The sequence below is a fragment of the Lepidochelys olivacea genome (assembly GCF_965140295.1).
Source record: "Lepidochelys olivacea isolate rLepOli2 genome assembly, chromosome: 24".
NCBI lineage: Eukaryota > Metazoa > Chordata > Testudines > Cheloniidae > Lepidochelys > Lepidochelys olivacea.
The window spans coordinates 16,069,721-16,140,263 of record NC_140434.1 but is presented as its reverse complement, the minus strand read 5'-3'; the positions used below and the strand labels follow the sequence as shown (position 1 = coordinate 16,140,263).

Genomic DNA, 70,543 nt, shown 5'->3' with positions numbered 1-70,543 from the left:
CAAACTGTACCATAGAATCTCTATGGATAGTAATTCCATAGACAACCCACCACCTGACCAGGATGGTGATAGTGACTGTGAAATGCTCAGAGAGATTAGAGAGGCTATAAAACAAAACAAAACAAAACCAACACAGCAACTCAGTAACGATGGGGGATTTCAACAATCCCCATATTGACTGGGTACATGTCATCTTAGGACGGGATGCAGATATAAAGTTTCTTGACACCTTAAATGACTGCTTCTTGGAGAAGCTAGTCCTGGGACCCCCAAGAGGAGAGGCAATCTTTGATTTCCTACTAAGTGGATCACAGGATCTGGTCCAAGAAGTGAATATAGCTGGATTGCTTGGTAATCGTGAGCACAATATAATTAAATTTAACATCCCTCGGGTGGGAGAAAAACCACAGCAGCCCGCCATAGCTGCATTTAATTTCAGAAAGGGGAACAACACAAACATGAGAAAGTCAATTAAACAGAAATTAAAAGGTACAGTGCCAAATGTGAAATCCCCCACGCTGCATGGAAACTTTGTAAAGACACCATAATGTAGGCTCAACTTCAATGTATCCCCCAAATTAAAAAACATAATTAGAGAATCCTAAAAGTGCCACCATGGCGAAACAAAGTCAAAGAAGCACTGAGAGGCAAAAGGCATCCTTTAAAAAGTGGAAGTTAAATACTACTGAGGAAAATAGAAAGGAGAATAAACTCTGGCAAGTGAAATGTAAAAATACAATTAGGAAGGTCAAAAAAGAATTTGAAGAACAACTAACAAAAGACTCAAAAAGTAACAGCTAAACGTTTTGAAGTAGATCAGAAGCAGGAAGCTGCTAAACAACCAGTGGTGCCACTGGACGATTGAGATGCTAAAGGAGCACTCAAGGACGATAAAGCCATTGCGGAGAAACGAAATAAATTCTTTGCGTCGGTCTTCACGGCTGAGGATGTGAGGGAGATTCCCAGACCAGAGCCATTCATTTTAGGTGACAAATCTGAGGAACTGTCCCAGATTGAGGTATCATTAGAGGAGCTTTTGGAACAGATTGAAAAATTAAAGAGTAATAAGTCCCCAGGACCAGATGGCATTCACTCAAGTGTTCTCGTGGAACTCAAATGTGAAATTGCAAAACTACAAAGTGTGGTACGTAACCTATCATTTCAATCACCTTCTGTACCAGATGACTGGAGGGTAGCTAACGTGACACCAATTTTTAAAAGGTTTCAGAGTAACAGCCGTGTTAGTCTGTATTCGCAAAAAGAAAAGGAGGACTTGTGGCACCTTAGAGACTAACCAATTTATTTGAGCATGAGCTTTCGTGAGCTACAGCTCACTTCATCGGATGCATACCGTGGAAACTGCAGCAGACTTTATATACACACAGAGAATATGAAACAATACCTCCTCCCACCCCACTGTCCTGCTGGTAAATTTTTTTTGCAATTTTTAAAAAAGACTCGAGAGGTCATCCCGGTAATTACAGGCTGGTAAGCCTAACTTGAGTGCCGGGCAAGCTCGTTGAAACTGTAGTAAAGAACAGAATTACCGGACACCTAGATGAACACAATTTGTTGGGGGAAGAGTCCACATGGTTTTTGTAAAGAGCAATCATGCCTTACCCATCTACTAGAATTCTTTGAGGGGGGTCAACAAGCACGTGGACAAGGGGGAATCCAGTGGATATAGTGTACTTAGATTTCCAGAAAGTCTTTAACAAGCTCCCTCATCGAAGGTTCTTAAGCAAAGTAAGATGTCATGGGAGAAGAGGGAAGGTCCTCTCATGGATCAGCAACTGGTTAAAAGATAGGAAACAAAGGGCAGGAATAAATGGTCAATTTTCAGTCAAGAGTGGTATCCTGCAGGGATGTGTACTTGGACCAGTACTACTCACCATATTCATAAACAATCTGGAAAAAGGGATAAACAGTGAGATGGCAAAATTTGCAGATGATAAATATCTTGAGCAGTTTTGTAAGTCCAAAGCAGACTGCGAAGAGTTACAAAGGGATCTCACAAAAACTGGGTGACTGGGCAACAAAATGGCAGATGAACTTCATTGTTGATAAATGCAAAGTAATGCACATGGGAAAACAAAATCCCAACTATAATATAAAATAATAGGATCTGAATTAGCTGTTGCCACTCAAGAAAGATTTTTTTTCCAATGAAAATTAAGAAAAATAGAACTAAAAATGTTTTGAATTTTGTTGATTCCCCAGAGTCCTATTTGCAAATAGTGTTCCAATGCTATTTTTCTTGGAAATTTGCCACAAACAAACTTATAATTTTTCAAAGAGCTCCATCAAAGAAGAAAGGGGGGAAAAAAATGAAAAAATGAAAACCTTTTCATTTCTGATTTTGTCAAAAAAAGAAGTGATTAATTTTCTGGTAAAAAAGTGACAATTTGCTTGCAAAAATTCATTACGAAAAACGTTGATCATCTCTATTTCTTATCTTGAGGGATCAGAGTCACGAAAGGAAGCTCCCATATTCCAGGTTAATCTCCGCCCTGAGAAGCAAGGATAGGGGGACGGTTTCCCATCGCAGAGCTGTCTGGGGCCATGTCTACAATATGGACTTCGGCTGGCATAGCTCGATCCGTATGGGGTGTGAAGAAGTTTGATTCCTTACGACATCGCTGCGCTGGCAAAAGTCATAAAATCATAGAAGATTAGGGTTGGAAGAGACCTCAGAAGGTCATCTAGTCCAACCCCCTACTCAAAGCTGGACCAATCCCCAGTTAAATCATCCCAGCCAGGGCTTTGTCAAGCCGGGCCTTAAGAACCTCTAAGGATGGAGATTCCACCACCTCCCTACGGAACCCAGTCCAGTGCTTCACCACCCTCCTAGTGAAATAGTGTTTCCTAATATCCAACCTAGACCTCCCGCACTGCAACTTGAGACCATTCCTCCTTGTTCTGTCATCTGCCATCAATGAGAATAGCCTAGCTCCATCCTCTTTGGAACCCCTCTGCAGGTAGTTGAAGGCTACTATCAAATCCCCGCTCACTCTTCTCTTCTGCAGACTAAACAAGCCCAGTTCCCTCAGCCTCTCCTCGTAAATCCCCTGCCCCAGCCCCCTAATCATTTTCATTGCTCTCCGCTGTAGTCTCTCTAATTTGCCTACATCCTTTCTGTAGTGGGGGCCCCAAAACTGGACGCAATCCTCCAGATGTGGCCTCATCAGTGCTGAATAGAGGGGAATAATCACTTCCCTCAATCTGCTGGCAGTGTTCCTACTAATGCAGCCCAAGATCCTGTCAGCCTTCTTGGCAACAAGGGCACACTGCTGACTCATATCCAGCTTCTCATCCACTGCAATCCCCAGGTCCTTTTCTGCAGAACTGCTACTTAGCCTGTCGGTCTGAGCCAAGAAGCAGAGGGTTGTTTCTAGACTGAGGCTCCCAGGAGATGTTGCTTAGTAGGGGTAGGACTCACAGGCAAGGGGGCCTGAAGAGTGGAACACTGTGGGGAGCCCTCTCGCAGAAGACCCGAACTGAGGGCTGCGGGAGGAGAGAGGTAAGAAGGATGGAGAATCACCAGAGGTGTGGAGGTCCTAGAATAGGGGCCCAAAAGAACTGGGGAACAGTGTGGTTGTTGACTCTCAGGAGCATAGGCGCCAACTCCATGGGTGCTCTGGGGCTTCCATTAGCCAAACCTGGAAGAATCTACCGTGTAGCAGCACTGGCTTTGTGACATACTTCCTCTCCACAACCACTTTTCCTGATCTCACAGCAGCCACTTCACCACCAGGATCATGCACCACAGATCAGGAGCAGGGCAGAGGGCTACTCTCAACATCACTGAGCTGCCCCCTTCAAGCACGCAAGACTTCTTCCCCTTTCCTCCTGTCACCCTCTCCATTGAATGCAATGCTGGGAAATGCAATGCTGTCTCATTGACACAGCATTCCCGTGGCAGACAGAATAAACTCTGTGTGGGTAAATACTGACACAGTGGCAGGGATTTGACGAGTGTGTGATAACCAGAGCATAAATCCCAGTGGCAGCTCAAATCCCCAAAAGAAAGTTTTAATTTCTAAAATTACCTTTCCCTTTAACAAATCCAAGAGCTCAGTTCCAGCCCTCCCAAATCTCCCCTGGCCCTCTCCTCCCTCATTTCCCCATCCAGTGCCATCAATCGCAGTTTGTAAAGGGCACTGCTGTACAATGCACAATACTGGAAGTGGAATGCTGGCGGTCGCACACAGCTGTAGGGGACTAGAAAGGGACTAAACTCCTCCAGGGAGTGCGGGAGGGTTCTTGTCTGACTCCCTGTGGGTTACTGGGACCATAATGACCATTTGCCATCTCTCCCCAGGACTAAGAATTATGAATTACTAACTCAAACGCTGGCGAAACCGGATTGGCTGACTTCGATGATGACACCTGCCATTATGCCCCCCGTGCTGCTGCCTCACAACTCTTCCACCAATCAAATGCTGACTGAAAATCATGAATCCTACTGAATGGACCTCTAGCTGATTACTGTGACAGTCCTTGATTTTTATGCTTTTTGATGTAACAGGGAGCGGAGGGACACTGAGCTCTGTCCTGCAGCTGCCCTGGGGGATTGCGAGAGCTTTGCAAAAATTAAAATAAATACAAACGCACAAAAAATGTTCAGTAACTGTTTTTTTTTTTACGTTTTAGTAAATTAAATTTCCTTCCAGGCTGGGATAGGATTCGCTCCTCTGTAAACGCTGACACGACTGTGAGTCATTTCTAAACTCTTTGTAGGCAATGATTACTGTATGGGGGGTGGGGGAAGACACTGTTCTCCAGTATTCCTCTCTCTCCCTCAGTGGTGAAACCAGGGAAGCAGCAGCACTGGGAAAAATGAATAATGGAGTGGCTCACAAATCCAGAAGAGCAGGAGGGAAGAGTATCCGTTAACTGAGCTACAGAACTACACTACCAGGGCTAGAGAACATGTGGCAAGTTTTCCTTTCAGGGTAGATGCTCCAGCACATAATCCTCAAAAATCTAGAGGTGCCTCCTTGCACTCCATAAAACGATCCCTTTCCAGAACAGTTACGCTCTTTTGGCTTGAACGCCGGGCAAGAAACCACTCCCATTAAAACCACCCATAAACTGCACCTCAGTCTTGCCTCTTCAAAGGACACAGATTACAGATAAATTCATGAGAAGGTTTAATTTGTTCTTAATTATTTTGGGCTTCAGCCCCTTCCACTGGCTTCTCAGCCTCATCCAGCCCAGCTCCCTACATCCAGACTGTCACCTTCTATCCTTCATGTGAGACACAAAATCTCTTCCCCAAAAGACATTGGGGCTGGGATTTGCAAAGAATCCTAATTTCCTTCGGTCTGTCTGAAAATCCCAACCTAGGGCAACAGAGCAATATTTTGCAAAGCAGATGGGAGCAGGGCTGCTCTTTTTCCTCATTCCACTAACATGTCAAATGCTGCTGGAAATAAAAGTGGCAACTCTTCCTGAACCGCTCTCCACGTTCTCATGACTCGACTGGATTGTGACCACAGAAGCAGCCACTTCCAAACAACCTGTTAGGAAGCTGTCAAAGCTCTGATCCACTGCCCCACCAGACTGCTGTGAGGGGACCCAGACACTGGTTTCCATGTCTTTCAAGCCTCCAGAGTCTGAATATACATGAGCCCAGACACTGGCTCTGTCTTGGGGTCCTTATGCACACTCCCAGGGTGCTGATCTATCTAGCACCCCCTCCTGAGAGTTGCAGCCAGGGGGTCCAACCACCCAGTTGCTAGAATCAGTGCTGACTCCTCTGACTCCCCTGTAGCTTCAACTCACCCTCTTCCAGAATCCCACTGAAGATAGGAGCCTTCCAGTTTAACTCTCCCAGGGGGCCCATGATGAGGTGAAACACATAACATGGAGAGAGACACTTTGCATAGGATTCTCAAATACTATTGCACTTTACTTAAGCACAAGAAATACACAGAGAGAGCAGCTCATATCTAAACCCACAAACATCCTAAACACATTGCCTCTCACTCTGGCTCACCCTTCCCTTGGGAATCCTTTGGGAACCATCCGACTTCAGGTAGGCAGGGTTCCCCTGCCTCATCAGGCTCCTGCATCACTTCCCCTCGGCTTGAACTAGTGACATCAGCCAAAGACCCCAAATAGATCAACTCCTGCCTTCCTAATCTTCCCATCCCGTCAGGTGACTCTTGGATCTGTTTCCTCAGGCAATTTCATTGCCAGTGGACCACTCCCCTGACAAACTGATCCCCAGGTTGGGAGCCAGTCTTTATTTCAATAGGGGCCATCCCAATTTAATGACCCTCTTCTGTCAGTGCTGTATCATTACACCTTAGACTTTCAGTCTACCATGGAGACAAGATCACAGAGAAGACCCCCCGACACACACACACATTCAAAATGGAGTTTGCAATCTAATAAAGATACAGATGGACAGTTCATAAGCTCACACAGAATTCATGAACTGCATGGGCAGATTCCCAAATCATCAAGAAGCCACGCGAAAAATGTGCCTACAAAGGCTAGAGTCCACTATCAAATCTTAAAAAAAAATGAAGGTGTAACCCATACCTCCCCTGGGTGGCTGTGTGCCCTCTAGCAGCAGGACATCGTACAGGTGTATTAGTCCGCAACTGACTTTGCGCAAACAAATATAACCCTTTCAGCTCTGGCATGATTTCAGATGTAGCTAGCCAGGGTTCAGTCCCCCCCAGTGGCTCCTTCCCAGGTGAGATTTGTCAGAAGAGATGGTCCATATGAGGATTTGAGCCGCAATGGAACTCTGAAAGTTGGGATGAGCTTTCGCTGCGAGGGCAGCTTTTAGCTCTTGGTGATGGGGGTACTGTTACCACCATTAGTAGACATTGTGGCTCTCGGCTCCCCCTCGTGGTTAGTCCACATATAGCAGTTTATGAATCCCCTATTTTAGGATTCTTTAGCTCAGAGTCTCTTAGCTCAAACTCCAGCCACCAGACAGGAGCACAGACCTGCTCTGTGTAAGCGTAGGGCACAATGGGGCAAGAATGGCTCGAACAAACTGGGTAGCAGCAGGCTTCTTCGTGGTTCTGCATACATACAGAAATGGCAATAAGTACATCACCCATTAGGATGCAATAATCATCTGCAGGGCTTAGATCAGGTTTGCCAACATGATTTTTGGCTCCAGTAACGCAGCATTAGAGGTTATGTGACATATTTGGCCCTAAATTCCCAGCCATTTTAAGGCATATCCATGTCAGAAAATATCCAAGTTACAATTCAAACCATTTCATTTAGATTTTCTGGACAGCAATGAAGACTGTACCCTAAAGGGCTGATTGTCGGTGACATTCCATGGAATTGTGATTTTTATACTTACAAGGTATCTTCACATAAGCAAGGCATTTTAAAGTGCCCTTTATAGAACTTAATAATCAGGCCAACATTTTCCAAAAGGAACTAGCCATTCTGGGGAGCCCAAGCCTTCAAAGAGAGCTGATTTTCACAGGTTGGGTGCTCTGCACAAGGTGTTTTGAATTGGGCTCCCAAAATCACAAGTCACTTCTGAAAATATATTTAAATAACCATAAAACAAATGCTCAAAGGAAAAGCTCCTGGTGCCCCAACTTTCAATCACATAATGATGGCTGCCAAGCAGGACAATCACATAAAGAGAATGAATTAACTCACCCATATCAATCAATCGAACAAAGCAGCCCATTAGTCCCTGGCCTAAAAAGTACCTTCAATCTTCCCTGTTAGGATATAGATATTCAGGCCTGTCTGTAAAGGCCGATACTCTAAGAATTGAGGTGTATTCTTATCACTTGGCTAGTGACAGAGGTATAAAAGAAAGAATCAAAACCACTGTCTGCCAGTGTAAGGGCCTTCTCTTACTGTGACAGTTTGTGGCCCTGTGCTTAGGCTCAGGCCTTTGGCTAAGCAGCAGAGGCAGCCATAAGCTGGGAAGCGACCGGTCACATCCTCGCATTCCAAACTAGTCACACTGAAATAAGGTGCTATTGGGCTGTTAGAAAAGGAGTACTTGTGGCACCTTAGAGACTAACCAATTTATTAGAGCATAAGCTTTCGTGAGCTGTTAGGCACTATCAGGACAGGATTGTATTCCTATCACCTCCAGAGAAAGGGAAGTGCCTAGAAAATGTAAAAGGAAACTTAGTTTGATAGCATCCTGTCTGGCAAGAACTCACTTATCAATAGCTGGGATGTGAAATCCTCACTTCTGTATTGTTTTGTCATTATAGTTCCCACTTTGCTGTTGTTTGTCTGTATAATCTCTGTCTGGTTCTGTGATTGTTCCTGTCTGCTGTATAATTAATTTTGCTGGGTGTAAACTAATTGAGGTGGTGGGATATAATTGGTTACATAATCATGTTACAATATGTTAGGATTGGTTAGTTAAATTTCAGGAAAATGATTGGTTAAGGTATAGCTAAGCAGAACTCAAGTTTTACTATATAATCTGTAGTCAATGAGGAAGTGACTGGGTGGGGGTGTGGGTGGGGATGGGCATGTGGGTGTGGGAGATGGGAACAGGGAATGGGGGTAAGAAAATTGGAATCATGTTTTGCTAAAGGGGGAAATGGGAACAGGGAATGGGAGTAAGGAAGTTGGAATCATGTTTGGCTAAGGGCAGGAATGGGAACAGGGACACAGGTGTAAGGCTTTGTGGTGTCAGAGCTGGGAAGGAGGATACTAAGGAAGGAAACTGGAATCATGCTTGCTGGAAGTTCACCCCAATAAACATCGAATTGTTTGCACCTTTGGACTTCGGGTATTGTTGCTCTCTGTTCATGCGAGAAGGACCAGGGAAGTAAGTGGGTGAAGGAATAAGCCCCCTAACATCTTGGTGCCGGTGACTCGGATGCATCGCATTGGATAGGTGAGTGGCAGCCTGTAAGTCCCCCTCCCCAACAGTCCGCGCAGCTGCTTGGAGAGGGTATCGCAAACTCTCGTGATGGTAGTTGCGGGTTCTGGCAAGCCAGGGTAAAGGATTTTTTGGATAAATGGATAAGGGAGGACCAGGGCCCATACCAGGTACAGGGGTCAACCTGGGATAAGATTAAAAAGGAAATGGAGGAAGTGTTAGGGGACCCAGAGGTATGGGGGGTGGCTGAGGAGCCCACCCTCCTTGGTATATGGGTAGGGGAAGAAGGTCCCTGCCCATGGGGACTGAATGCCTCCCAGGGAAAAGAGGCACTTCAGTCTGCTTGAGAGGTTTGAAGTAAGGGCAGCATTATGGGAAGCTGCCAGAAATCTTTCAAGTTTGGTGCTGCTTCAGCAAGGGCTGCTGAAGGGTTGTAAATTAGTTAGGGATAGTGAAAGATGATTTGGCACAAAAGGGTTTAAGGTCAAAAGCAGAGTTAACAGACCACCTTTAAAGACTGTATCTGAGACTTGGTCCTAGGGGAGTGGAGGAAAAAAAAAATAAAAGTTTCAAAGTGCAACCTGCCTTTCCACACTCTTTTGTTTTTCTGAAGTTTTAATGGAGGGTACTTTGGATACTTATGTGAGATGTCAAGAAGGAAGTTTTTGTTTAATGATAAAACCCAGTTATATACATGTAACTGTATGTGCAACTCTGTGCAGTCACATTGGATGGAAGCTTGGTAATTAAATTATCCAAGGGGGTCAGGTAGAGTGGCTACTATCACCACTATGCTTCTGTCCACAGAAGCCTTTATAGCTATTCTGAGGGAAAATGGGCCCTTTTCCCACAGAAATGGTCTATAGGGGACTGCTGCAGGCAGCAGGCAGAGAGAGAATCTGATCAAAATTATTTGAATTTTGGGTAATGTAATCAAAATCACTAAAGGATGGAAGGGGTTTCTACTGGAACTTAACTTGGCTGCCCCTGGTTGTGTCTAGTTGTACAAGATGGAAGTGTAATTGGGGTACAGTTGTGTAAAAAAGAGTAATCACAGTGCAAGGGATGTTAGGCAAAACAGAATTTTGTGTGTGTGTGCACAGGTAAAAGAAAAGGAAAAGGGGAGGAATGATGGGAACACTGAGCCTTGGGATGGCTCTGGGGGATCAGATTGTTGCTTTGGTGGGTTCTGCATGAAAACTCTGTAGGCATGGGGGAGGCAGTTATACCTTGTGTAAAATTAATTTGGCTAATATGATGTTATGGAGGTTAAACTATATGGAAGGAATTTGCATTTTCCCAGGACATGTGCAGTGTATATTGGAAAAGGAGTAAAAGAAATGCAAATAAAACATGGTACTTCATTAAAATCCTAATAGGGCTCCAAAAGGAGCCACAATAGGTTGTGCTTTCTTTTTCAGATCTCTGTGTGTTTTGGAGCAGGAGATGAAAGTGGAAAGTAATCAGAACTCTGGTGGAAGTAAAATGCTTCCCTTTTAAGACAGTGTCTGAGCTGCTAACAGCTTTGGATCCAAAAGCAAGCTAGTAAGCCTCTGTGTGTAAATGCAAATTACCTAGCTGATGGGCACAAAGGAGCTGCAAATAATGAATACATCCGGTCAGCAAACAAGCTACTAGAAGACTCAGATTATGGCCCTTCAGGAAAGGGAGGTGAAAAAAACACACAAGTTAAGCCTGAAAATAAGGGGGACAGGTTAACCTTAAGGGGTGTGTGTGTGTGCGTGTGTGTGTGTACAGTGCTAAAATCTGAAGCTGTGTCTCAGCTATTACCTGAGAATAAACTTAAAGCTTGGTACAGCAGAGAAACTATTGCAAACTTGGTCTGTTGTACAAGAGGGGAAACTGAGGTACACCATCTCATGAATTTCATAAATGACCAGTGAGTGAGGTAATTCACTAGCCTGACTATAGAACAAAATAAGGACAGTCTGGAGGTAATTCTTCTGTTTTTTCCTGCAAGTAGCAAGGACATTTGTAAAAGAAAGTGGTATTATTATTAAGCAATAATCTGTCCCCACCAGGGGGGTGGAAATTGTTTCTTTTGTTTTTCAGATACTCTACAAGCAAGCTGGTGCCAGCGGGAAAAATAACCCAGAATACCATGGATCTATGTTTTGTGTTGTTTGTCTGTGGTGTTTGTCTTGTTGCTAGCATTGTTGTGTTTTAATGAACAGAAAACCTCATGATGTGGGTGGGGGATGGCTTCCAAAGGCTGGCCTTGGGGGGGAAGATGTGTATGGGAATGCAAATTCTCAACTAGGAGGCCAGCACCTGTGTAATAGCTACCGTGGTACCTGGAAATGGAATGGCAACTAAGGTGGCCCCCACAAGCCCTATGGAAATAATGAGAAGGGGAGGAGCTCACTGGAAATCAATGGGGGTGTGTGTAAAATAGTGTAAATTAATAGAAGATGTTTGGATGTGCCCCACTCCTATGACTATAGAGGAGCGGGATCAATGGCGTATGCAAGGGGTGGACAATTGGGTGTACTGTGTATAAGGTGTTTTGCTGGGAATGTACATATTACTGGGGGCACAATTACACCAGCCCATAACCAAACTACACCCATCTACATGCTGCTATGTGGACTTTGGTGCACAAATGGATCTGTGAATCTTATTGCTGTGAATAAGCCAGGGCTTACTGCCTGATTCCATACCAAGTGGTCAAGCTGGTTTGGACAATATCCCATTTCTCTGTGAACATTCAATGGACTTGTGATATGGACAAAAGCATACAAAACTTGAAGGAGCAGCTTGTTGCAACTGCCAGCAACTGGACACAAGATCGTGACCCCATCGAAGGAGGAGAGGCAGTATTTTGGGGGTGTCTCGGATGTTGGACCATACTGCAGTGGTCAGAACTCGGTGTTGCTGTGGATTTTGTATTGTTAACGGTACTTGTGTTACGTTGCATAGGGAGATAACCTATTAGGAATGTAATAAGCCCTCCAAATCCTATCTGGGGCCCCGAAAGGAAATAATTCATTACAATGGGGTCGTCCCAGTCAAAAGTGTGGGAACCCATGCCCTAAACTCTGATATAAAGTTTAGGGAAGACAACAACAAACAACCACGTTTTCCTCCCATGTGCTGAGGCCAAAAACTTTCTAGATATGCAGTAGGCTTTGCTCGCTACCAGGTGCGGGTGGAAAATATTTGTTGGTACAGGATTATTCAGTGCTGTAATGTAAATAATGGGGTGATGGGTGCACTAATCTGAAAATGTAAATGCCTCACTCTTGTTAGATTAGAGGGTGCAGGAGATTGCAAAAGTGATGCCACCTCAGCCAATTATCAATATCAGACCAGAGTATTCCCGGGAACTCGTAAAAAGAGGCAGAAGAAAGAAATGTACCTAAAAAACCTGATCTACCTGTGCCAGATGTCGATGGCATATGCTGAGGTCAAATGCAGGCTGCAGTCAGGTGGCTTAGAGAGCAGATGTTTCAGCCAGATGCTCAGACCAGAGGCTGCGGCCAGATGTTTGAAGCTGAGACAGAAATCAGACACCAACACCAGGTATCAAGTCCAGATGCCGAAGGCAGGGAAAGGAGGCCAAGTGTTGAGTCCAGCTGTTGAAGCCAGAGACAAAACACTTAGGCCCCCCCGTGGACCCCAGGCTACCAGAGGCCAGACATGAAGCCTGGACGATGGAGGCCTGGTGCCGAGTCCAGTCATGGAGGTGGGTTTCTCTGGTGACCAAAGACCTTCCAATCCCATCACTCCTTGCTGCGGGAAGGGGACTCAAACCCCCTCAGCCCCCAGGTTCAGAGGGTATTGTGACCCCTCCCCCTGAAAGCAGGGCAATGGGGGTGACACCCACCAATTCTGTCCACGCTGTGTGGCGAGAGGACTAAAGGGAGGAAGCTGGTCCTTTAACCCCCACCCCAAGGCTGGGAGGGGAGCAGTGGGGAGGCAGCTGTTCCATTGCCCCTCCCCCTGCGACTTCTCCCTCCAGGCTGGAAGAAGCGAGCTGTTCCCTTGCGCCCCCCCGGGCTACATGAGGAGACAGGAGAGGGTTGAAACGTCTGGAGGGGGCAGAAGGAGTCTGTTCTAATGCGTCCCCCATGCTAAGCCTCCCAATAGGCTGCCTGAAAGGGGGCGGGGCTGTTCCTTTGCCCCGCCCACTGAAGGGTCCGGGGAGGAGCAGGAGGCCGTTCCATCGTCCCCCCCGCCGCCGTTGCTTCCTCTCCACGTCTCGCGCTGTCTCCTCCCCACCCCGCAGACTCGCGAACGCCCCCGGTTCTTCCCGCCTTTTCCAAAGCTCCGCCCCCTTCCCGCCCCCCCCCGGCGCTGCCTACCGCCGCGTGCCGGGCTGAGCGGAGGGGGCGGGGCAGAAACGGGGCGCGCGAGACCCACGGTCACTGCCTCGCGGCGGGGTCCTCGCCCGCCCGCCCGCCAGGGATTGGTGTATCCGCGGCACGGGGAGTCCCGGGGCGGGACACGAGGAGCGAGGAAGGGAACTCGAGGGTCTGCAGGGAGAATGGGGGACAGGACGAGGAGAATGAGGGAATGGGAGGGGCTGTGAGGAGGTGTGTGGGGCAGGTCCTGAGGGGACACGCTTGGGGGGGGGCGCTGTGAGGAGGTGTGTGGGGTAGGTCCTGAGGGGACACATTTCGGGGGGGGGGCTGTGAGGAGGTGTATGGGGCAGGTCCTGATGGGACATACTGGGGGGCTGTGTGGAGGCGTATGGGGCACATCCTTTGAGGACACACTGGGGGGCTGTGAGGCCGCTTGTGGGGCCGGTCCTGAGGGGGGACACTGGTGAGGGGGGGCTGTGAGGAGGTGTATGGGGCAGGTCCTGTGGGGACACACTTAGAGGGGCACTGTGAGGAGGTGTATGGCGCAGGTCCTGAGGGGACATGCTTGGAGGGGGCTGTGAGGAAGTGTTTGGGGGAGGTCCTGAGGGGACACGCTTGGGGGGGGGGATGCTGTGAGGAGGTGTATGGGGCAGGTCCTGAGGGGACACGCTTGGGGGGGGGCTGTGAGGAGGTGTATGGGGCAGGTCCTGTGGGGACACACTGCGGGGAGGGGACGCTGTGAGGAGGCTTATGGGGCAGGTCCTGAGAGGGGACACTGGAGGGCTGTGAGGAGGCGTATGGGGCAGGTCCTGAGGGGGGGACACTGGGGGTCTGTGAGGGGGCGTATGGGGCAGGCCCTGTGAGGATGTATTGGGGAGTTACAAGGGGAGAGCTGTTGAGAGGCACAGACAGCACTGAGGTGGGGTGGTGAGCTGAGTCTGAGCAGACTCATATCGTATCATGAACACAGACCGGGCTGTGGGTGGAGCTGGGAACAGCGGAGAAGTAAGGCTGGCGATCCTCCCCCTCCTTGTTAAAGCAGTAACACCCAGGGAAACTGAGTCCTCTAGGGCTTGTGGGAGAAATGTGGGGTCTGGCCCACCGGGGCCTCTGCATATCACCCTTAGTCCAACGGGCTGGTGGAGAGATTTTATGGGAAACTGAGGATCATGCTGAGGACTTTTATGAATCAGCATCCGCAGGACTGGGACAAGAACCTGCCCCACCTGTGGTACAGGGAAGTGCCCCAGGAATCCACAGGGTTCTTCCCTTTTGAGCTGCTGTATGGGAGGAGAGTGAGGGGACCCCTGGACCTGGAGTAGGGATGACTGGGAGAAGAAGGGGGAAAAACCCCTGGTGGATCTCTTCCCTGAGATGGGAGCCAATCCTCCCATCAGGTGTCCCCTGTTCAGAGTCACTGGGAAAACAGCCCAGAACCTGGAGAGAGAGATCAAGGACATGTTGGCTTTAGAGGTGATCCAGCTGTTCAACAGCCCATGAGCCTCAGCCGTGGGGCTGGTCCCCAAGAAAGACGGGTCAATCTGATTCTGGGTGGACTATCAGAAGCTTAATGCCATCACCATGTCCGATGCCTACTCCATGCCTAGGCCTGGTGAGATACTAGACAAGCTGTGGAGGGCTCGTTACTCACTCCTATGGATCTCACCAAAGGTGACTGGCAGGTGCCTTTGGACCCAGATGCCAGGTTGAAATCTGCTTTCACCCCTTTGGGGCTCTTTGAGTTCCTGGTCCAGCCTTTCGACCTCAAGGGTCGGCCACCTCCCAGCGCCGGGTGGTTCCGTTACTGAGGGGGATGGAGAACTTGGCCTTGGCGTACATTGGTGACATCTATGTCTTTAGCCAGACCTGGGAGGAACACGTGTCCCAGGTGAAGAGGGTGCTGGGCTGCCTCAAGGAGGCAGGACTGCCGGTGAAAGCTGGAAAGTGTAAGGTGGGGATGGCAGAGGTGTTGTACCTGGGCCACAAGGTGGGGAGCAGCTGCCCAAGCGCAGAGCCGGCCAAGGTGGAGACAATCAGAGATTGGCCCATTCCCCAGACCAAGAAACAGGTCCAGGCCTTAATCAGGATGGCGGGGTACTACTGGAGGTTTGTACCCCACTTTAGCTCCCTAGCTGCCCCCATCACTGAGCTGTGTAAGAAGGGGAAGCCAGACGAGATGGTCTGGATTGAGCAGTGCCAGAGGACTCTCTGTGCGCTGAAGGAGGCTCTAATCCAGGCTCTGGTAAATCTGGTAAACCCAGATTTTGCCAAGCCTTTACAGTGTTCACCAACACCTCTGACGCAGGGCTGGATGCGGTGCTGATGCAGGCCGATGCTGAGGGGGAGAGACACCCCATTGGGTACCCGAGCAAGAAGCTGCTGCCCCGGGAGCAGAACTATGCGGCCACAGAGAAGAAATGCCTGGCCATGGGGCAGGCCCCTAAAAAGCTGTGGCCGTATCTCTTTGGGCGGTGCTTTGCTGTGTATCCTGACCCCTCTGCCCCAACGTGGCTGCATCAAATGAAAGGGGCTGATGCTGAGCTGCTGGTGACAGACACACCTGGGCAGAGGGTGGCCAAGGTCAAGGTGGGGGCTTTTAACCAAGTGTTAGGAATTACACCTGAGAGGACACGCACACAACTGCTGCGAATTATACCTGATAGGTCACGCACAGTTCGAATCTAGGCTGAGGCACATAAACATAGTCCACAGCTGTAGAGTTCCCAAAAGACACTAAGTTTATTACGCTTGAGCGTGGTGCCCCCCTGCTAGCCAGGAGGGGACCCTGAATACAGATTATACAAAGGTTATATACTTTTTAGCAAAGCATGTTGCCCTCGTGCATCGGAAACCTTAGCCAATAAACAAACCCTTTTCTTATCTACCTCCTATCCCTGCTTGGTGCATTCCTCCTGCTAAACCAGTATGTTAATTACACAGCATGGTCCTAAAGCCATGCATTAGTAACTTTTATTTTCAGGATGGGAGGCCTCACATCAAAGGCCAAGAGATAGGGAGTTAGAGACTGACAAAAAACAGATACTGGGAGTCAAGGCAGGCTGGAGACAAGGAGGAGGATTTTCACAGGGATTCAGTATCTAAGGATCACTCCTCCTGCTGGATGATGTGTTTGCTTTTCGACAATGCTGGGCCCCAAACCAAAATGGAGTCACATGTGCTAACTTTTCCTTAACACCAAGAGAGCCCGAATCACAGCCCTCCAGACTGGAGTGCTGGGAGAAGACCCGATCTCAGTTTGAACCCCAGGAGCTTTGGGGTGGCAAAAGGGCACAGGCCACATAAACCTTCCCACATGTGGCCTGCGAGTGCCATCAAGCACACCCGACCTACGGGAGGGCATGAAACTGGAAGGGCCTTGTCATAACTATAAAGGGAAGAGTAACCACCTTTCTGTATACAGTGCTATAAAATCCGTCCTGGCCAGATGCAACACCCTGTTACCTATAAAGGGTTAAGAAGCTCAACTAACCTGGCTGGCATCTGACCCAAAGGACCATTAATGGGACAAGATACTTTCAAATCTTGTTGCGGGGGGGGGGGGGGGAGAAGGAAGGCTTTTGTTTGTGCTCTTTGTTTACGTGGTTGTTCTCTCTTGGAACTGAGAGAGGCCAGACAGAGATCCATCTTCTCCAACCCATCCTAATCCAAGTCTCCAATATTGCAACCACTATAGGTAAACCAGGCAAAGCGGATTAGTTTATCTTTTGTTTTATGTGACTTTTTCTTGTGTTAAGAGGGAGGTTTATTCCTGTTTTCTATGACTTTAAGGTTTTGCCCAGAGGGGGATCCTCTGTGTTTTGAATCTGAATACCCTGTAAAGTATTTTCCATCCTGATTTTACAGAGGTGATTCTTTTACCTTTTCTTTAATTAAAATTCTTCTCTAAAGAACCTGATTGATTTTTCATTGTTCTTAAGATCCAAGGGTTTGGGTCTGTGTTCACCTGTACAAATTGGTGAGGATTCTTATCAAGCCTTCCCCAGAAAAGGGGGGTTAGGGCTTGGGGGGATATTTTGGGGGAAGATGTCTCCAAGTGGTCTCTTTCCCTGTTCTTTGTTTAAAACGCTTGGTGGTGGCAGCATAGGGTTCGAGGACAAGGCAAAGTTTGTACCTTGGGGAAGTTTTGAACCAAAGCTGGTAAGAATAAGCTTAGGGGGTCTTTCATGCAGGTCCCCACATCTGTACCCTAGAGTTCAGAGTGGGGAAGGAACCCTGACAGGCCTGGTGTAACTCCCACCAAACAATGGGAGAAATGTTGGGGCATCCATGGGAACGTTGGTGGGTTCTAACTTCCCCAGGTCACTGGCTAAAGTGACCCCGCTCAGTTCGGTCTCAAAGGGGAGAGAGATGTGATGAAGTGGGAATGTTCTTAATGTTTTCTCTGAATACTGTGGGGGCCTCAGTTTCCCCTATGCAGTTCTTAAGTATCTAGGTGGTGGGATAAGGGGGTGTGATTGCTGCAGAGCCCTAGAGGGCCAGTGTGATGGTGTCCGCACAGAGAATGGCCGTGGCCTGGGCCCCTCCCCTGCAAGGTGCCAACTGAAGGTGTTGGAGAACAAAGAGTCAGGTGGCCTCCTTGCCCAGGAAAGAGACAAAGGCCAGAGGAGGGGCTGGAGGGGGTTTCAGTTTAGAGCTGGCCGGGAAAACAGAGGGAGGCCCAGAACCAGGGTCTGGGCTCCCCACCGCGCAAGATGGACCTGACTGAGGGATCCTGTTCTCTGTACCTACAAGCTCTGTTTTAAACTGTGTTCCTGTTGTCTAATAAACCTTCTGTTTTACTGGCTGGCTGAGAGTCATGGTGAATCGCAGGAAGTGGCGGGTGGGGGGTGCAGGGCCCTGACTCCCCCATACTCCATGACACCAACCACGCCAATGACCCCTCACTGAGAAACAGATACCCCAGCAATCCACAGCCCAATCACCCCTCACTGAGACACAGATCCCCCAGCCACCCCACCCCAATCACCCCTCACTGAGACACAGACCCCCCCACCTCTCCACCCCAATCACTCTTCACTAAGACACAGAGCCCCCAGCCACCCCAACCCCAATCACCGCTCCCTGAGACACAGACCCCCCTAGCAACCACCCACCCCAACCACCCCTCAGTGAGACACAGACCCCCCGACCCACCTCTCCACCCCAATCACCCCTCACTGAGGCACAGACCCCCCAGCAACCCTCACCCCATCGCCCCTCACTGAGACACAGACCCCCCTGTGACCAAGTGGGACTGTTCTTAATGTTTCCTCTGAATAGTGTGGGGTGGCTCAGTTTCCCCTAGGCGGTTCTTAAATGTCTAGGGGGTGGGATAAGGGTGTATGATCATTGCAGAGCCCTAGAGGGCAGGTGTGTGCAGGGGTCTGGACACAGAGAATGGCCGACACCCTGTTTCCTGGCAACAGATGGCCTGGGCCCTTCCCCCCGCAAGGTGAGAACTAAAGGGTTGGAGAACAAAGGAATCCGGTGACCTCCTGGCCCGGGAAAGGAACAAAGCCCAGGGGAGGAGGGGCTGGAGGGAGTTTCAGTTTGGGGCTGGCTGGTGACATGGAGTGAAGGGCAGCCAAGCAGGCTGTAAATCGCTGTGAGGATCTTTTGGGGGAGGCACCCTTAGTATTTGGTTAATTGCCTAAGCCCTCGGATATGTGCTGTGATTTTATTTTACATGTAACTTTTTGTTTCCAGTTACTCCTACTTGCTATTATTTGAAATCTACTCTTTGTTAAATAAATGTTTGCTTGCTTTCTCCCTAAGCAGCTCTAAGAGCTGTGTTTAAGGAGAGCGGTGATCTGAGGTATGACTGGCAAGCTGCGGGGTGCTGTTCCTTGGGAGAAAACACAGTGAGTGTCCAGTGCACAAGGGGGTCCATGCTGAAGATGCTTGGCAGGCTTGGGAGCTGGAGTGCACCTCTCGCTAACCTGCAGAGGGACAGTGGGGTCTGCATAGACTGAGGATTGACTACTTGTGTCACCTGTGGCTGGTGGAGTTGGGGAGCTGACCCATGGCTAGCACAGGTGGCTCCCACACGGCAAGAGCAGAGGGTGGCAGGGTGTCTCCCAGCCCTGGGTATCCCCGGGAAGTGTCACAGTGGGGTTTGCCAGTGCTGCGGGGGCAGAATTTAGGAATGGTTTGGTGCATTCATCCTCACCCACCCTATGACTGAGAGCTCAGCTCCCCATACACACACTCATGATATGGATTTGCAGGGGACAGAGAGGAGCGGGACCTGCCAGTTGGAGAGTAGGAAGAGGTCTGGATTAGAGCTGGAAAATGGGATTAAATTTGGAGTTTTGGGGGGAAAAAAAATTGCAGGATTTCCATTCTGAAATGGTGCCTCATACTCTGCTGTGGGGACCAGGGTCCCCATCTGGACATCGCCCACGAGGGACTGCCAGCTCCTTGCTTAGCAAGGGGAAGCCATGCATTATGGCAGTTGTATGACCCTGGTGTATCATGGGAGCCTGACCAGGGCCTAGCCCAAAAGCACGAGTCACCCAAACTACAGCTCCCATGAGGCACCCTGGTGGCATTTGAGAATGGAAATATTTCGGTTTTGGGACATACCGTTTTTGATGGCAAGTTTTTGACCAGCCTTCATCTGGATGCTGCAGCTTCAGTGTCCTGGGCCTATTTTAATCCCTGACCATGGTGCTGAAGGTGATAGTGAAAAGGACAGATGACTTGTGTTGACACCTGTCCTGCTGGTAACGGGACTGAGCCTCCCACAACTCGTCTCTGACTTCCAACGGCGAGAGACCTGGCTGTGGTGTGGAAGAGGATCTATGTTTCTGTCCGATGAGCTCACTCTAAGATCAAAGATGAGTCCAAGTTGATTTGATTTTACTAATCTTCGCCCCGGGATGCTCTCTCCATATACAGGGTAGGCTGGTAGGGTCCCTCTTCAGCAGATAGGCCGATTTTTATTAAACTTTCAACCCAGGCTGTAACATACAGATCCTAGCTAGACAACAAACATCTGGATCATCACTGAGGATATGTCTACGTTGCAGCAGCGACTCTCGGAGCTTGTGTCAACTGACTTGGGCTTGCGGAGCTCACACTACAAGGCTAAAAATAGCAGTGTAGACGTTCCATGCCAGGCTGGAAACGCAGCAAGGGGAGAGGGTCTCAGAGCCTGGGCTCCATCCTGGGTGCCAACGTCTACACTGCTATTTTAAGCCCAGCAGCATGAGCCCCATGAGCCCAAACCAGTTGACCTTGGCTCTGTGATTCGCTGCCATGGGGTTGGTTTTTTGCAATGTAGATTTACCTGAGTGGACAGGTGAGCAGAACTGGGCTTCAAAAACATCTGGAACATCAGTGTGTGTTATGGTCAGTGCTGGAGTTCATAAACATCTGGAACATTAAGACGGGCAGCGCTGGAGTTCATAAACATCTGGAGCATTATTGAGTGTTCACATGCGGTTTGTCGAGGTTTCATAAACATCTGGAGTATTCAGATGGGCCACGTTTGGGTTCATTCACATCTGGAGCATTACTGAAGGTTTAAATGGGAAATGGTTGGGGTAAGGAACCCAGGATTTCCTAGCTGTGGTGGGGCAGGATTGGAGACTGCCACAGGGACAGGCTGAATGTTCCTCAGGCCTTTGACATCCTTTAGAAGGAAGGTGGGTTCTCCAGGAATGGTGGAGGTGCTCACATGCGGCAGGCTGGTGATCATCACAACGTCTGTCTGCATCGGGGGAGTGGCTCCTTGTGCTGGTGGCCCCTGGGAACCCTGGCTGGCATAGCTGAGGGCCAGCTGCTCCAGGCGTCTCTTCTTGAAGAAGGCCTGGGTGGTGGCATGCAGCGGCTGCAGGATCCGAGGCACGGGTTTGCCTGGGTGCAGGAAGAAGTCGAAGCTGGAGCAGTCGGTGGGGTCATAGGATGGCTGCAGGGATGCCTCACCTTCAGCCGGCCAGGTAAATGGGAATGGCAGGGTGAAGTCCTCGGTCAGCACCCGGATGGCCAAGTCATCATCCTTACCAAATTCCTTGTAGGCTCTCTGGATGCTGTGGAAATGCTCCTCCCACTTCTTGGTGTCTCCATCATAGATGTCTGGGAAGGACCCCGGCAGGGTCTGGACCAGCACTGAGGGCGAGGACACAGTGGCATCCATCAGGCTGTAGATGAGCCCTGAGTTGTTGCTTGGCAGAGCTGTCTGGTTGAAAATGCGTGGTGGGGGGAGCAGGAATTCTTGCTGGCCGCTCCCTACTCTTCCTCCTTTGGGCTTGGAGGTGATGGCTGAGGCCGGAGCAGCTGGGTTCCCTCCATTGCCTGCCCAAAACAACAAGGTGAGAGTCCCAGGGAGGGGAACGGGGAACAAGCAGTGTTGTGTGGAGGGGAGACCAACATGGGAACAGCAACGGGAGTGGAGGGGCAGTGATGGGGGTGAGAGGTAGAGAGACAGCAGAAGGAATGTAGGATGGAGTGGTGAGTTGGGAGGCAGAGAAGGTCTTGGCTGACTTGAACATGGGCATGATCCACCTCCATTGAGAGTGGAAGAGCCCTCTGGCCTGCATGTTATTCTACCATGCCCTCTTCTTAGTCAGCTCCAGAAACAACTGGGTCCCTCCCACCATCCCCTGTATTTTCCATTCAGTACCTTGGCTCTGAGGTGAGTAACTGAATTGGCCTGGGGCTGAGGACGCCATTACTCACATGGCATAGCAGAACCTCCAGGGACTTGTTTACTACAATCGCCTGGGAAACGACAGGGGCTCTGGGTGACATCACACAGGAGAAAGGAGAGGGGAGGTGGTATCTGAAGACAACACATAACAGGATAAGGGTTGCTGCGCCACTAGGATGTGTAACTTGGTTACACACCCCTCTTTCTTGCACGTCCTCAGCTGAGCCCGTTGTTGAAGCACAAGCTTTTGCACAGAGTTAAACCTCAGGGCTCTTGTATGTAAAACCTTGAACATAGGTCTTAACAGTTCCCAAGCAGCTAGAGAGAGAGAGAGAGAGAGAGAGAGAGAGAGAGTCCAGTGCAATGTCTTATAAACTGACACTGAACACAAGCAAACACCCTGCAAATAGTATCTGGAATTCTTCTGAATAATTTTTTAAACACAAGCTATTTGGTATTAAATCTAGCCCTTATACAGTGTTCCCACTTTGGTGCTGTTGCATATATTTAAATACAAGCTTTCAACATAGCCTTTACACGTTAGCACACACATAGCAAACATAGTGCTCTCTGATCTTCTTTCTGAGATGAGGTCTCACTCTTCATAACACGTGGCATGTGTCACCTTCACCACTTGGAAAGAACAGCAGCAACTTGATTCTTTCCCAAACACTTGCCTTGTCAGCAAACCAAAGTCTAGGGCTCCTTATATTCCAGCCCTTGGATTAATAACAGAGTGAGGGAGATGGTCACCAAATTGGACTAATTGGCTTCTAACTTGCCATGTTCTGTGAGATCCAATAGATACCTCTGCAGTACTCTCTACAGATGTTGTGGTGGGAAATTTCCCTGGTTTGTGTCCCTTCCAGTTGATCTTCATGAAGTTGACTCCTCTTGTTTGGGTCAAATTCCGCTGACTGAGGATTGAGTTCTGATTGCAGACATTTCCTTTCTACGGCTCGGGTCATTTAAGGCAAATAAAACTGACCTCTAGCAACTCTAGTGTTCTTTCTATTCCCATGTGGTGCATATCTTCCCAGGGATTCCTTCTAATGCTGTCTCAATGAGTGTAGGGAATCACTAGCTACCCCAAATCTACTCTTTTCTGAATCTTTCTGTACAAAACCCCACTGAACACAAAAAGCTTTGGCCAGTCTCGTTAAGTATAGACAGGTCTTAGAATCATAGAATCATAGAATCATAGAATATCAGGGTTGGAAGGGACCCCAGAAGGTCATCTAGTCCAACCCCCTGCTCAAAGCAGGACCAATTCCCAGTTAAATATATATATATATATATATATATATATATATATATATATATATATATATATATATATATATATATATATATATATTATATTATATATATATATATTATATTTCTCCTTCTCCTCCTCACCCTGACTGGGTCAAGGGCCAGACTCCAGAAAGTGAATCAAGTGTCCTATATGCCTATCTTGTCACTGCAAAACTTTCCAATCAACAGGAACAGAATCTTGCACATTTGTCCTTCCAGGCTATGGTCTTGCTGTCTGAAACTCTTTTAGTATGCTGAGTCTTCTCCAGGATTGTCCTCATGAGATCCAGATTGTACTCTGTGCCTCTACATGACTGCTTTGCTGGCTGTCCCCGTCACGCAAATCCTCCAGCAGGCAACTTTGCCGTTGTTGCGCTAAATTGGGCTGAGGTGAGTTCTCACAGTCTTGTACTAAATGGTCTTGCTGTTCACAGTTGACACACATCCATCCTTTTGTCTATCTTCATACTACTGGCTTACCAGTTCCCTTAGGCTTCTCAGAGGTTAAAATGTCCTGAATTGGGTGGAACAGGCCTTGGCCTATATATCTGCTACTGAGCCAACTGCTGCTGCAGAGGTTTCCCTTTCCAGTCTATCTCAGAATTCCTCTCCCTGGTACACGATGTTCTTTCCCGTTCTTTCACCCATTGAAGGCCAGCTTTACCCAGGAGTGGCCCCTTTTCATCACAGCACTCTTTCTCAATAGATCTCCCTTTAAGCAAGAGAGCTTCATAGGGAATGTTTCTCTGCTGACCCTATGGATCCTGCGTATGATTTGTAATGATTTGTGCAACAGTCTAATTAGGGTTCAAATCAGCGGCACTGCTATGGGTACCCGCATGGCCCCACAGTATGCCAACATTTTTATGGCTGACTTAGAACAACGCTGCCTCAGCTCTTGTCCCCTAATGCCCCTACTCTACTTGTGCTACATTGATGACATCTTCATCATCTGGACCCATGGAAAAGAAGCCCTTGAGGAATTCTACCATGATTTCAACAATTTCCATCCCACCATCAACCTCAGCCTGGACCAGTCCTCACCAGAGATCCACTTCCTGGACACTATGGTGCTAATAAATGATGGTCACATAAACACCACCCTATACCGGAAACCTACTGACCACTATACTTACCTACATGCCTCCAACTTTCATCCAGACCACACCACACGATCCATTGTCTACAGCCAAGCTCTATGATACAACCGCATTTGTTCCAACCCCTCAGACAGAGACAAACACCTACAAGATCTCTATCAAGCGTTCTTACAACTACAATACCCACCTGCTGAAGTGAAGAAACAGATTGACAGAGCCAGAAGAGTACCCAGAAGTTACCTACTACAGGACAGGCCCAACAAAGAAAATAACAGAACGCCACGAGCCATCACCTTCAGCCCCCAACTAAAACCTCTCCAGCGCATCATCAAGGATCTACAACCTATCCTGAAGGACGACCCATCACTCTCACAAATCTTGGGAGACAGGCCAGTTCTCGCTTACAGACAGCCCCCCAACCTGAAGCACATACTCACTAGCAACCACACACCACACGACAGAAACACTAACCCAGGAACCTACCCTTGCAACAAAGCCCGTTGCCAACTGTGTCCACATATCTATTCAGGGGACACCATCATTGGGCCTAATCACATCAGCCACACTATCAGAGGCTCATTCACCTACGTGTCTACCAATGTGATCTATGCCATCATGTGCCAGCAATGCCCCTCTGCCTTGTACATTGGCCAAACTGGACAATCTCTACATAAAAGTAGCTCATAATAGCTCAGCTTATTTGATCACTCTCGTTACAGTGTGTATGGTAACACCCATTGTTTCATGTTCTCTGTGTATATAAATCTCCCCACTGTATTTTCCACTGAATGCATCCGATGAAAGGAGCTATAGCTCACGAAAGCTTATGCTCAAATAAATTTGTTAGTCCTGTTGGGGACACTGGGCATGGCCACTAGGTAACTCGAGGGGATGGAAGACCACGAGTGTCGATGAAGCCCCCTCGCACTAGCCCCAAGCGTCCTTGGCCCCCCCACCCCCCCGCCTGGAGGCACTCACAGCAGCTCTGTGTACTAGGCCCGAGTGTCCTTGGTCCCCCAGCCTGGAGGCACTCACAGCAGTTATGCTGAGGATCTGCAACAATATGTTGCAGAGTCAGGCTGCCTGAAACTAAACAAGGCCAAACAGGGCGGATATGGAAGAACAATGGTGAATAAAGCAGCTTTATGTATGGTTTAACAGGGGAACTAGCTGGTAACTGGATTGGCTGGCTATATGGATCCTTAGGGCAGCTTGCTGTTGGATAAGTATGCTGAAGAAAGGATGGATAATAGCCTGTGTAACTTCCTGCTCTGTGTGCAGGATTTGAGATTCTATTTTCCATGTACCTTCTTAGCAGCTGCAAATAAACTTTTCTGCTTCTCCACCCCATTGTGATTCTTGGGTGATGCACACCGGGCAACGAACCCCTGCTGTTGCTCGCCTCTGGCCCTGGGTTCCGGCAACAGCTTCTAAGGTGCCACAAGTACTCCTTTTCTTTTTGCGGATTCAGACTAACAGGGCTGCTACTCTCAAACCAGTCTAATTAGAACTAGTCTTGTCTATCCAAATCCAGTTCTGTATCTTCTGTATCAAGCCGCAAGAGTTTCTTGGACTAATGAATGTTATCTAGTGACTTACAGCAGTGAGACTGTAAACCAAAACACCTGCGTTCTATTCCCAGTGGTGGTGGGAAGGAGGGGCCTAGTGGTTAATAGATTCATAGCTTTTAAGGACAGAAAGGACCATTAGGATCATCTAGTCTGGCCTCGGGCATAACAGGCCAGTCTCACCCATCATTTCTGCATCAAGCCCATAAGTTATAGACCAATCAGAAATTATCTTTTAAAAAGATATACAGTCTTCAGTCTGGTGAGAAATGCAGGGCTGGGAGTCAGGACGCCTGGGTCCTATTCTCAGTGCTGCGCAGGGTGTAGAATCTAGTAGGTTAAAGCAGTAACTCCTGGATTCTACTTCCAACTGTGGGAGGCAGGAAGCGCACATGGAGGGGCAAGCAGGGGCACTCCCCCTCCCCAATAATCGTCAGGGGCACAGAACTTGTCCAGCCCTGGGGCTGCAGTGGGGAGGAGGGAAGAGTGAGCTCCTCCCGGGACCTGGCAGCTGTGTGTGGGGGGGGGGGGGCACAGAACGTGCCCCCCTCAAAAAAGCGATCAAAGTTAAATTTCTGAGCATTCCCCTGCTGGGAGGGAAGTGAGGTCTAGTGGGTTAGAGCAGGGGGGCCTGGGAGACAGGACTCCTGGGTTCTCTCTCTGACCCTGGGAGGGATACGGTGTTTAGTGGTTAGAGCAGGGCACTAGGGTTCAGCATTCCACACAACAGAGGAAATGTGAGTTTGAAGGAATCTTTAGAAGTGCACAATCGCAGGACATCTGCCTGTCTGTAACACTCAGTAGAGACCATCAAAACCAAACCCTTCTGCACCTTTCAGTCGCGAACGCCCCTTCCTTCCCTTTAAGAAACCCACAAAAGAAAAGCTTCCTGCCCCGTGGAGAGTCAGTCTGTGTAGACTTCAGGGACTGTGTCAGGGACCTGACCCTGGACAGAGATTAACTCTTAGAAGCCACATCTCACATCTCACCAGCACACAGATAAGAAAGTACCATACCCCTCAACCCTGCCTCAGTACATCGGAGGCTGGATCAGTACTGGGAATAGGTCCCGTTCACTTGGGCTCTATGGAGCCCTTGATGGTGGTCTATAGGGAGCTGGCTGGTTACATGTTGCTGACCCGTCCTATTTCTAGCAGCTAAATCATGGTAATAGGAGCCAGAAACACATGGAATGTTTTCTGAAAAGTATTTTATCAGAATTTATCAGAATTACAGTATTTTTCTGTAGTTGCCATAGTGACATTATGAAGCCATGAATGGGAGAGTGGGGAGGGCAAGGCACTGGGGAACAGGAGGGCAGACGGGGATGGGAAGGGAGACAGGGTTGGGTATTAGAGACCAGGTGGGGAGATGGGAGGCAGTCAAGGGGCAACCAGAGGGCCGGTGGGGTCAAGCAAGAGGGAACGGGAGGGGAGACAAGGTCCGGTGAGGGGGAATGTGAAGGGAGGTGGGAGCTGGTGGGGCCGGGCAAGGAGAAACAGGAGGGTAGACAGAGGCTTGGAGGGTGGGGACGGTGGTGGCTGGGTGATGGGGAATGAGAAGTCAGGAGTCAAGTGAATAGGAATGAAAGTGGAGATGGGAGGGGAGAAGTTTTCACCTGGAAATGGCCAATGGTCAGAGAGGTGTCTATGAGAGGTGTCTATCCTTCCAGCCTCCCAAGGAACATCTGCCTGTGCCTATGTTGATGTGAGCAGACCTTGTCCTCACGCTACAAACCACTTGTGCTTGCACCTCCACTAACATCCCCACCAGCATGCGGCACCACAGGGCCGTGATCTCAGCTGGGGCTGGGACTGTCTCTCACTATTTGTGTGTCTACCACCTGGCACAATAGGGTCCTCATCTCATCTGCCTCCTAGTCACGACCATAATAGAGATGATAAATAATAATCATAATCTGATCCGGTATGGGAATTCCTACATGCTTTCCCTGGGCTACTTAGTGATACCACCCAGCTCTGTGCCACACAGATCCACAGGGAATAACCAGGTAAGGACTGAAAAGGCCGGGACTTGGGGTTCAGTCGCGTACCTGAAGCGCTAGAGTACCAGGAGCTGCACAGCCTGCTAGAATCTGGAGAGAAGTCCAGTGGGGAATCAGCAGGAGTGATCCTGAGAACTTCCTACAGCAAGGTATTTTAGAGTGAGTGACCCATGCGAAGAAATGTCCTTTCTGGCTGCTGATGTGGACTGTCCTTGTTATATCACCGTCTCTGAACAGCAAACGGCTAAAGCTCTTGTTCTGAGGTGACGCCCGGTCAGACTCTAAACAGGCTCCTATTGTTTGTCCACTGGACAGTTCATGGGGTTTTAAGAATAGGAACAGTCAGTCATTAAGAGGAGGAAGCAGAACCCACGGCTCTTATCAGCATGAGATTGATGCCTGCCAGAGGTGAACAAGGGCAGACAGGAAGAACAGGCTGTCAGGTGTGGCTGTGTTTTCAGAAGAGCTCTTGCATGAAAGAGCTGTGCCAACATAGCAATGCTGCCGGCGACAGGTGAAAAGTGGGGTGTCCAGCGAGGCAAAGAGCGGCCTCATTAGAAGCTCTTTGTTGTTCTAGGATTGGGTCCCGGTTGTGGGCGGAGAGAGAGAAAACAGAGGCCCAGATTCTCAGGCCTTGTTTATACAAGAAAGATACATTATTTGACCAATTTTGTGGGATTTTAATCGGAGTTAGTTCAACCATGAAAACCCCTGTGTGGAGGCTCTTCTTTCCATTGAAATCAGGCTTATGTTGCGTTATCCTAAATCAATGGTCCTCAAAATTTTTACCTTGCACCCCCCCTTACTCTGTCTACGCCCCCCCTGCCTGCTGGGAGCGGGGTCGCAGCTCGGGGAGGGGGGACGTGGACAGGGGTAAGGGGCCGAGGCTGGGGTCACAGCTGGGTCGGGGGTGGATCCCCAGACGCGGGGCTGAGAGCAGATGCCCGGGCGTGGGGCCACCAGCTGGGACCCCGCGTGTGGGCCCGGCGGCTAGTAGCGGATCCCTGGGTGTGTGGCTGGCAGTCAGGGTGGGACTAGGCGCCCTATCCCCACCCCACATGGGGGCTGGCCTGTGCCCCAGGAGTGCCCCCTTAATCTTCCTCTGCGCCCCACGAGTGGGGCATGTCCCACAGATTGGGGACCTCTGTCCTAAATTGACCAGCTGAACTGAAACACACCACTGCTAAATCGAAACAAATATCCACCAACCAGTCTGTAGCACTGCTTCAGCCGACTCACTTTACACTGCTCTGTCTCTCTTCAGCACTTCCGTGGCCCCTGAGAGCCTAATAGCTGGGAAGGTCACAATCATTGATGAATTTCTCCTGAAGACTTCCCCAGGAGCTAGCAAAGTGCTGCTACCCTCATTTTGCAACTGGCAAAGAGACCCTCTGTGATTCGCCCAAGGTCACACAAGAGCTCTGTAGCAGAGCAAGGAATTCAACCCCTGGGTTTGGGCCCTAACCACTGGATCATGCTTCCTGTCTAAAGGCCTTAAAATGGGTGTGAGTTTAAGGCATCTTTATGTCGCCATTAGGCTCAAAAGGACCTTAAGGTGCATCTTCACTGCAGGGTTAAATTGCAGGTTAACACTGGGCTCCGTGACTGTTCAGTGCCTGACACAACAGTGTCCTATTATCTGCCCCCTAGTCGCTACCATACGACATATGATAAATAATTATAGTAATCTCATCTCCTATGGGAATTCCTATAGGGTTTCCCCGGGCTACTTGGTAATACCACCCAGCTCTGTGCCACACAGATCCACAGGGAATAACCAGGTAAGGACTGAAAAGGCCAGGACTTGGGGTTCAGTTGTGTACCTCAAACCCTAGAGTACCCGGAGCTGCACAGCCTGCTAGAATCTGGAGAGAAGTCCAGTGGGGAATCAGCAGGAGTGATCCTGAGAACCTCCTACAGCAAGGTATTTTAGAGTGAGTGACCCATGCGAAGAAATGTCCTTTCTGGCTGCTGACGTGGACTGTCCTTGTTACATCACCGTCTCTGAACAGCAAACGGCTAAAGCTCTTGTTCTGAGGTAATGCCCGGTCAGACTCTAAACAGGCTCCTATTGTTTGTCCACTGGACAGTTCATGGGGTTTTAAGAATGGGAACAGTCAGTCATTAAGAGGAGGAAGCAGAACCCATGGCTCTTATCAGCATGAGATCGGTGCCTGCCAGAGGTGAACAAGGGCAGACAGGGAGAACAGGCTGTCAGGTGTGGCTGTGTTTTCAGAAGAGCTCTTGCATGAAAGAGCTGTGCCAACATAGCAATGCTACCGGTGACAGGTGAAAAGTGGGGTGTCCAGCGAGGCAAAGAGCGGCCTCAATAGAAGTTCTTTGTTGTTCTAGGATTGGGTCCCGGTTGTGGAAGGAGAGAGAGAAAACAGAGGCCCAGATTCTCAGGTCTTGTTTATACAAGAAAGATACATTATTTGACCAATTTTGTGGGAGTTTAATCTGAGTTAGTTCAACCATGAAAACCCCTGTGTGCAGGCTCTTCTTCCATTCAAATCAGGTTTATGTTGCATTATCCTAATTTTGGAAGGGTTATGAAACCTCCTGCTTAGGGATAAGGATGAGACTTTCATGGGGGCAGATTCTCCCACATTGGGGTTCTTACACCTTCCTTGGAAGCAGTGGGTGCTGGCCAGTGCCGGAGATGGGATACTGGAGGAAATGGCTCTTGGGTCTAATCCAGTCTTGCCATTCCTTTCCTCCAGAAAGCCATTTGTGATTTGCTAGCGGGGGCCAAGAATGGCGGACATCTCTGAGGAGGATGACCTGAGAGCCATGGCTGCGGGAGAGAAGTTCAGGGGAGCATTACTTGGGACGGGAAGACTTGGATAACTCTCAGCCTTCTCTTGCTACACTATTGTCAGCCAGTAAACCAGTAGCTGAGTACACCCAATGGAAGCATACTCCACTGATGTCTTTGCTGTACATAAAGTCTGAGCATGCTTATGTAAGCGGGGAAATAGTCCCGCTCTTGTGGGGAACTTTCCTGGCTTCTGCACGACCCCGGTGAAGTGGGCTAGCGAAAGGATCCGAGTCCTCACGCCCACTTCCTTTACCCAGTGGCCTCCCTGCCCTTGAGGACTCCCCTTCCACTCTCCTGTCTGGCAGAGTCCTTGTAACCCCAACAAGGCTGGGCCCAGGATTCCTGGGGGGCTCGACCCCCAACCCTGCTCTGGTCACCTAGGACAGGGGCTAGGGTGTCCCCACTCCGGGGTACTCTCTCTGCACTGGGCACTTCTCTGACCTACTGACCATTACATACAACTTAAAGCAAATACAAGTTATTTAATCAACAATTAATTTTAAAAAGAGTAAGGAAGAATGAGAAAGGTTAAAGGAAACACATCACCCTGCTCTGTGGCAGGGAAAATCACAAACAGTGTCTCTGGAACGTCAGGGCAGTTCACAGTCTGTTCCTCGTAAGTCCCAGGCCTTCTTCTCAGGCCCTGGCTGTGCAGCAGGGATGCTGTGGGTTGGACACTTGCTCTGGTGGTGGCCACACGCTCTCAGGCTCTAAGTGGTAGGACCCTTCTGCCCAGTGTCGCCCCCGCCCTGGCGGGGTTACGATCCAAGCCTGGCCTGCAGAGCCTCTTGGCTGAGGCGTCTCCCTGTGCTGGGCCCACTGCCCAGGGTCCCCCTCGCTCTCCCCAGCTGCTCACGCACCCGGCTCCGGACTGCTCCAGCCCCAGCTCCACCGCTCGGCCTCTGCACGGCTGCTGCTGCCTCCAGCTCCCTGGGCTGCTTCTTTGGCCCCTCTGGCTCTGGTTGCTGCAGCTCTGCTCCCAGGACAGGGTCTGCTCTCTCTGGGCTGCTTTTCAGGTCCCTCTGGATCTGGCCCAGCTCTGCTCCCCAGCTTAGCTTGGGCCCCTGCTTTCTCCTTAGCTCGGCCCCACTCTGTCTGACCCAGGCAAATCCAGCTCACATGGAGGACGGGACCTCCCTGGCCTCCTGACTCCCTGATTAGCCTGCTCGCCCTGTCATTCAGGCTGATCTGGAGCATTGGCCTCTCCCCATTGTTCCTGGGGGCTGTCAGTCTCAGGGTCCTGATTCCCCATCCAACCTTCCCCCTTTTTAGTACTGGCAGCTAGCAACTAAAACACCCCCACTGAATGTTAGTAAGGGGGCAACAGTCCCCTTACACTTGGGAGCGCCTCTGATTTTATTACTTGCTACATTCCTGCCTCCAGGGGTGGCTTTTGGGACTCAGGTTATGGAAGGAGGGTCGCCCAGTGGTTAGAGCATTAGCTTAGGACTCAGGACACGACAGCTCAATCCCCTGTGGTGCCACAGACTCCTGTGTGACCTTGATTACGTTATTGAGTCCTTCTGTGCCTCAGTTTCCCATCTGTAAGACAGGGACAATAGCACTTCCTGTCCTTGCAGGGAGGTTGGAAGGTTAAGGATATGAAAGATTGGGAGATACTTCAGCTGTGGACGGACATATCTTCACCTACGGTAGACACATCTCTACTGTGGGGGGCAGACCTTTCGCAGAGGGAAAGAAGAAATGTTCATGACCTGAACGAGACAATAAAGTGGCAGGAGTTGCAGGCTGCAAAGTCTGGGCAATCATGGGAGGGTAAAGAGAGACTTGTTGGTTCCACTGGGCAGAACCAGTGGCGCAAGATACTGCGCTTGAGAGAGTAGGGTAAGATCAGGCTCGTGGCCCCTTCAAGGGAACAGCCCGTAGAGCGCAGGGGAAACTGAGAGGCTGCAGGGCTAGGGATGGGCTAGTTGATTAGTTAGCAGAAACGGTGGGCATGGGGATTGGGGCAGATTAGAAAAATAAAGCAGGTTCTGCCTCTCCATGCCAGAAAGGAAAAGATAAGTCACTTTGATAAGTTTAGGGAGAACAACAGTTTATTTTTCCAGCTGAAGTTGGATCCTGGCCTTTGGAAGCAGAAATCAGATTCCACAGGGTGAGTTTTGGTGATAAATGAGGTGTCTGACCTTTCCTTATTGATAAAGGTGATTGGTCTCCTTGACAATGCGGGCATGGAGTTTGGGCAATCAAGCTTGTAATGTCACGTACCACACATGGTATAAATATAGATGCTAAACCCTCGAGCTGCACACTGGGGATATCAGGACCTGGAAGAATCTTTCAGCAGCCAAGATGAAGCTCCAGATTGTGGCTGCCATTCTCCTCGTCACCATCCTTTCCCCAAAGAGAAGCAGCGCGCATCAGGTCAGCGCACAGGTAAGGATGCGATCACTACGAGCAGTATAATACTTTCTATTATAATGCTGGTTTTCTCTGTGAAATGGGATCTGAAATGGCTCCACTTTCCTCTCTGCCCAAAGGTGAATTGTTCTTGGACAGTGTCTTAGCACTGTGCTGAGTTTGAATTGGCCGAGTAAAGTAATGGGGGGAGAAGATTAAAGGGTTTTCCTCACTTATTTGGAAAATTCTTTAGATCTGTTATTATGCTTCGATATCCCCAAAGCGCATTTTGTTCCAAAGTTCAGATTCAATGTGTACATATGGTTCAAAGTGGTTTGCGTGCTGGAGAAATAGAGAGGTCCTCACTGATTGACATTAGCTTACTATGCCATTTCCACCACACATTTGGCCAACTTGTGGCCCAGTGGTCAGCGATATGGGCTGGGGGTGGGGTCTCATTCTTTAGAGGCTCAAGCAGAGATGACTTGATCTTGATTCCCAAAAGTGCTGAACATCCTGGGCTGTGCAAAGAACCCCCCTCCCCGACCCCCCACCCCATTCTCTAAAATGTTTGAAAATAACAGAGGATGCTTTGGTTACAGCCCCTTTCCACACCACAAAGGCTGTAATCAGAAACTCTAGGGACATCATACAGCCATATTGCAGAAGGACTAATACGATGGTCCTGACCTTTTTAGTTTAATGAAGACTATTGATCTCTTTGACAATCCAGGGATTGGGTTGGAGCAATCAGGCTTGTAGTGTCAGATATGACACAGGGGATAAATACAGCTGCTAAACTCCCCAGCCACAATGGGGACTTGCTCATCTGGAAGAGCTGAACGGAAGCGATGATGGAAGTCCAGATCATGGCTGCCATTCCCCTCATCTCTGTCCTTTGCCCAAGGGAAGCAGCTCTCTGCCCGTAGGAGTGCTGCTGGTAACAATGAAAGCACTGCTAGGAGTGACATACTATTTGTCATAACGATGACTTTTGTAAAATAATAGAAAGGTAGAGCTGGAAGGGACCGCAAGAAGTCATCATGTCCAGCTCCCTGCACTGAGGCAGAACCAAGAAACCTAAACCATCCCTGACAGGTGATGTCCAAAGTTTTCTTAAAAACGTGCAATGATGGGGATTCCACAAGCCTACTCAAGAGTTTAATTACCCTTAGAGTTAGAAAGTTCTTTTTAATATCGAGTCAAAATCTCCCTTGCTGCAATTAAGCCCCCTACTTTTTGCCCTATCTTCAGTGGACACAGAGAACAGTTGATCACAGTCCTCTTTAGAACAACCCTTAATATATTTGAAGACTGTTATCAGGTCCCCCTCCTCAGTCCTCTTGTGTCAATACTAAACATGCCCCATTTTTTAACCTCTCCTCACAGGCCACATTTTCGAAACCTTTTACCATTTTTGTTGCTTTCCTCTGGACTCTCTGATTTGTTTACATCTTTCCTAAAGTGTAGCGCCCAGAACTGAAAACACGGCTCCAACAGAGGCCTCCCCAGTGCTGAGCACAATGGAACAATTACTTCCTGTGTCTTACATTCACCACTCCTGTTAATATATCCCAGAATGATAATAGCCTCTTTTACATCTGTATCATATGTTGACTCATATTCAATTTGTGACTCACAATAACCACCTGATCCTTTTCCGGGTATTACCACCTAGCCAGTTATTCCCTCTTTTGTAGCTGTACATTTGTTTTTTTCTTTCCTAAGAGAAGTACTTTGCACTTGTCTATTGAATTTCATCTAGATGCTTTTGGTCCAATTCTCCAATATGTTAAGGTTGTTTTGAATTCTAACCCTCTGCTTGCAACTCCTCCCAGCTTGGTATCATCTGCACATTTTATAAGTGTGTTCTCCACCCCATTATCCAAGTCATTAATGAAAATATGGAATAGTATCAGACCCAGGAGTGACCACTGCAGAACGCCACTAGATACGTCCACCCAGCTTGACAGAGAACCACCGTTACCCAGCCTTTCAACCAGTTGTGCACACACATTATACCAATTTCACCTAGATCATATTTCCCTACTTTGCTTAGGAGAATGTCATAAGTTGGACCTTTCTATTATAATGATGATTTTCTCTGTGAAATACGATCTGAAATGTCTCCCCTTTCCTCTCTGTCCAAAGGTGAATTGCTCAGGGACAGTATCTTAGCATTCCCTGTAGCTGAGTTGGAATTGTCTCGGTGTAGTGAGGGGAGAAGATTAGAGGGATTTCCTTGCTTATTCAGAAAATGTTTTGGATCCATTATTGTGCTTAGATATTACAAAAGCAACTATTGTTCCAATCTTCAGCTTCAGTGTTTACATATGGTTCTAAGAGGTTTGTGTGCCGGAGATATAGAGAGGCCCTCACCAATTGACAATAGCTTATCATGCCATTTCCCTCACACAGTTAGCAAAACCTGCAGATCTCATTCTTTGGGGGCGCAATCACTGACGATTTGGACTTGATTCCCAAAAGTGCTGAACAGTTTCAGCTGTGCAATCAACTCTTCCCTCCACGTTCTATATTTTTTGAAAACAACAAACAGGATGCTCAGTCATTTTTGAAAGGAGAAAAATGTAGAACTACTTGAAATTTGTCACTAATCTATTTTATTTTTAACTAAAAATGATTTTTTTTAAAAGAAAAATTTGATGGAAAAATTTGTTTCTTCTGTTTTTTTCTGATTTTTTTCAACGAAAATAATGAAAACTAAAAAGAAAAAAAGGCATGAGTTCTATTACATAATTTTCTAGCCACCTTTTCCCCCAATTTTTCCATAAAAATAATGAAAAAGAAAAAGAAAAAAAGTTTTGAGGTTTGTTCTTTGATTCCTCAGACCCATTTTTGCAAATAGATTTGAAATGCTATTTTTCTTTGAAATGTCCCCAAAACACACTTATAATTTTTCAAACAGCTCCAGAAAAGATGAAGGGGGGGGGAATAAATAAAAAAACCACAAATTCTTTTCATTTCTGATTTTGCAAAACAAAATGACAATATTTTTACAAAAATTCATTTTGAAACATTTAACCAGCTCTAATTCTTATCGTGAAAAGTCAGACTCAAGAAAGGGACTTAGTTCTCAAATTCCAGATTCTGGGGGTCAATCTGAGTACTGAGAAGGAAGTGTAGGAGGGCTGTTTCCCATCGCAGAGCTGTCTGGGGCCATGTCTGAAACACAGACTTCTGCTGGCACAGCTCTATAGTATGGGGTGTGAAGAGGTTTGATTCCTGACTGACACGGCTGTGCTGGCAAAAGCCTCTCCCTACTGTAGCTGCAATTGTAATCAGCACAACTGGGCTTTTGCTGGTATGGTTGAGCCTGGTCTACACTATAAAGTTCTGCCAGCGCAGCTATATCAACGAGCTGTGTGCAAAAATCACCCCTCTTGGGCAACATGGCTATTTTCCTGGAGAATCCCCCGTATAGACGGAACTAGACCAAGAGAAGGTGATTCTGTCAGCATACCGAACATCCATCGGGGAGGTGGAGTGCTGATATTGGCAGAAAAAGACCTTCTGTTGGCGTGCACAGCATGTTCCATCGGGGCAATGCAGCGTAATGCAGACATGACCTTATTTGGCTTTGGGGGGAACATGCTATACTGGCAAAAGCCCACTAGTCTACCGGTAGAGCCACACTGGCCAAGCGCTCCTTGTGTAGAACTGACCTGGGAAAGCTATTGCCATTGTGAGGAATCAGCTACATTGAAATGATCGTGGAGAAAGAGCAGGGTGAAATAACTCCTAACTATCTCCTTACAGGATGTCGAGACTCCATTTGAAGAAGCTATTTCGGTGAGTACTCTAGATTTACTTTATTGTCAGGCTGTCATATTATCTCAGTACCTCTTCGCAAGCCCGAACCCTGAGATTCAGAGTCAACTGGAGTATCCTGGACACATGTTCAAAGACTGGTGCAAAACACAAAGCAATGGACTTCCAAGTCCCATGGGGCATGTAAGTGTCAATCCAAGTGTTCTTTGCAGGTTCAAGTCTCCCAGCATAAAAGTAGACAATTTGCTGGGTTACTGTGGGCTCTGTTCATTATAATCACTTCCCAGGTGGAGTCATACATACTGGGAGCTGTGATATACGGAGAATTCTGTCATTCTGCATCCGAGAGACTGCAGATCATAGTGTCACCATGGGCAATCCCGTACATGGCCTCATCTCTACAAGGGAGCAGATCCCAAGCTGGTGTAAATTAGTGTTGCTCTATCAAAGTAAGTGGAGACAGAACAACAGGTGTAAATCAACCATTGTTCCAGTAAAGTCAGCAGGGCCAGATCCCCTTCTGGTGTAACTTATCCGTAGCTTCATTGGAGTCAACGGGCCAGATTCCAAATGGATGTAAATCAACATTCCTGTGTTGGAGTTCATGGTCCAGGCTAAACCGAGGTCGCTCCATTGGAGGCAGGGCAGGGGTGAGCCGCGTCAGTGATGCTCTGCCTGTGAGTACTGCAAGTTCCTTTTGCTTCAAGAGTCTGTTCTATTAGCCTGATACTTTTAACAGACAGAGGCCAGATTAAATGGCGGAAGCCCATTCCCTTCACGGTTAGGGTTAGCAAATCTATGAAGTGAGAGATCCCTGGCAATCCTAGTCTCTCTTTTATTCATCTGGCTTCCCATCATGTTCAGAATCTGGAGTTTCAGGTGGTGGTCATAGGGCCAGCTATGATTTCTCTCGAGGCATCTAGACAGACTTATGTGCAGTGCTGGGGAGGAGCCAGTGGTCGTGGTACATGTAGGTACCAGTGACACAGGGAAGGGGAGGAGAGACGTCCTGGAGGCCAAATTTAGGCTGGTAGGAAAGAGACTGAAATCCAGGACCTCTATGGTGGCATTCTCAGAAATGCTTCCACGTGCAGGGCCAGGTAGGCAGGCAGAGCTTCAGAGTCTCAATGCATGGATGAGATGACGGTGTAGAGAGGCAGGGTTTAGATTTATTAGGAACTGGGGAAACTTTTGGGATAGGGGGGAGCCTATACAGGAAGGATGGGTTCCACCTAAACCAAGGTGGATCCAGACGGCTGGCACTTAGTTTAAAAATTGCTCTGCAACCTTTTTAATGTTAAGAGATGGGGGCGGGGGGAAAGCTGATTGCTGCAGAGGAGCACGTGGATCGGACAGAGACTTCTCTTACAGGAGGGTCTATTGATAGAGATTCTCTAGGTTTTAGTCGGGAGGAGAGGATGGAAGAGGATAAAGTAGGGGCCAGATCAGATGAGAAACAGTCACATAAAAAAGAATCTGACACATCAGAAAAGGGCAGACAAATAAACACAGACAAGTTTTTAAAGTGCTTGTACACAAATGCTAGAAGTCTAAATAATAAGATGGGTGAACTAGAGTGCCTCGTGTTAAAGGAGGATATTTACATAATAGGCATCACGGAAAATTGGTGGAATGAGGACAATCAATGGGACACAATCATTCCGGGGTACAATATATATTGGAAGGACAGAACAGGTCATGCGGGGGTGGGGGTGGGGGAGAAAATGTAGAATCAAATGAAGTAAAAATCTTAAATGAATCCACATGTTCCATAGAATCTCTCTGGATAGTAATTCCAGGCTCTAATAAGAATATAACAGTAGGGATCTATTATCGACCACCTGACCAGGACAGCGATAGTGATGATGAAATGCTAAGGGAGATTAGAGAGGCTGCCAAAACAAAGAACTCACTAATAGTGGGGGATTTCAATTATCCCCATGTTGACTGGGTCCATGTCACCTCAGGACGAAATGCAGAGACAAAATTTCTCGATCCTTTAAATGGCGGCTTCTTGGAGCAGCTGGTACAGGAACCCACCAGGGGAGAGGCAACTCTCGATCTAGTCCTGAGTGGGGCGCAGGATCTGGTCCAAGAGGGAACTATAACAGGACCGCTTGGAAACAGTGACCATAATCCACTAACATTTAACATTCCTGTGGTGGGAAGAACACGTCAAGAGCCCAACACTATGGCATTTAATTTCAGAAAAAAGAAAAGGAGGACTTGGGGCACCTTGGAGACTAACCAATTTCTTTGAGCATAAGCTGTAGCTCACGAAAGCTCATGCTCAAATAAATTGGTTAGTCTCTAAGGTGCCCCAAGTCCTCCTTTTCTTTTTGCGAATACAGACTAACACGGCTGTTACTCTGAAACCTGAAATTTCAGAAAAGGGAACTATTCAAAAATGAGGGGGTTAGTTAAACAGAAATTAAAAGGTTCAGTGAATAGAGTGAAATCCCTGCAAGCTGCATGGACACTTTTCAAAGACACCATAATAGAGGCCCAACTTAAATGTAAATCCAAATTAAAAAACACAGTAAAAGAACTAAAAAAGAGCCTCTGTGGCTTAACAACCATGTAGAAGAAGCAGTGAGAGATAAAAAGGCATCTTTTAAAAAGTGGAAGGCAAATCCTAGTGAGGTAAATAGAAAGGAGCATAAACTATGCCAAATTAAGTGTAAAAATGTAATAAGAAAAGCCAAAAAGGAGTTTGAAGAACAACTAGCCAAAAACTCAAAAGGTAAGAACAAAATGTTTTTTAAGTACATCAGAAGCAGGAAGCCTGCTAAACAACCAGTGGGACCCCTGGACGATTGAGATACAAAAGGAGCACTTAGAATCATAGAATCATAGAATATCAGGGTTGGAAGGGACCCCAGAAGGTCATCTAGTCCAACCCCCTGCTCAAAGCAGGACCAATTCCCAGTTAAATCATCCCAGCCAGGGCTTTGTCAAGCCTGACCTTAAAAACCTCTAAGGAAGGAGATTCTACCACCTCCCTAGGTAACGCATTCCAGTGTTTCACCACCCTCTTAGTGAAAAAGTTTTTCCTAATATCCAATCTAAACCTCCCCCACTGCAACTTGAGACCATTACTCCTCGTTCTGTCATCTGCTACCATTGAGAACAGTCTAGAGCCATCCTCTTTGGAACCCCCTTTCAGGTAGTTGAAAGCAGCTATCAAATCCCCCCTCATTCTTCTCTTCTGCAGGCTAAACAATCCCAGCTCCCTCAGCCTCTCCTCATAACTCATGTGTTCCAGTCCCCTAATCATTTTTGTTGCCCTTCGCTGGACTCTCTCCAATTTATCCACATCCTTCTTGAAGTGTGGGGCCCAAAACTGGACACAGTACTCCAGATGAGGCCTCACCAATGTCGAATAGAGGGGAACGATCACGTCCCTCGATCTGCTCGCTATGCCCCTACTTATACATCCCAAAATGCCATTGGCCTTCTTGGCAACAAGGGCACACTGCTGACTCATATCCAGCTTCTCGTCCACTGTCACCCCTAGGTCCTTTTCCGCAGACAAACTTAAAGACAATAAAGTCATTGCAGAGAAACTAAATGAATGCTTTGCTTTAGTCTTCACGGCTGAGGATGTTTGGAAGATTCTCAAACCTGAGCCATCTTTTGCAGGTGACAAATCTGAGAAATTGTCACAGACTGAAGTGTCACTAGAGGAGGTTTTGGAATTAATTGATAAACTTAACAGTAACAAGTCACCAGGACCAGATGGCATTCACCCAAGAGTTCTGAAAGAACTCCAATGTGAAATTGCGGAACTATTAACTAGGGTTTGGAACCTGTCCTTTAAATCAGCTTCTGTACCCAATGACTGGAGGATAGCTAATGTAATGCCACTATTTAAGAAGAGCTCTAGAGGTGATCCCAGCAATTACACACCGGTTAGTCTATCGTCAGTACTGGGCAAATTAGTTGAAACAATTGTAAAAAGTAAAAGTGTCCAGACACATAGAAGAACATAAATGGTTGGGCAAAAGTCAACATGGTTTCTGTGAAGGGAAATAGTGTCTTACTAACCTTTTAGGGCACGTCTTCACTACCCACCGGCTCGGCGGGTAGTGATCGATCTATCGGGGACGCGATAAATCACGTCTAGACGCGATAAATCACGTCTAGACGCGATAAATAGATCCCTGAATCGACGCCTGTACTCCACCTCGGCAGGAGGAGTAAGCGGAGTCGACGGGGGAGCTGTCGCGGTCGACTTGCCACTGTGAAGACGGCCAGGTAACTCAAACTAAGATACTTTGACTTCAGCTACGCAAATAGCGTAGCGGAAGTTGTGTATCTTAGTTCGAACCCCCGCCCCCAGTGCAGCCCAGGCCTTAGAGTTCTTTGAAGGGGTCAACAAACATGTAGACAAGGGGGATCCAGTGGACACAGTGTACTTAGATTTTCAGAAAGCCTTTGACAAGGTCCCTCCCCAAAGGCTCTTATGTAAATTAAGTTGTCATGGGATAAGAGGGAAGATCCTCTCATGGATTGAGAACTGGTTAAAAGACAGGGAACAAAGGGTAGGAATAAATGGTAAATTTTCAGAATGGAGAGGGGTAACTAGTGGTGTTCCCCAAGGGTCAGTCCTAGGACCAATCCTATTCAATTTATTCATAAATGATCTGGAGAAAGGGGTAAACAATGAGGTGGCAAAGTTTGCAGATGATACTAAACTGCTCAAGATAGTTAAGACCAAAGCAGACTGTGAAGAACTTTAAAAAGATCTCACCAAACTAAGTGATTGGGCAACAAAATGGCAAATGAAATTTAATGTGGATAAATGTAAAGTAATGCATATTGGAAAAAATAACCCCAACTATACATACAATATGATGGGGGCTAATTTAGCTACAACTAATCAGGAAAAAGATCTTGGAGTCATTGTGGATAGTTCTCTGAAGACATCCATGCAGTGTGCAGCAGCAGTCAAAAAAGCAAACAAATCATTAAAAAAGGCATAGAGAATAAGACGGAGAATATCTTGAATACCGCATACAGATGTTGTCTCCTCATCTCAGAAAAGATATACTGGCATTGGAAAAGGTTCAGAGAAGGGCAACTAAAATGATTAGGGGTTTAGAACGGGTCCCATAGGAGGAGAGATTAAAGACGCTAGGACTTTTCAGCTTGGAAAAGAGGAGACTAAGGGGGGATATGATAGAGATCTATAAAATCATGAGTGGTTTAGAGAAAGTGAATAAGGAAAAGTTATTTACTTGTTCCCATAATATAAGAACTAGGGGCCACCAAATGAAATTAATGGGCAGCAGATTTAAAACAAATAAAAGGAAGTTGTTCTTCACACAGCACACAGTCAACCTGTGGAACTCCCTGCCTGAGGAGGTTGTGAAGGCTAGGACTATGAGAGGGTTTAAAAGAGAACTGGATAAATTCATGGAGGTTAAGTCCATTAATGGCTATTAGCCAGTATGGGTAAGGAATGGTGTCCCTAGCCTCTGTTTGTCAGAGGGTGGAGATGGATGGCCGGGGAGAGATCACTTGATCATTGCCTGTTAGGTTCACTCCCTCTGGGGAACCTGGCATTGGCCACTGTTGGTAGATGGGATACTGGGCTGGATAGACCTTTGGTCTGACTCAGGATGGCCATTCTTATGTACTTATGATTACAGACCCCATCCACACCATAAAAACTATGTTCAGAAACTCTAGGGAGAGTATATAGCCATATTACACCGGGAGGTAAATCAACTCTGACCGTTCCTCATTGACAAAGGCCATTGGTCTCTTTAACAAACAAGGTGTTGGGTTTGCGCAATCAGGCTTGTAACGTCATAGACGACTCATGGTATCAATGGAGCTGCTAAACCTCCCCAGCCTGAAAGCGGATTTCATAATCGGAAGAAACAAACAGAAACCAACATTAAGCTCCAAATCATGGCTGCCTTTACCCCCATCTCCACCCTTTACCGAAAGGGAAGCAGTGCTTTGCCGGTAGAAGCTCTGCTGGTAAAAGTGAAAGTACTACTAGGATTAATACTTTATATTAGAAAGATGATTTTCTCTGTGATATATTAACATAAATGTCTCCTTTTTCTCTCTACCCAATGGTGAATTGTTCTGTGATGATCTCTTGGCATTCCCTGTAGCTGAGCTTGAATTGTCTGAGGCCCCATCTATCCTGAATACTCACATTGATATCTCTGTCTCTCATGAGCATGATGCATGATGTCTCTCATGAGCATGAAAAATCCACACCCCTGAAAGTAGCAGCTATCCCGACCAAATCCTCATTGCAGACAGTGCTAGCTAGCCGGAAGAATTTTACACTCAACCTAGGTACTGCTCCATGGGAATGTGGATTAACTATAGCGACAGGAGAACCCCTCCCGTCACGGTAGCGAGTGTTTACACTGAAGTGCTTCAGTGTGCAAATTTAGCGCTGCACGGTGTTGCTGTAGCGTTTTAAGTGTAGAAAGATCCTGAGTAACAGCAGGGGGGGGGAGGAGGCTGAAGGGTTTTCATCACATATTAAGAAAACTGTCTAGATGTTATTGTGCTCAGATATCTCAAAAGCAGCTTTTGTTCCAAATTTCAGACTTGATGTGTACATGTATGGTTAAAAGTGGTTTGTGTGCAGAAGACAGAGAGAGGCTCTCACTGACTGACAACAGTTTACTCTGCCATGTCCTTCCACATTTAGGCCAACAAGTGCAGCAGTGGTCAGTGATTCAGGAGGTCTCATTCTTTGCGGGCTCGAGCATTTTGAAACATTATTGAAATAAATGAAAACTAAAACAAAAAAGTTCTGAGTTGTGTCATTTGATTCCCAAGATCCATTTTTGGAAATAGAGTTGAAATGTAATTTTTCATTGAAAAATCCCAAAAAGTTTCTATAATTTTTCAAGTAGCTCCAGTAAAAAAGAAAGAAGCGGGGGGAGGGGGAAGTAAATGAAAAAATGTCAAACTTTTTCATTTTTGATTCTATCAAACAATGAATTTGTTCTCTGGAAAAAAAATGACAATTTTATAACAAATATTCACTTTGAAAAAATTGAACCAGCTCTAATACTTATCTTGAAAAGTCAGACTGAAGAAAGGGAGTTCCCAAATTCCAGATTCTCACATTGGTACCTTCTTTGCATTTTGTCAAATCTGCAGCGAAAGTGTTCTTGAAATGAACAACGTGTGCTGAGTCGTCATCCGAGACTGCTATAACATGAAATATATATGGCAGAATGCGGGTAAAACACAGAGACATACAATCTCGCACAAGGAGTTCAGTCAGAAATTCAATTAGTGCATTTTCTTTTTTTTTGAAGAAGTGTCACGAGCATGGAATCATATCCTCTGGAATGGTGGCCAAAGCATGAAGGGCCATACGAAGGGCCTCTTCTTATTTACAATGTCACCTGAAAGTGAGAAGCGGGCAGCATTATCTCCTGTAAATGAAAACAAACTTCTTTGTCTTAGAAATTGGCTGAACAAGAAGTAGGATTGAGTGGAGTTGTAGGCTCGAAAGTTTTAAATGGTTTTGTTTTTGAGTGCAGTTATTTTAAAATAAAATCTACCTTTGAAAGTTTCACTTTCACATGAAAGAGATTGCATGACAGTACTTGCATGAGGTGAATTGAAAAATACTATTTCTTTAGATTGGAAGGACAGAACAGGTCGGACTGGTGGGGGAGTGGCACTAGAGGTGAAAAAAAACAGCGTCAAATGAAATAAAAATCTTAAATGAAGCAAACTGTACCATAGAATCTCTATGGATAGTAATTCCATAGACAACCCACCACCTGACCAGGATGGTGATAGTGACTGTGAAATGCTCAGAGAGATTAGAGAGGCTATAAAACAAAATAAAACAAAAACAAGACAACAACTCAATAATGATGGGGGATTTTAACAATCCCCATATTGACTGGGTACATGTCATCTTAGGACGGGATGCAGATATAAAGTTTCTTGACACCTTAAATGACTGCTTCTTGGAGAAGCTAGTCCTGGGACCCCCAAGAGGAGAGGCAATCTTTGATTTAGTACTAGGTGGATCACAGGATCTGGTCCAAGAAGTGAATATAGTTGGATTGCTTGGTAATTGCGAGCATAATATAATTAAATGAAACATCCCTTGGGTGGGAGAAAAACCACAGCAGCCCGCCATAGCTGCATTTAATTTCAGAAAGGGGAACAACACAAACATGAGAAAGTCAATTAAACAGAAATTAAAAGGTACAGTGCCAAATGTGAAATCCCCCACACTGCATGGAAACTTTGTAAAGACACCATAATGCAGGCTCAACTTCAATGTATCCCCCAAATTAAAAAACATAATTAGAGAATCCTAAAAGTGCCACCATGGCGAAACAAAGTCAAAGAAGCACTGAGAGGCAAAAGGCATCCTTTAAAAAGTGGAAGTTAAATACTACTGAGGAAAATAGAAAGGAGAATAAACTCTGGCAAGTGAAATGTAAAAATACAATTAGGAAGGTCAAAAAAGAATTTGAAGAACAACTAACAAAAGACTCAAAAAGTAACAGCTAAACATTTTGAAGTAGATCAGAAGCAGGAAGCTGCTAAACAACCAGTGGTGCCACTGGACGATTGAGATGCTAAAGGAGCACTCAAGGACGATAAAGCCATTGCGGAGAAACGAAATAAATTCTTTGCGTCGGTCTTCACGGCTGAGGATGTGAGGGAGATTCCCAAACCAGAGCCATTCTTTTTAGGTGACAAATCTGAGGAACTGTCCCAGATTGAGGTATCATTAGAGGAGCTTTTGGAACAGATTGAAAAATTAAAGAGTAATAAGTCCCCAGGACCAGATGGCATTCACTCAAGTGTTCTCTTGGAACTCAAATGTGAAATTGCAAAACTACAAAGTGTGGTACGTAACCTATCATTTCAATCACCTTCTGTACCAGATGACTGGAGCATTGCTAATGTGACACCAATTTTTAGAAAAGACTCGAGAGGTGATCCCGGTAATTACAGGCTGGTAAGCCTAACTTGAGTGCCGGGCAAGCTGGTTGAAACTGTAGTAAAGGACAGAATTACCGGACACCTAGATGAACACAATTTGTTGGGGGAAAAGTGCACATGGTTTTTGTAAAGAGCAATCATGCCTTACCCATCTACTAGAATTCTTTGAGGGGGGTCAACAAGCCCGTGGACAAGGGGGAATCCAGTGGATATAGTGTACTTAGATTTCCAGAAAGTCTTTAACAAGCTCCCTCATCGAAGGTTCTGAAGCAAAGTAAGATGTCATGGGAGAAGAGGGAAGGTCCTCTCATGGATCAGCAACTGGTTAAAAGATAGGAAACAAAGGGCAGGAATAAATGGTCAATTTTCAGTCAAGAGTGGTATCCTGCAGGGATGTGTACTTGGAGCAGTACTACTCACCATATTCATAAACAATCTGGAAAAAGGGATAAACAGTGAGGTGGCAAAATTTGCAGATGATAAATATCTTGAGCAGTTTTGTAAGTCCAAAGCAGACTGCGAAGAGTTACAAAGGGATCTCACAAAAACTGGGTGACTGGGCAACAAAATGGCAGATGAACTTCATTGTTGATAAATGCGAAGTAATGCACATGGGAAAACAAAATCCCAACTATAATATAAAATAATAGGATCTGAATTAGCTGTTGCCACTCAAGAAAGATTTTTTTTCCAATGAAAATTATGAAAAATAGAACTAAAAATGTTTTGAATTTTGTTGATTCCCCAGAGTCCTATTTGCAAATAGTGTTCCAATGCTATTTTTCTTGGAAATTTGCCACAAACAAACTTATAATTTTTCAAAGAGCTCCATCAAAGAAAAAATGGGGGAAAAATGAAAAAATGAAAACCTTTTCATTTCTGATTTTGTCAAAAAAAGAAGTGATTAATTTTCTGGTAAAAAAGTGACAATTTGCTTGCAAAAATTCATTATGAAAAATGTTGATCATCTCTATTTCTTATCTTGAGGGATCAGAATCACGAAAGGAAGCTCCCATATTCCAGGTTAATCTCCGCCCTGAGAAGCAAGGATAGGGGGACGGTTTCCCATCGCAGAGCTGTCTGGGGCCATGTCTACAATATGGACTTCTGCTGGCATAGCTCGATCCGTATGGGGTGTGAAGAAGTTTGTTTCCTTACGACATCGCTGCGCTGGCAAAAGTCATAAAATCATAGAAGATTAGGGTTGGAAGAGACCTCAGAAGGTCATCTGGTCCAACCCCCTACTCAAAGCTGGACCAATCCCCAGTTAAATCATCCCAGCCAGGGCTTTGTCAAGCTGGGCCTTAAGAACCTCTAAGGATGGAGATTCCACCACCTCCCTACGGAACCCAGTCCAGTGCTTCACCACCCTCCTAGTGAAATAGTGTTTCCTAATATCCAACCTAGACCTCCCCCACTGCAACTTGAGACCATTCCTCCTTGTTCTGTCGTCTGCCATCAATGAGAATAGCTGAGCTCCATCCTCTTTGGAACCCCCCTGCAGGTAGTTGAAGGCTGCTATCAAATCCCCGCTCACTCTTCTCTTCTGCAGACTAAACAAGCCCAGTTCCCTCAGCCTCTCCTCGTAAATCCCCTGCCCCAGCCCCCTAATCATTTTCATTGCTCTCCGCTGTAGTCTCTCTAATTTGCCTACATCCTTTCTGTAGTGGGGGCCCCAAAACTGGACGCAATCCTCCAGATGTGGCCTCACCAGTGCTGAATAGAGGGGAATAATCACTTCCCTCAATCTGCTGGCAGTGTTCCTACTAATGCAGCCCAAGATCCTGTCAGCCTTCTTGGCAACAAGGGCACACTGCTGACTCATATCCAGCTTCTCATCATCTCATATCCAGCTTCTCATCACCTGCAATCCCCAGGTCCTTTTCTGCAGAACTGCTACTTAGCCTGTCAGTCCCCAGGCAGTAGCGGTGCATGGGATTCTTCCGTCCTAAGTGCAGGACTCTGCACTGGTCCTTGTTGAACCTCATCAGATTTCTTTTGGCACATTCCTCCAATTTGTCTAGGTCCCTCTGGACCCTATCCCTACCCTCCAGCATATCTACCTCTCCCCGCACCTTCGTGTCATCTCTGATCTTGTGGAGGGTGCAATCCATCCCATCATCCAGATCATTAATAAAGACATTGAACAAAACAGGCCCCAGGACCGGCCCCTGGGACACTCTGCTTGATGCCGGCTGCCAACTAGACATCCAGCCGTTGATCACTTCCCGTTGAGCCCGACTATCTAGCCAGCTTTCTATCCACCTCATAGTCCATTCATCCTATCCGTACCTCTTTAACTTGCTAGCAAGAATACTGTGGGAGACCGTAGCAAAAGCTTTGCTAAAGTCAAGATATGTCATGTCCACTGCTTTCCCCATATCCAGAGAGCCAGTTATCTCATCATAGAAGGCAATCAGGTTGGTCAGGCCTGACTATTGTAACTGCAGTTATAACCAGCAAAACTGCTTTTGCTGGTATTGCTGGGCCTGGTGTACACTTCAGTGTTCGGCCAGTGTCTCTATATCAGCTAGCAGTGTGAAAAACGCTATGCTGAAAAATCCCCAGGATAGAGGCAACTAGACGACAGAAGGGTGAGTCTCTCAGCTTACTGAACGTCAAGTGGGGAAGTGGTCTTATTATGTCGGAACAAGTCCTTAAGTCAGCATATGCAGCCTGTACTCTAGGGACTATGGAGGCATAGGCTCTGTAGTGTAGACATGGCCTCATTTCCCTTTCGAGGAGAATATGCTATACCAGCAAAAGCACATGAGTGTACTGGTAGAACTGTACTGGCAAAGCGTTCCTAGCGTAGAGCTTGTTGGTAACGCCATTGCCATTGTGAGGAATCAACAACCTTGAAATGATATTGGAGAAGGAGTTTCTTGATCCTGTTCTGTTTCCTTACAGGTGTTTCGAAAACATGCAGCTGGAAAACCTTTTCCTCTGGTGAGTACTCAAAATTACTTTGCTGTCAAATTACTTTGGTTCGGGTTCTGTAGTTTCCACATTGGAGTGTTGTCAGAAGTCTTAAAAGAGCAACATGTTCCACACCTTGTCCCTCTCAGATTTTCGAAGGCACTTCTGATTCTTAAGCCTTGGGTTGAGTGCTGTAGCTATCTTTAGAAACCTCACATTGGTACCTTCTTTGCATTTTGTCAAATCTGCAGCGAAAGTGTTCTTGATACCGGCTGCCAACTAGACATCCAGCCGTTGATCACTACCCGTTGAGCCCGACTATCTAGCCAGCTTTCTATCCACCTTATAGTCCATTCATCCAATCCGTACCTCTTTAACTTGTGCTGGGTCATCATCCTAGACTGCTATAATGTGAAATATATGTGGCAGAATGCGGGTAGAACACAGAGCAGGAGACATACAATCTTGCACAAGGAATTCAGTCAGAAATTCAATTAGCGCATTTTTTTTTTTGAAGAAGTGTCACGAGCATGGAAGCATATCCTCTGGAATGGTGGCCAAAGCATGAAGGGGCATACGAATGTTTAGCATATCTAGCACGTAAATACCTTGCAATGCCGGCTGCAAAAGTGCCATGCGAATGCCTCTTCTTATTTACAATGTCACCTGAAAGTGAGAAGCGGGCAGCATCATCTCCTGTAAATGAAAAGAAATCTCTTTGTCTTAGAAACTGGCTGAACAAGAAGTAGGATTGAGTGGATTTGTAGGCTCGAAAGTTTTACATGGTTTTGTTTTTGAGTGCAGTTATTTTAAAATAAAATCTACCTTTGAAAGTTTCACTTTCACATGAAAGAGATTGCATGACAGTACTTGTATGAGGTGAATTGAAAAATACTATTTCTTTAGATTGGAAGGACAGAACCGGTCGGACTGGTGGGGGAGTGGCACTAGAGGTGAAAAAAACCAGAGTCAAATGAAATAAAAATCTTAAATGAAGCAAACTGTACCATAGAATCTCTATGGATAGTAATTCCATAGACAACCCACCACCTGACCAGGATGGTGATAGTGACTGTGAAATGCTCAGAGAGATTAGAGAGGCTATAAAACAAAACAAAACAAAACCAACACAGCAACTCAGTAATGATGGGGGATTTCAACAATCCCCATATTGACTGGGTACATGTCATCTTAGGACGGGATGCAGATATAAAGTTTCTTGACACCTTAAATGACTGCTTCTTGGAGAAGCTAGTCCTGGGACCCCCAAGAGGAGAGGCAATCTTTGATTTAGTACTAGGTGGATCACAGGATCTGGTCCAAGAAGTGAATATAGCTGGATTGCTTGGTAATCGTGAGCATAATATAATTAAATTTAACATCCCTCGGGTGGGAGAAAAACCACAGCAGCCCGCCATAGCTGCATTTAATTTCAGAAAGGGGAACAACACAAACATGAGAAAGTCAATTAAAAAGAAATTAAAAGGTACAGTGCCAAATGTGAAATCCCCCACGCTGCATGGAAACTTTGTAAAGACACCATAATGCAGGCTCAACTTCAATGTATCCCCCAAATTAAAAAACATAATTAGAGAATCCTAAAAGTGCCACCATGGCGAAACAAAGTCAAAGAAGCACTGAGAGGCAAAAGGCATCCTTTAAAAAGTGGAAGTTAAATACTACGGAGGAAAATAGAAAGGAGAATAAACTCTGGCAAGTGAAATGTAAAAATACAATTAGGAAGGTCAAAAAAGAATTTGAAGAACAACTAACAAAAGACTCAAAAAGTAACATCTAAAGGTTTTGAAGTAGATCAGAAGCAGGAAGCTGCTAAACAACCAGTGGTGCCACTGGACGATTGAGATGCTAAAGGAGCACTCAAGGACGATAAAGCCATTGCGGAGAAACGAAATAAATTCTTTGCGTCGGTCTTCACGGCTGAGGACGTGAGGGAGATTCCCAAACCAGAGCCATTCTTTTTAGGTGACAAATCTGAGGAACTGTCCCAGATTGAGGTATCATTAGAGGAGCTTTTGGAACAGATTGCAAAATTAAAGAGTAATAAGTCCCCAGGACCAGATGGCATTCACTCAAGTGTTCTCTTGGAACTCAAATGTGAAATTGCAGAACTACTAAGTGTGGTACGTAACCTATCATTTCAATCACCTTCTGTACCAGATGACTGGAGCATTGCTAACGTGACACCAATTTTTAAAAAAGACTCGAGAGGTGATCCCGGTAATTACAGGCTGGTAAGCCTAACTTGAGTGCCGGGCCAGCTGTTTGAAACTGTAGTAAAGGACAGAATTACCGGACACCTAGATGAACACAATTTGTTGGGGGAAGAGTCCACATGGTTTTTGTAAAGAGCAATCATGCCTTACCCATCTACTAGAATTCTTTGAGGGGGGTCAACAAGCACGTGGACAAGGGGGAATCCAGTGGATATAGTGTACTTAGATTTCCAGAAAGTCTTTAACAAGCTCCCTCATCGAAGGTTCTTAAGCAAAGAAAGCTGTCATGGGAGAAGAGGGAAGGTCCTCTCATGGATCAGCAACTGGTTAAAAGATAGGAAACAAAGGGCAGGAATAAATGGTCAATTTTCAGTCAAGAGTGGTATCCTGCAGGGATGTTTACTTGGACCAGTACTACTCACCATATTCATAAACAATCTGGAAAAAGGGATAAACAGTGAGGTGGCAAAATTTGCAGATGATAAATATCTTGAGCAGTTTTGTAAGTCCAAAGCAGACTGCGAAGAGTTACAAAGGGATCCCACAAAAACTGGGTGACTGGGAAACAAAATGGCAGATAAACTTCATTGTTGATAAATGCAAAGTAATGCACATGGGAAAACAAAATCCCAACTATAATATAAAATAATAGGATCTGAATTAGCTGTTGCCACTCAAGAAAGATTTTTTTTCCAATGAAAATTAAGAAAAATAGAACTAAAAATGTTTTGAATTTTGTTGATTCCCCAGAGTCCTGTTTGCAAATAGTGTTCCAATGCTATTTTTCTTGGAAATTTGCCACAAACAAACTTATAATTTTTCAAAGAGCTCCATCAAAGAAGAAAGGGGGGAAAAAATGAAAAAATGAAAACCTTTTCATTTCTGATTTTGTCAAAAAAAGAAGTGATTATTTTTCTGGTAAAAAAGTGACAATTTGCTTGCAAAAATTCATTACGAAAAGCGTTGATCATCTCTATTTCTTATCTTGAGGGATCAGAGTCACGAAAGGAAGCTCCCATATTCCAGGTTAATCTCCGCCCTGAGAAGCAAGGATAGGGGGACGGTTTCCCATCGCAGAGCTGTCTGGGGCCATGTCTACAATATGGACTTCTGCTGGCATAGCTCGATCCGTATGGGGTGTGAAGAAGTTTGATTCCGTACGACATCGCTGTGCTGGCAAAAGTCATAAAATCATAGAAGATTAGGGTTGGAAGAGACCTCAGAAGGTCATCTAGTCCAACCCCCTACTCAAAGCTGGACCAATCCCCAGTTAAATCATCCCAGCCAGGGCTTTGTCAAGCCGGGCCTTAAGAACCTCTAAGGATGGAGATTCCACCACCTCCCTACGGAACCCAGTCCAGTGCTTCACCACCCTCCTAGTGAAATAGTGTTTCCTAATATCCAACCTAGACCTCCCGCACTGCAACTTGAGACCATTCCTCCTTGTTCTGCCGTCTGCCATCAATGGAGCTAGGCTATTCTCATCCTCTTTGGAACCCCCCTGCAGGTAGTTGAAGGCTGCTATCAAATCCCCGCTCACTCTTCTCTTCTGCAGACTAAACAAGCCCAGTTCCCTCAGCCTCTCCTCGTAAATCCCCTGCCCCAGCCCCCTAATCATTTTCATTGCTCTCCGCTGTAGTCTCTCTAATTTGCCTACATCCTTTCTGTAGTGGGGGCCCCAAAACTGGACGCAATCCTCCAGATGTGGCCTCACCAGTGCTGAATAGAGGGGAATAATCACTTCCCTCAATCTGCTGGCAGTGTTCCTACTAATGCAGCCCAAGATCCTGTCAGCCTTCTTGGCAACAAGGGCACACTGCTGACTCATATCCAGCTTCTCATCCACTGCAATCCCCAGGTCCTTTTCTGCAGAGCTGCTACTTAGCCTGTCGGTCTCCAGCCTGTAGCGGTGCATGGGATTCTTCCGTCCTAAGTGCAGGACTCTGCACTGGTCCTTGTTGAACCTCATCAGATTTCTTTTGGCACATTCCTCCAATTTGTCTAGGTCCCTCTGGACCCTATCCCTACCCTCCAGCATATCTACCTCTCCCCGCACCTTCGTGTCATCTCTGAACTTGTGGAGGGTGCAATCCATCCCATCATCCAGATCATTAATAAAGACATTGAACAAAACAGGCCCCAGGACCGGCCCCTGGGACACTCTGCTTGATACCTGCTGCCAACTAGACATCCAGCCCTTGATCACTACCCGTTGAGCCCGACTATCTAGCCAGCTTTCTATCCACCTTATCGTCCATTCATCCAATCCGTACCTCTTTAACTTGCTAGCAAGAATACTGTGGGAAACCGTAGCAAAAGCTTTGCTAAAGTCAAGATATGTCATGCCCACTGCTTTCCCCATATCCAGAGAGCCAGTTATCTCATCATAGAAGGCAATCAAGTTGGTCAGGCCTGACTATTGTAACTGCAGTTATAACCAGCAAAACTGCTTTTGCTGGTATTGCTGGGCCTGGTGTACACTTCAGTGTTCGGCCAGTGTCTCTATATCAGCTAGCAGTGTGAAAAACGCTATGCTGAAAAATCCCCAGGATAGAGGCAACTAGACCGACACAAGGGTGAGTCTCTCAGCTTACTGAACGTCAAGTGGGGAGGTGGTCTTATTATGTCGGAACAAGTCCTTAAGTCAGCATATGCAGCCTGTCCTCTAGGGACTATGCAGGCATACGCTCTGTCATGGAGACATGGCCTCATTTCAGAGGAGAATATGCCATACCAGCAAAAGCACACGAGTGTACTGGTAGAACTGTACTGGCAAAGTGCTCCTAGTGTAGAACTGGCTGGTAAGGCTTTTGCTATTGTGAGGAATCAGCTTCATTGAAATTATATTGGAGAAGGGCGTTTCTTGATCCTACTCTCACTATTTCCTTCCAGGAGCTCATGAATCGAGCTCCACGTATTGTTGGGGTGAGTACTCAAAATGATTTTGCTGTCCAGCTCTTTTATATTATCTCATTACCTCTTAGCAAGCCTGAACCTTGAGACCAGTGTTCAGCTGGAATAGCCTAGACACGCATGGAAAGAGTGAGGCAAAACACAAAGCTCTGGGTTTCCAAGTCCCACAGGAGTGTCTAAGAGTTAATCCAGGTGTTCTTTGTGGTTTCAATTCTCCTATTATACAAGTAGGCAATTTATTGTATTTCTTAGGTCTCTCTTCATTATGACCGGGTCCCAGATGGAGTCATCCATATTGTGAGCTGTGATTCACTGGAAATCCTGTGAAGCTGCCTACCTGAGACTGGGATAATAGTGTCCCCATAGGCAATCACATACATGACCTCATCTATACAAGGGAGCAGATTCCCAGACGATGTAAATTGGTGTTGCCTCAATAAAAGAAGTGGGGCCAGATCAACAACTGGTGTCACTCATCTATAGTTCAATGAAAGTTAGTGGGGCCAAATGCCCAACGGATGGAAATCTGTCTTAGCTCCAATAAAGTGAGTGGGGCCAAATCCCCAGCTGGTGTAAATTATCCAAAACTCTAGGGGGTTCAATGGGTCAAATTCCAAATGGGTGTAAATCCACATCTCTGTATTGGAGATACACCACAGTAACCTGATGTAGCTCCACTGGAGTCAGAGCAGTGGTTCGCAGCATCAGTGGTGCGGTGCCTGTGAGCACTGCAAATTCACTTTGCTTTACGAGTCTGCTACATCACCCTGATAATTTTGACAGAGGCCAAGTGAAGTGATGGAAGGCCATTCCCTTAACGGGTAGGGTTAGCAATTCTACTATGTCAGAGATCCCTGGCAGTCCTAGTTTCTCTCATGATGGGAAATCAGACCAATAAAATGGTTCCCATTGTGACGGGATCCCCGGGGTGCAGCCTGGGTCTGTGGGACCGCTGTGCCCCCTTAACGCCCTCCAGCCTGGGCTGTCTCTCACAATGCCTTGCTAGTGACCAGCAGCAAACCCCTTCAGGTGCTGTTATCACTCAGCACAACCGCATGTGGAGCCCTACACCCAGGTAGGTTGCAGGAACGCTCCCAGAGCCACTCATGAATCACAGAGAAAGACACCAGAGCCAAATCCCCCCAGCTCCCAGCACTGTACCTCAGGAATATACCAATATATCAAGATGAGCAGTGCAAATTTATTAATTGGTTCACCACTTCATCAATGGAAAGGGGATATACACCAGCCTTTGCAAACCTGAGCAGGTTTGCCACACACTTTATACAAACTCACTGGTAAAGATAAACCGTTAAACAATTTTTTTACTACAAAAGATAGATTTTAAGTGACATTAAGTGATAGGCAAAAAGTCAGAATTAGTTACCAAAATAAAATAAAATATAAGCATGCAGTCTAAGCTCTCAACCCTATTAGACTGCCCAACGTCTCGATTAAGCAGTTTTTCTCACCCCACTGGAGATTGCAGTCCTTCATGTACAGATTTCACCCTTGAAACCTGGGCCAATCTCCTCTGCTGGAGTCTTCAATGAGTGTCTTTGTTGCTTACAGCATAGGTGGGGGCAGGAGAAAGCCAAGCATGGGGCCCCTGTGTCATGAGTCCCCAGCCAAGGTTGAGCAATTCCCTTGGTGTGGCCTCATGCAGGTGAGTCATTGCATTGTAGCTCCCTTGCTGGACAATGGCTAGTGATGTCTGTTCAACAGCACCCACCCCGGTGTTGGTTACCTCCCTTGTCATTGTCTCTGTGTAGCTAGTATCTGGGTGCCTCCCAAACCCACAGCATATTTTAGTGAAAACCATACAACACAATTCTTATCATTTCATATGCATTGGTGCTACACATGTTTAGATAGAACAATGTCTTTCAGCAGATCATAACCTTTCCCCGATACCTTACCAGGCATGCTTTATATGCAAGATCACAGTTATCTAAAAATGAGGAATATGGGGGTTACAGGATGCTCCCCCGAGGTATAGAGTGTCACACCCATGTTTCAAAATATGGAGTTTCAGGTGTTGCTTTATAACCTGGTGGGACGGTCAAGATCAATCTATAGCTGCCATTCTCCTCGTCTCCGTCCCTTGCCCAAAGGGAAGCAGCGCTGGGCCCGTACAAATGCTGGTGGTAACAATGAAAGTAATGGTAGGAGTAACATACTCTCTATTATAATGATGATTCTCTCTCAGAAATAGGATTGGATATGTCTGTGCTTTCCTCTTTGCCCAAAGGTGAACTTTTAGCATTCCCTGTAGCTGAGTTTGGATTGTTTGAGTGAGCAGAAAGGAGGATAAAAGGTTCTCCTCACTTATTAAGAAAATTCTTTACATCTATTATTGTGTTTCGATAGATTAAAAGCCACTTTTGTCCAAATCTCAGATTCGGTGTGTACAGATTTGGTTCTAAGAAGTTTGTGTGCCGGAGAAATAGAGAGGCCCTCACTGACTGACGTTAGCTTACTATGCCGTTTCCCTTACACATTTAGGCCAACAGGAGGAAAAGTTGTCACTCATTTAGGGGGTCTCACAGTTGAGGGTTTCAAGTACAGATGCCTGAGGCTCGATTTCAAAAGGTGCTAAACACCCTGGGCTACACCAGAAGTCAGTAGCAGCTCTGGGACAGCAACAAAGTTTGCCATGACACAAGCACCACAGCTGCTTCTGCCAGGGATAGGAGCTAACCACCCTCATTCCAATGTCACAGGAAGTCAATGGAAAAAATAACTTTCTTGTTTTTTTCTCTCTAAAGGGTTTAATGGGGCAATGATCTGTGGTGAGTATCTCAAGTTCTCTCTCTTTGAGAATCTCTTGCGTTATCTTGGCAGCTCTCATAATGGGAATGGAGACTGGAGCCATTTGAGTTAAAGGAGGCATCCTCAGTATATTTCATGGTACAACCTCAGTGAAAGGAAAAAAGTGCCCCCCGCTCTTGCTGCTGCCCACCAGCCCTGACACAGAAGGGTCCCCCACCCAGCAGCATCTGCCAATGGCATGAAACTGTTTGTTTCAGCTGCTGCCTTTAGTCCATGCCAAGGAGTAACAACTAGCGAGCAGAAACAAAGCTTTTCCTTTTCATTTCGGAGGTATTATTTTCCTGCTTGTCTGGTAGTTAGAGAGAGGATGGGGGAGTGACAGGCTCAAATGTATGTTAACAGAGAACACCACCAGCACAATTCATAGGTTCACACATTTTAAGGCCAGAAGGGACCGTTCTCTTCAGCTAGTCTGACCTCCTGCAGAACACAGTCCAGGGAATTTCATCCAGTCCTTCCTGCAACTAGCCCATGATTTCTAGGTGAGCTAGGGCACACCCCAAAAAAAGATATCCTGGCAGAAGCCTCACCAGCGCCTCCATGTGTTAAGACTGTAAGTTGCATTTTCAAAAGTGAGGAAGACTTCGGTACTTCATATCCCCAGACTTTCACCAGGACTCAGGCTCTTAAGTGCCTCCGTCAATTTTGAATGTGGGACTTGGATGCCTAAGTCACCTAGATGCTTATGCAAATTGTATACCAAGACTTGACTGACAGACTTTGAGTGATGGAGATTCCATCTTGTCCCTTGGTAACTTCCCCATTTGATGGCTGTGTTCATTTAAGACTGGTTCATGTAAGAGGGAATGGGTCCTGTTCACCTGTAACTAGTTAGGTCCCTCCCAGTGGGTCCTGATAGAAGGCACCTGGCCTCCATGCAGGGAGCTGTTAAGAATTGCTAGGAGAGAGCTGTCTGAGATCTGAGAAGGCTGCAGTGGAAGATGTTGGGGAAGAGACCTGCACAGAGAGAGAACTTCCGAGAGCTGTTCGGCTAGTGCTGTGGGTGGCAGCCACTGGAGAAAACTGGCCAGAGCAGGGAAACCCTGCTGAACAGACGGTGTGTGCAGGGGTCCCGAGGGAAAGGGGACAAACTAGCTCAATCAGGGCAGGCTGAGCCAAGAAGCAGAGAGTTGTTTCTAGACTGAGGCTCCCAGGAGATGTTGCTTAGCAGGGGTAGGACTCACAGGCAAGGGGGCCTGAAGAGTGGAACACTGTGGGGAGCCCTCTCACAGAAGACCCGAACTGAGGGCTGCGGGAGGAGAGAGGTAAGAAGGATGGAGAATCACCAGAGGTGTGGAGGTCCTAGAATAGGGGCCCAAAAGAACTGGGGAACAGTGTGGTTGTTGACTCTCAGGAGCATAGGCGCCAACTCCATGGGTGCTCTGGGGCTTCCATTAGCCAAACCTGGAAGAATCTACCATGTAGCAGCACTGGCTTTGTGACATACTTCCTCTCCACAACCACTTTTCCTGATCTCACAGCAGCCACTTCACCACCAGGATCATGCACCACAGATCAGGAGCAGGGCAGAGGGCTACTCTCAACATCACTGAGCTGCCCCCTTCAAGCACGCAAGACTTCTTCCCCTTTCCTCCTGTCACCCTCTCCATTGAATGCAATACTGGGAAGTGCAATGCTGTCTCATTGACACAGCATTCCCGTGGCAGACAGAATAAACTCTGTGTGGGTAAATACTGACACAGTGGCAGGGATTTGACGAGTGTGTGATAACCAGAGCATAAATCCCAGTGGCAGCTCAAATCCCCAAAAGAAAGTTTTAATTTCTAAAATTACCCTTCCCTTTAACAAATCCAAGAGCTCAGTTCCAGCCCTCCCAAATCTCCCCTGGCCCTCTCCTCCCTCATTTCCCTATCCAGTGCCATCAATCGCAGTTTGTAAAGGGCACTGCTGTACAATGCACAATACTGGAAGTGGAATGCTGGCGGTCGCACACAGCTGTAGGGGACTAGAAAGGGACTAAACTCCTCCAGGGAGTGCGGGAGGGTTCTTGTCTGATTCCCTGTGGGTTACTGGGACCATAATGACCATTTGCCATCTCTCCCCAGGACTAAGAATTATGAATTACTAACTCAAACGCTGGCGAAACCGGATTGGCTGACTTCGATGATGACACCTGCCATTACGCTCCCCGTGCTGCTGCCTCACAACTCTTCCACCAATCAAATGCTGACTGAAAATCATGAATCCTACTGAATGGGCCTCTAGCTGATTACTGTGACAGTCCTTGATTTTTATGCTTTTTGATGTAACAGGGAGCGGAGGGACACTGAGCTCTGTCCCGCAGCTGCCCTGGGGGATTGCGAGAGCTTTGCAAAAATTAAAATAAATACAAACGCACAAAAAATGTTCAGTAACTGTTGTTTTTTTACGTTTTAGTAAATTAAATTTCCTTCCAGGCTGGGATAGGATTCGCTCCTCTGTAAACGCTGACACGACTGTGAGTCATTTCTAAACTCGTTGTAGGCAATGATTACTGTATGGGGGGTGGGGGAAGACACTGTTCTCCAGTATTCCTCTCTCTCCCTCAGTGGTGAAACCAGGGAAGCAGAAGCACTGGGAAAAATGAATAGTGGAGTAGCTCACAAATCCAGAAGAGCAGGAGGGAAGAGTATCCGTTAACTGAGCTACAGAACTACACTACCAGGGCTAGAGAACATGTGGCAAGTTTTCCTTTCAGGGTAGATGCTCCAGCACATAATCCTCAAAAATCTAGAGGTGCCTCCTTGCACTCCATAAAACGATCCCTTTCCAGAACAGTTATGCTCTTTTGGCTTGAACATCGGACAAGAAACCACTCCCATTAAAACCACCCATAAACTGCACCTCAATCTTGCTTCTTCAAAGGACACAGATTACAGATAAATTCATGAGAAGGTTTAATTTGTTCTTAATTATTTTGGGCTTCAGCCCCTTCCACTGGCTTCTCAGCCTCATCCAGCCCAGCTCCCTACATCCGGACCGTCACCTTCTATCCTTCATGTGAGACACAAAATCTCTTCCCCAAAAGACATTGGGGCTGGGATTTGCAAAGAATCCTAATTTCCTTCGGTCTGTCTGAAAATCCCAACCTAGGGCAACAGAGCAATATTTTGCAAAGCAGATGGGAGCAGGGCTGCTCTTTTTGCTCATTCCACTAACATGTCAAATGCTGCTAGAAATAAAAGTGGCAACTCTTCCTGAACCCCTCTCCACGTTCTCATGACTCGACTGGATTGTGACCACAGAAGCAGCCACTTCCAAACAACCTGTTAGGAAGCTGTCAAAGCTCTGATCCACTGCCCCACCAGACTGCTGTGAGGGGACCCAGACACTGGTTTCCATGTCTTTCAAGCCTCCAGAGTCTGAATACACATGAGACCAGACACTGGCTCTGTCTTGGAGTCCTTATGCACACTCCCAGGGGGCTGATCTATCTAGCACCCCGTCCTGAGAGTTGCAGCCAGGGGGTCCAACCACCCAGTTGCTAGAATCAGTGCTGATTCCTCTGACTCTCCTGTAGCTTAAACTCACCCTCCTCCAGAATCCCACTGAAGATAGGAGCCTTCCAGTTTAACTCTCCCAGGGGGCCCATGATGAGGTGAAATATGTAACATGGAGAGAGACACTTTGCATAGGATTCTCAAATACTATTGCACTTTACTTAAGCACAAGAAATACACAGAGAGAACAGCTCATATCTAAACCCACAAACATCCTAAACACATTGCCTCTCACTCTGGCTCACCCTTCCCTTGGGAATCTTTTGGGAACCTTCCGACTTCAGGTAGGCAGGGTTCCCCAGCCTCATCAGGCTCCTGCATCACTTCCCCTCGGCTTGAACTGGTGACAACAGCCAAAGACCCCAAATAGATCAACTCCTGCCTTCCTAATCTTCCCATCCCCGTCAGGTGACTCTTGGATCTGTTTCCTCAGGCAATTTCATTGCCAGTGGACCACTCCCCTGACAAACTGATCCCCCAGGTTGGGAGCCAGTCTTTATTTCAATAGGGGCCATCCCAATTTAATGACCCTCTACTGTCAGTGCTGTATCATTACACCTTAGACTTTCAGTCTACCATGGAGACAAGATCACAGAGAAGACCCCCCCCCACACACACACACATTCAAAATGGAGTTTGCAATCTAATAAAGATACAGATGGACAGTTCATAAGCTCACACAGAATTCATGAACTGCATGGGCAGATTCCCAAATCATCAAGAAGCCACGCGAAAAATGTGCCTACAAAGGCTAGAGTCCACTATCAAATCTTAAAAAAAAATGAAGGTGTAACCCATACCTCCCCTGGGTGGCTGTGTGCCCTCTATCAGCAGGACATCGTACAGGTGTATTAGTCAGTAACTGACTTTGCGCAAACAAATATAACCCTTTCAGCTCTGGCATGATTTCAGATGTAGCTAGCCAGGGTTCAGTCCCCCCCAGTGGCTCCTTCCCAGGTGAGATTTGTCAGAAGAGATGGTCCATATGAGGATTTGAGCCGCAATGGAACTCTGAAAGTTGGGATGAACTTTCGCTGCGAGGGCAGCTTTTAGCTCTTGGTGATGGGGGTACTGTTACCACCATTAGTAGACATTGTGGCTCTCGGCTCCCCCTCGTGGTTAGTCCACATATAGCAGTTTATGAATCCCCTATTTTAGGATTCTTTAGCTCAGAGTCTCTTAGCTCAAACTCCAGCCACCAGACAGGAGCACAGACCTGCTCTGTGTAAGCGTAGGGCACAATGGGGCAAGAATGGCTCGAACAAACTGGGTAGCAGCAGGCTTCTTCGTGGTTCTGCATACATACAGAAATGGCAATATGTACATCACCCATTAGGATGCAATAATCATCTGCAGGGCTTAGATCAGGTTTGCCAACATGATTTTTGGCTCCAGTAACGCAGCATTAGAGGTTATGTGACATATTTGGCCCTAAATTCCCAGCCATTTTAAGGCATATCCATGTCAGAAAATATCCAAGTTACAATTCAAACCATTTCATTTAGATTTTCTGGACAGCAATGAAGACTGTACCCTAAAGGGCTGATTGTCGGTGACATTCCATGGAATTGTGATTTTTATACTTACAAGGTATCTTCACATAAGCAAGGCATTTTAAAGTGCCCTTTATAGAACTTAATAATCAGGCCAACATTTTCCAAAAGGAACTAGCCATTCTGGGGAGCCCAAGCCTTCAAAGAGAGCTGATTTTCACAGGTTGGGTGCTCTGCACAAGGTGTTTTGAGTTGGGCTCCCAAAATCACAAGTCACTTCTGAAAATATATTTAAATAACCATAAAACAAATGCTCAAAGGAAAAGCTCCTGGTGCCCCAACTTTCAATCACATAATGATGGCTGCCAAGCAGGACAATCACATAAAGAGAATGAATTAACTCACCCATATCAATCAATCGAACAAAGCAGCCCATTAGTCCCTGGCCTAAAAAGTACCTTCAATCTTCCCCACAGCAGTTCCCTAACTGTGTGTCTCGACCCCAGCCATCAGCAGATGGAGTTCCAGCAACCCATTTTGCTCCGCACAGCGTGACCTCACATGTATGACACATTCGAAATCATGAGGCATTGAGAGTGCCATATTGCTCTACAATGTGCCATCCTCCACACAGCATGACTTTGCACATACCACACATATGAGGTCATTCAGCATGGAAGATGCCATTTGGTAGAGAAAACTGGCATCCTCTACGAGGCGTGATGTCGCATGCGCCATACACGTGAGGTCACACTGTGCTGAGGATGCCATTTCGCTCTCCAAAATGGTGTCCTCCATGCTATCTGGGGCCCCGAAAGGAAATAATTCATTACAATGGGGTCGTCCCAGTCAAAAGTGTGGGAACCCATGCCCTAAACTCTGATATAAAGTTTAGGGAAGACAACAACAAACAACCACGTTTTCCTCCCATGTGCTGAGGCCAAAAACTTTCTAGACATGCAGTAGGCTTTGCTCGCTACCAGGTGCGGGTGGAAAATATTTGTTGGTACAGGATTATTCAGTGCTGTAATGTAAATAATGGGGTGATGGGTGCACTAATCTGAAAATGTAAATGCCTCACTCTTGTTAGATTAGAGGGTGCAGGAGATTGCAAAAGTGCTGCCACCTCAGCCAATTATCAATATCAGACCAGAGTATTCCCGGGAACTCGTTAAAAAGAGGCAGAAGAAAGAAATGTACCTAAAAAACCTGATCTACCTGTGCCAGATGTCGATGGCATATGCTGAGGTCAAATGCAGACTGCAGTCGGGTGGCTTAGAGAGCAGATGTTTCAGCCAGATGTTCAGACCAGAGGCTGCGGCCGGATGTTTGAAGCTGAGACAGAAATCAGACACCGACAGCAGGTATCAAGTCCAGATGCCGAAGGCAGGGAAAGGAGGCCAAGTGTTGAGTCCAGCTGTTGAAGCCAGAGACAAAACACTTAGGCCCCCCCGTGGACCCCAGGCTACCAGAGGCCAGACATGAAGCCTGGACGATGGAGGCCTGGTGCCAAGTCCAGTCATGGAGGTGGGTTTCTCTGGTGACCAAAGACCTTCCAATCCCATCACTCCTTGCTGCGGGAAGGGGACTCAAACCCCCTCAGCCCCCAGGTTCAGAGGGTATTGTGACCCCTCCCCCTGAGAGCAGGGCAATGGGGGTGACACCCACCAATTCTGTCCACGCTGTGTGGCGAGAGGACTAAAGGGAGGAAGCTGGTCCTTTAACCCCCACCCCAAGGCTGGGAGGGGAGCAGTGGGGAGGCAGCTGTTCCATTACCCCTCCCCCTGCGACTTCTCCCTCCAGGCTGGAAGAAGCGAGCTGTTCCCTTGCGCCCCCCCGGGCTACATGAGGAGACAGGAGAGGGTTGAAACGTCTGGAGGGGGCAGAAGGAGTCTGTTCTAATGCGTCCCCCATGCTAAGCCTCCCAATAGGCTGCCTGAAAGGGGGCGGGGCTGTTCCTTTCCCCGCCCACTGAACGGTCCGGGGAGGAGCAGGAGGCCGTTCCATCGTCCCCCCCCCGCCGTTGCTTCCTCTCCACGTCTCGCGCTGTCTCCTCCCCACCCCGCAGACTCGCAAACGCCCCCGGTTCTTCCCGCCTTTTCCAAAGCTCCGCCCCCCTTCCGCCCCCCCCGGCGCTGCCTACCGCCGCGTGCCGGGCTGAGCGGAGGGGGCGGGGCAGAAACGGGGCGCGCGAGACCCACGGTCGCTGCCTCGCGGCGGGGTCCTCGCCCGCCCGCCCGCCAGGGATTGGTGTATCCGCAGCACGGGGAGTCCCGGGGCGGGACACGAGGAGCGAGGAAGGGATCTCGAGGGTCTGCAGGGAGAATGGGGGACAGGACGAGGAGAATGAGGGAATGGGAGGGGCTGTGAGGAGGTGTGTGGGGCAGGTCCTGAGGGGACACACTTGGGGGGGGCGCTGTGAGGAGGTGTGTGGGGCAGGTCCTGAGGGGACACATTTCGGGGGGGGGCTGTGAGGAGGTGTATGGGGCAGGTCCTGATGGGACATACTGGGGGGCTGTGTGGAGGCGTATGGGGCACATCCTTTGAGGACACACTGGGGGGCTGTGAGGCCGCTTGTGGGGCCGGTCCTGAGGGGGGACACTGGTGAGGGGGGGCTGTGAGGAGGTGTATGGGGCAGGTCCTGTGGGGACACACTTAGAGGGGCACTGTGAGGAGGTGTATGGCGCAGGTCCTGAGGGGACATGCTTGGAGGGGGCTGTGAGGAAGTGTTTGGGGCAGGTCCTGTGGGGACACACTGGGGGGAGGGGATGCTGTGAGGAGGCTTATGGCGCAGGTCCTGAGGGGGGACACTGGGGGTCTGTGAGGGGGCGTATGGGGCAGGCCCTGTGAGGATGTATTGAGGAGTTACGAGGGGAGAGCTGTTGAGAGGCACAGACAGCACTGAGGTGGGGTGGTGAGCTGAGTCTGAGCAGACTCATATCGTATCATGAACACAGACCGGGCTGTGGGTGGAGCTGGGAACAGCGGAGAAGTAAGGCTGGCGATCCTCCCCCTCCTTGTTAAAGCAGTAACACCCAGGGAAACTGAGTCCTCTAGGGCTTGTGGGAGAAATGTGGGGTCTGGCCCACCGGGGCCTCTGCATATCACCCTTAGTCCAACGGGCTGGTGGAGAGATTTTATGGGAAACTGAGGATCATGCTGAGGACTTTTATGAATCAGCATCCGCAGGACTGGGACAAGAACCTGCCCCACCTGTGGTACAGGGAAGTGCCCCAGGAATCCACAGGGTTCTTCCCTTTTGAGCTGCTGTATGGGAGGAGAGTGAGGGGACCCCTGGACCTGGAGTAGGGATGACTGGGAGAAGAAGGGGGAAAAACCCCTGGTGGATCTCTTCCCTGAGATGGGAGCCAATCCTCCCATCAGGTGTCCCCTGTTCAGAGTCACTGGGAAAACAGCCCAGAACCTGGAGAGAGAGGTCAAGGACATGCTGGCTTTAGAGGTGATCCAGCTGTTCAACAGCCCATGAGCCTCAGCCGTGGGGCTGGTCCCCAAGAAAGACGGGTCAATCTGATTCTGGGTGGACTATCAGAAGCTTAATGCCATCACCATGTCCGATGCCTACTCCATGCCTAGGCCTGGTGAGATACTAGACAAGCTGTGGAGGGCTCGTTACTCACTCCTATGGATCTCACCAAAGGTGACTGGCAGGTGCCTTTGGACCCAGATGCCAGGTTGAAATCTGCTTTCACCCCTTTGGGGCTCTTTGAGTTCCTGGTCCAGCCTTTCGACCTCAAGGGTCGGCCACCTCCCAGCGCCGGGTGGTTCCGTTACTGAGGGGGATGGAGAACTTGGCCTTGGCGTACATTGGTGACATCTATGTCTTTAGCCAGACCTGGGAGGAACACGTGTCCCAGGTGAAGAGGGTGCTGGGCTGCCTCAAGGAGGCAGGACTGCCGGTGAAAGCTGGAAAGTGTAAGGTGGGGATGGCAGAGGTGTTGTACCTGGGCCACAAGGTGGGGAGCAGCTGCCCAAGCGCAGAGCCGGCCAAGGTGGAGACAATCAGAGATTGGCCCATTCCCCAGACCAAGAAACAGGTCCAGGCCTTAATCAGGATGGCGGGGTACTACTGGAGGTTTGTACCCCACTTTAGCTCCCTAGCTGCCCCCATCACTGAGCTGTGTAAGAAGGGGAAGCCAGACGAGATGGTCTGGATTGAGCAGTGCCAGAGGACTCTCTGTGCGCTGAAGGAGGCTCTAATCCAGGCTCTGGTAAATCTGGTAAACCCAGATTTTGCCAAGCCTTTACAGTGTTCACCGACACCTCTGACGCAGGGCTGGATGCGGTGCTGATGCAGGCCGATGCTGAGGGGGAGAGACACCTCATTGGGTACCCGAGCAAGAAGCTGCTGCCCCGGGAGCAGAACTATGCGGCCACAGAGAAGAAATGCCTGGCCATGGGGCAGGCCCCTAAAAAGCTGTGGCCGTATCTCTTTGGGCGGTGCTTTGCTGTGTATCCTGACCCCTCTGCCCCAACGTGGCTGCATCAAATGAAAGGGGCTGATGCTGAGCTGCTGGTGACAGACACACCTGGGCAGAGGGTGGCCAAGGTCAAGGTGGGGGCTTTTAACCAAGTGTTAGGAATTACACCTGAGAGGACACGCACACAACTGCTGCGAATTATACCTGATAGGTCACGCACAGTTCGAATCTAGGCTGAGGCACATAAACATAGTCCACAGCTGTAGAGTTCCCAAAAGACACTAAGTTTATTACGCTTGAGCGTGGTGCCCCCCTGCTAGCCAGGAGGGGACCCTGAATACAGATTATACAAAGGTTATATACTTTTTAGCAAAGCATGTTGCCCTCGTGCATCGGAAACCTTAGCCAATAAACAAACCCTTTTCTTATCTACCTCCTATCCCTGCTTGGTGCATTCCTCCTGCTAAACCAGTATGTTAATTACACAGCATGGTCCTAAAGCCATGCATTAGTAACTTTTATTTTCAGGATGGGAGGCCTCACATCAAAGGCCAAGAGATAGGGAGTTAGAGACTGACAAAAAACAGATACTGGGAGTCAAGGCAGGCTGGAGACAAGGAGGAGGATTTTCACAGGGATTCAGTATCTAAGGATCACTCCTCCTGCTGGATGATGTGTTTGCTTTTCGACAATGCTGGGCCCCAAACCAAAATGGAGTCACATGTGCTAACTTTTCCTTAACACCAAGAGAGCCCGAATCACAGCCCTCCAGACTGGAGTGCTGGGAGAAGACCCGATCTCAGTTTGAACCCCAGGAGTTTTGGGGTGGCAAAAGGGCACAGGCCACATAAACCTTCCCACATGTGGCCTGCGAGTGCCATCAAGCACACCCGACCTACGGGAGGGCATGAAACTGGAAGGGCCTTGTCATAACTATAAAGGGAAGAGTAACCACCTTTCTGTATACAGTGCTATAAAATCCGTCCTGGCCAGATGCAACACCCTGTTACCTATAAAGGGTTAAGAAGCTCAACTAACCTGGCTGGCATCTGACCCAAAGGACCATTAATGGGACAAGATACTTTCAAATCTTGTTGCGGGGGGGGGAGAAGGAAGGCTTTTGTTTGTGCTCTTTGTTTATGTGGTTGTTCTCTCTTGGAACTGAGAGAGGCCAGACAGAGATCCATCTTCTCCAACCCATCCTAATCCAAGTCTCCAATATTGCAACCACTATAGGTAAACCAGGCAAAGCGGATTAGTTTATCTTTTGTTTTATGTGACTTTTTCTTGTGTTAAGAGGGAGGTTTATTCCTGTTTTCTGTGACTTGAAGGTTTTGCCCAGAGGGGGATCCTCTGTGTTTTGAATCTGAATACCCTGTAAAGTATTTTCCATCCTGATTTTACAGAGGTGATTCTTTTACCTTTTCTTTAATTAAAATTCTTCTTTAAAGAACCTGATTGATTTTTCATTGTTCTTAAGATCCAAGGGTTTAGGTCTGTGTTCACCTGTACAAATTGGTGAGGATTCTTATCAAGCCTTCCCCAGAAAAGGGGGGTTAGGGCTTGGGGGGATATTTTGAGGGAAGATGTCTCCAAGTGGTCTCTTTCCCTGTTCTTTGTTTAAAACGCTTGGTGGTGGCAGCATAGGGTTCGAGGACAAGGCAAAGTTTGTACCTTGGGGAAGTTTTGAACCAAAGCTGGTAAGAATAAGCTTAGGGGGTCTTTCATGCAGGTCCCCACACCTGTACCCTAGAGTTCAGAGTGGGGAAGGAACCCTGACAGGCCTGGTGTAACTCCCACCAAACAATGGGAGAAATGTTGGGGCATCCATGGGAACGTTGGTGGGTTCTAACTTCCCCAGGTCACTGGCTAAAGTGACCCCGCTCAGTTCGGTCTCAAAGGGGAGAGAGATGTGATGAAGTGGGAATGTTCTTAATGTTTTCTCTGAATACTGTGGGGGCCTCAGTTTCCCCTATGCAGTTCTTAAGTATCTAGATGGTGGGATAAGGGGGTGTGATTGCTGCAGAGCCCTAGAGGGCCAGTGTGATGGTGTCTGCACAGAGAATGGCCGTGGCCTGGGCCCCTCCCCTGCAAGGTGCCAACTGAAGGTGTTGGAGAACAAAGAGTCAGGTGGCCTCCTTGCCCAGGAAAGAGACAAAGGCCAGAGGAGGGGCTGGAGGGGGTTTCAGTTTAGAGCTGGCCGGGAAAACAGAGGGAGGCCCAGAACCAGGGTCTGGGCTCCCCACCACGCAAGATGGACCTGACTGAGGGATCCTGTTCTCTGTACCTACAAGCTCTGTTTTAAACTGTGTTCCTGTTGTCTAATAAACCTTCTGTTTTACTGGCTGGCTGAGAGTCATGGTGAATCGCAGGAAGTGGCGGGTGGGGGGTGCAGGGCCCTGACTCCCCCATACTCCATGACACCAACCACCCCAATGACCCCTCACTGAGAAACAGATACCCCAGCAATCCACAGCCCAATCACCCCTCACTGAGACACAGATCCCCCAGCCACCCCACCCCAATCACCCCTCACTGAGACACAGACCCCCCCCACCTCTCCACCCCAATCACTCTTCACTAAGACACAGAGCCCCCAGCCACCCCAACCCCAATCACCGCTCCCTGAGACACAGACCCCCCTAGCAACCACCCACCCCAACCACCCCTCAGTGAGACACAGACCCCCCGACCCACCTCTCCACCCCAATCACCCCTCACTGAGGCACAGACCCCCCAGCAACCCTCACCCCATCACCCCTCACTGAGACACAGACCCCCCTGTGACCAAGTGGGACTGTTCTTAATGTTTCCTCTGAATAGTGTGGGGTGGCTCAGTTTCCCCTAGGCAGTTCTTAAATGTCTAGGGGGTGGGATAAGGGTGTATGATCATTGAAGAGCCCTAGAGGGCAGGTGTGTGCAGGGGTCTGGACACAGAGAATGGCCGACACCCTGTTTCCTGGCAACAGATGGCCTGGGCCCTTCCCCCCCGCAAGGTGAGAACTAAAGGGTTGGAGAACAAAGGAATCCGGTGACCTCCTGGCCCGGGAAAGGAACAAAGCCCAGGGGAGGAGGGGCTGGAGGGAGTTTCAGTTTGGGGCTGGCTGGTGACATGGAGTGAAGGGCAGATGGGGTTGTCTGGCTCACTGCCCCCCAAAATGGACCCAGCTGAGGGGTCCGGTCCTCTGCACCTACAAGCTCTGTTTTAGACCATGTTCCTGTCGTCTAATAAACCTCTGTTTTCCTGGCTGTAATCCCGACACTGGTGACTAAGGGTTGTAGAAAGGAACATGAAGGGATTCATTGGGATACCTCAGGGAGAGGCGGCTGCTGAGGGAGAAGCAGAGGCGTGTTGGTGGGGGGTCACGGGGGCACTAGGGTCACAGAACGCAGGTCCCACTGAATGAGATTTGGCCCAGGACTTCCCAAAGTCTTGTGTGACATGTGACACAGAAACCTCCTGGTGCCAACTGGCAGAAGGCACGGGGGGGATGGGGGAGACTTTTACACGAATCCCCTGGGTCAAGTATATGCAGAAGAATTCACCGAAGGATGTCATAAGGTGTCTGCTGAGAGCCAGTAGTGATCATCATCTTTGTGTAATGTATGTAGGATCAAATTTAAGGAGTGATGTATTTATACTGGAAATTATGTCTTCAAGCTTTTGAAGTCAAAGGCAGGTCACCAGGTGGTGACATGCCTCAGACAGGCTTTGTTCAGGCAGGGGGCAGCAGGTGCTTATCTCTCTGTCTGATCATTGTGCACTGTGCATCTCAGAATGTAAGTTTATTTTCATATACAACCACCAGCTAATCAAGATTGTGACATCGACAAGAGACCGTGAAATCTACAAGAAGGAGCGCACACTTTATGAACAAAGATCAAAGGACTGTTTTGAGATATCTGGGGTTGCAAAGAGACAGGCCGGATCCTTCTCCTAGGAAGCAAGCTGTGTGTTTGCCTATGAACAGAAGGACACAGCCAAGCAGGCTGTAAATCGCTGTGAGGATCTTTGGGGGAGCAACCCTTAGTATTTGGTTAATTGCCTACGCCCTCCGATATGTGCTGTGATTTTATTTTATGAAGGGTTAATGTCTAGCTATTCCACCTGGAAGCAGGCGGGGCTCACCCTGACTGTTTCCTAGGAGCAATGCACACATTGCTCTATCCAAGGACAAGGGCTAGATATGAACCCTGAGAACTTGATTGTTTGGACAGCAACTGTGGGAGGTTTTTTTAGCCTGGGCTCAAGGCCTGAGAACCAGGATTGTAGTAGATAGAGGATGGTAACTAAGCATATGAATCAACGTCATACATTCCTTTGTGTAGCAGTGTGTAATGCTTAGGGGGAGAAATATAATAAAAGGAGAAGGTGGAAGGCGGGGGGGCAGAACAGCCCATCTCCGCTGACCAGCCTGTTTGCTTGCATAAAGCTGTGTTCTGTCTCATCACTGAACCGCAACAACTGGCGCCCAAACGT

At 47.7% G+C, this 70,543-nt stretch overlaps 1 long non-coding RNA gene across 1 annotated transcript; it reads left to right on the top strand.

The window, feature by feature from the left end:
- The first annotated feature begins 32,865 nt into the window (after window positions 1-32,865).
- LOC311512083 lies at window positions 32,866-58,982 on the top strand. Its single transcript, XR_014709392.1, has 5 exons — window positions 32,866-33,016; window positions 36,758-36,790; window positions 48,644-48,682; window positions 56,568-56,591; window positions 58,698-58,982. It is a non-coding gene; the product is annotated as an uncharacterized lncRNA (long non-coding RNA).
- Window positions 58,983-70,543: the final 11,561 nt, after the last annotated feature.